Source organism: Glycine max, chromosome 3 (genome assembly GCF_000004515.6).
Source record: "Glycine max cultivar Williams 82 chromosome 3, Glycine_max_v4.0, whole genome shotgun sequence".
NCBI classification, from domain to species: Eukaryota; Viridiplantae; Streptophyta; class Magnoliopsida; order Fabales; family Fabaceae; genus Glycine; species Glycine max.
This window is the reverse complement of record NC_016090.4, coordinates 17,276,481-17,348,569: the sequence shown is the minus strand read 5'-3', so window position 1 is coordinate 17,348,569 and position 72,089 is coordinate 17,276,481. Positions and strand designations below refer to the sequence as shown.

The 72,089-nt window shown below is 36.3% G+C and overlaps 4 protein-coding genes, 2 long non-coding RNA genes, 1 other non-coding gene and 1 pseudogene across 7 annotated transcripts; 3 read left to right on the top strand and 5 right to left on the bottom strand.

The window, feature by feature from the left end:
• Nucleotides 1-25,929: 25,929 nt before the first annotated feature.
• Nucleotides 25,930-26,426, bottom strand: LOC102668934 (uncharacterized). Its single transcript, XR_413510.4, has 3 exons — nt 26,294-26,426; nt 26,105-26,215; nt 25,930-26,024 (listed from the first exon to the last, which is right to left on the bottom strand). It is a non-coding gene; the product is annotated as an uncharacterized lncRNA (long non-coding RNA).
• A 2,951-nt stretch (nt 26,427-29,377) lies between these two features.
• LOC102663502 (uncharacterized CRM domain-containing protein At3g25440, chloroplastic-like) lies at nt 29,378-31,678 on the bottom strand (annotated as a pseudogene).
• Nucleotides 31,679-32,785: 1,107 nt separating this feature from the next.
• Nucleotides 32,786-36,218, bottom strand: LOC100790564 (WD repeat-containing protein). The gene is made up of 9 exons (NM_001370643.1): nt 36,119-36,218; nt 35,680-35,782; nt 35,483-35,577; nt 34,952-35,014; nt 34,594-34,669; nt 34,410-34,518; nt 33,821-33,933; nt 33,684-33,742; nt 32,786-33,032 (listed from the first exon to the last, which is right to left on the bottom strand). Coding segments are annotated over exons 1-9 (750 nt in total). The 5' UTR covers nt 36,121-36,218; the 3' UTR covers nt 32,786-32,902.
• A 1,392-nt stretch (nt 36,219-37,610) lies between these two features.
• Nucleotides 37,611-38,132, bottom strand: LOC121174536 (uncharacterized). Its single transcript, XR_005890672.1, has 3 exons — nt 37,998-38,132; nt 37,742-37,909; nt 37,611-37,670 (listed from the first exon to the last, which is right to left on the bottom strand). It is a non-coding gene; the product is annotated as an uncharacterized lncRNA (long non-coding RNA).
• Nucleotides 38,133-45,900: 7,768 nt separating this feature from the next.
• LOC121174535 (DUF21 domain-containing protein At4g33700) lies at nt 45,901-47,667 on the top strand. The gene is made up of 5 exons (XM_041013886.1): nt 45,901-46,092; nt 46,194-46,281; nt 46,721-46,794; nt 46,904-47,028; nt 47,255-47,667. The coding sequence occupies exons 1-5, from the start codon at nt 46,040-46,042 to the stop codon at nt 47,302-47,304; spliced, it is 390 nt and encodes a 129-aa protein (XP_040869820.1). The 5' UTR covers nt 45,901-46,039; the 3' UTR covers nt 47,305-47,667.
• A 4,209-nt stretch (nt 47,668-51,876) lies between these two features.
• On the top strand, nt 51,877-53,173 carry LOC100791615 (sulfate transporter 4.1, chloroplastic). Its single transcript, XM_003522139.5, has 3 exons — nt 51,877-52,016; nt 52,439-52,515; nt 52,620-53,173. The coding sequence occupies exons 1-3, from the start codon at nt 52,010-52,012 to the stop codon at nt 52,944-52,946; spliced, it is 411 nt and encodes a 136-aa protein (XP_003522187.1). The 5' UTR covers nt 51,877-52,009; the 3' UTR covers nt 52,947-53,173.
• A 491-nt stretch (nt 53,174-53,664) lies between these two features.
• On the top strand, nt 53,665-54,514 carry LOC100792138 (transaldolase). Its single transcript, XM_006577489.4, has 3 exons — nt 53,665-53,820; nt 53,930-54,112; nt 54,263-54,514. The coding sequence occupies exons 1-3, from the start codon at nt 53,701-53,703 to the stop codon at nt 54,512-54,514; spliced, it is 555 nt and encodes a 184-aa protein (XP_006577552.3). The 5' UTR covers nt 53,665-53,700.
• Nucleotides 54,515-71,261: 16,747 nt separating this feature from the next.
• On the bottom strand, nt 71,262-71,367 carry LOC113001291 (small nucleolar RNA R71). Its single transcript, XR_003266610.1, has one exon. It is a non-coding gene; the product is annotated as a small nucleolar RNA R71 (small nucleolar RNA).
• Nucleotides 71,368-72,089: the final 722 nt, after the last annotated feature.

The following is a 72,089-nucleotide window of genomic DNA, read 5'->3' as shown; positions in this document are numbered from 1 at the left end:
GGATTCGCGAGACTCTATTTGATCTTCTCGAAGGCCTCTTGGCAGTCACTGTTCCATAGGACCGCCTGGTTCTTACGTAACAGCTTAAAAATGGGCCCATAGGTAGGGGTGAGCTGCGAGATAAATCTCGCGATATAATTCAACCTGCCTAAAAACCCCCAAACCTGCTTCTCCGTGCGTGGGTTCGGCATTTCGAGAATGGCCTTCACTTTCTCGGGATCTATCTCTATCCCTTTCTGACTTACGATAAATCCTAGCAACTTCCCCGACTTTACTCCAAAGGTGCATTTGGTTGGGTTTAGTTTTAATTGGTATTTCCGCAACCTTCCAAACAGCTTACGCAAATCGACAAGGTGTTCGTCCTCAGTCCGAGACTTGGCAATCATGTCATCTACGTAGACCTCTATTTCCTTATGCATTATGTCATGGAACAACGCCACCATGGCACGCTGATAGGTTGCCCCAGCATTTTTCAGCCTGAAGGCCATCACTTTATAGCAGAATGTCCCCCATAAGGTGACGAAAGTGGTCTTCTCTACATCTTCGGGTGCCATCTTTATTTGATTATACCCCGAGAAACCATCCATAAATGAGAAAAAGGCGAATTTGGTTGTATTATCTACCAATATGTCAATGTGTGGCAGGGGAAAATTATCTTTTGGACTGGCCCGGTTCAAGTCCCTGTAGTCTACACACATTCGAACCTTGCCGTCCTTTTTCGGGACTGGGACAATGTTGGCCACCCACTCCAGGTACCGCACCACAGCTAAGAAACCTGCATCAAACTGCTTCCTTACTTCCTCTTTAATTTTTAAAGACATCTCGGGTCTCATTCTTCGTAACTTTTGCTTAACCGGGGAAGACCCAGGATTCAAGGGCAACTTATGCTGCACAATGTCGGAATCCAGACCGGGCATGTCTTGATATGACCATGCAAAGACATCTTGATACTCTTTAAGAAGGGTTATCAAGCTTTGGCGGATAGGCGCGGTCATACCGGTGCCTACCTTTACTTCTTTCTTTTCCTCCGTGGTCCCCAGGTTTACCAATTCGGTTTCTTCTTGGTGAGGCTTCATTTCACGTTCTTCCTGAGCGACCAACCTCTCCAACTCTGGTGACAGGACGTCCTCTTCCTCTTCCTCGTTTATCGTTTGGCTTATATCTCGATCGAAATCGATTGTCAAACCCTCGTTGTTAGGATCCTCAAAGAATCGATCCTCATATCTATACCAAACAAGACAAAAGAAACAAAAACATGCAAAATGATATGAGAAAAGGTGGAACCGCAAGAACAGATGAAACAAGATCTCTTTGTTTATTTAATAAGGTAGGTTTCACAAAACAAAAGAGAAAGGAAATCTATAGACTCTAATTACATTGAATCAGCGGTATAGACTTCTGACTGGCTTATCACGCGCCAGTTCCCCACTTGGGAATCGGGGTGGCATGGTTGCACGAAATTTGGTGGGTCTTGAGGGAACTCCTCTTCTATTGCGGCCACCTCCTCCTCGGACACCATTCCAACACTGGTGAAACACTGGCTAATACGGCCGGGCCATACCCTATCCACCCGAAGTCTTGACGACACATTCCTCCTCCCCGGCATCCCGAGTTCATACCCTAATCCATATTTGTATGGATTTCCCTTGATATCGACCACGTCGACATTCCCGAGGCCGTCCTTGCCTAGACCCATTCCAGGCTCAAATTCGTTCCTGAGCATAACACGTGCCACCATTATGGCCGCGTTGGAGAGAGAAGGTAGCAACGGACTTGGTTCCACAGAGGTGCAGCTCACCACCTCGAAGGATTGGAAAGCCATTTCCAACGATTCTTTCGCCGCTTCTACGTACGGTGCGGAGGAGGGGCAGCTCACTAACATATCCTCTTCACCCGACACTATCACTAAAAGTCCACCCACTGCGAACTTCAATTTCTGGTGAAGCGTTGAAGGGACCACTCCCAGGGCATGAATCCAAGGTCTTCCCAAGAGGCAGCTATAGGCGGGATTTATATCCATTACTTGAAACACCACATTGCAACTGTGGGGGCCTATCTGAATGGGAATGTCGATTTCCCCCATCACTTCCCGCCGAGTACCATCAAAGGCTCGCACCACCATCGAGCTCAGTTTTAAACGTGACGCACTAAAGGGAAGCTTTTCCAAAGTGGTCTTTGGAATTACATTTAAACTCGATCCATTTTCGATAAGTACCTTTGCGACAACGTGGTCCACACATCTCACCGACACATGTAGAGCCTTGTTGTGTCCTCTCCCCTCAACGGGAATCTCTTCTTCCGCAAACGCGATGTAGTTGTTGGTGGTTTATATGATTAACGATGCCTTCGAAACCCTCCACTGAGATATCATGTGCTACATGGGCATCGTTAAGGACCTTCATCAACAGCGCACGATGAGGCTCGGAGTTTATGAGTAGTTCAAGTAAAGAGATCCTTGCTAGAGTTTTATTCAGTTGCTCGACTACCTTAAACTCGCTTTGTTGGATGAGGCGGAGGAACTCATGGGCCTCTTCCAAAGTCACTGTTTTTCCTTGAAGACCTTCTTTCTTTTCGGCCCCTCTTCCCATTGAGGAACTACTTCTTTCGAGGGGGTGGCTATATCTGTGGGCTCTGGGACCATGGGCGCTTTCCCTTTAGAGGGCAATTCCGCCGGGTGAGGGGAAGCGAACACCCGACCACTGCGGGTTATGCCACTGAGGCCGGTGATGTTGGTTACCTTAGCTGATAGGGAGTCAACTTCGGTTGCAACTCTTTCGCTGGACGCGGGAGGGGTATACTTCCACGGAACGACCTTATTACTTTGATATGCAAATGGTGTTGGCTTGGGTGCCGTCCGGGGGTATATGGGTGTGGAGCCGGTCCCTTTCCTAGTAAAACATATTACTAGGGCCTTGGGGGTTAGAGGAACCTTCTTGTCTTCCGACTGCATGCAAATTTGTGGTTCTTCCCTCCCTCCTATGGACACTTCAAGCTGCCCGTAATCCATGAGCCGCTGAAGCAATTCTTCCACCACGGGACAGGTTTCCATGTCATGCGACTCCCCGAGGTGAAACTTACATTCATCCCTTTCGTCTCCACCTCGGGAGACCATGCACGCCGCTTGCAGTGATTGATAGATGAAGCATCTAGAAGTAACCAGCTCTCCTAACCTCTTTGCCCGTGATGGCCCGTCCTTTTCGACGGCGTTCACGCTAGCCCCTCCATGACTAGCTAGCGGGTTGGTTTTAACATTTGGGCCTTCCTCCTGAAACGCTAGCCAATCGGCACTAATCAGGTGCTGCACTTTATACTTGAACAGGATGCAGGAGTCAATATTGTGTCCGGGAACTCCACTATGGTACACACACTTGGCACCCGGGTCATACCACTTGGGGTAGGGTGGCTGAAAGACCTTCCTGGGTATGGCCACCACCAAATGATTCTCCAATAATGAAGGCCATAACTCGGAGTATGCCATGGGAATAGGGGAGAAGTTATCTTTCGGGGGCGGGTGCTGTGCATATTTATAGCTAGCGCCGGGGGCTGTATTATTAATTGGCCGGGGAGCGGCTGGAGCTGTGCGTTGGGCCGGCGCTCTTTCTGCTGCGGGTGGTCCTTTTACTTGAGTCGGGAGAGAATTCCCGGCTCGGATTAAAAAATTTAGGGGATTGGGCTGGTATGAGCTTTGGATATTTTGGGGTGCTTTCATCCACGTCGGGGTGGTGGTGACTGCGTGGGCGTCCCCTTCCTTTTTCCTCGCGCCCACTATTGGGGCTCTTCTGTTGTTGTTGGGGGCCATATTGGAAGCATATTCGAACTTGCCTTTTCGTAGTCCAGATTCAATCCTTTCTCCGGCGAAGACGAGATCCGCAAAGTTAGCTGGCATGTAGCCTATCATTTTTTCATAGTAGAACGTGGGTAACGTATCTACCATAATTGTGATCATCTCCCTTTTCGTCATGGGCGGTACGACTTGGGCTGCGAGATCTCTCCATCTTTGGGCATATTCCTTAATGGACTCATGCTCTCGCTTAGTCATACCCTGAAGCTGGTTCCGATCGGGAGCCATGTCCGTATTGTACTGGTATTGCCTAATGAAGGCAATTGCCAAGTCCTTCCATGATCGGATCTGGGAAGCTTCCAGATTGGTATACCATGCTACAGCTGCCCCAGCCAAGCTGTCTTGAAAGAAATGGACCAACAATTTTTCGTCCGCAGAATACGCCCCCATCTTTCGGCAATACATCCGAAGATGCCCCTTCGGACATGTCGTCCCTTTGTACTTATCAAAGTCCGGCACTTTGAACTTGGGAGGAATGATGATATTGGGCACGAGACATAAATCCGCTAAATCCGAGAATGGGTAATTGCCAAGGCCCTCGACTGCTCTTAACCTCTCTTCAAGTGCCTCAATCTTTCCCTTATCTTCCGCGAAGGGAACAGATTCTTTTACGGGTGTGGGTGAGGCCGGGATATGGCGGACTATGTTCGGTTGGGGTAGTTCATGTGGGGATGGATCTTTGAGGTGGAGCAGGGGGCCAAGATGGGTATCTCCTTCCTCATCGTCTTGCCCGGGATAGTCGTCATAAGGCGGGAGTTGCCCCTCGAAAGTAGGGGCTTGGCTTAAATCTTCCGGGGTGGCACGGGGGGTGAAGTCAGGAGGTAGGCCATAAGGATAAGCTTGCGGGCTATACCTTCGACCGAACACGGCCGTGTTTCTGTCTAGGCCCGAATTTAAAATGGGTTGCAGCACCGGCTCCGCTTCCCTAACCGTACTTGAGGCGGTTGCCGTGGCTTTATCCTCTATGGTTTTCTGGAGTTTTAACATGACCTTCGAGATGGAAGCCATTTGATCTTTTAAGGCCGATAGATCGGCCTTCATCTGTTCCTGCATGCCCTCTTCATTATCCATTTTTCTGGATCGAGTGTTATAGGGGTGCCTTGGTGTTTTCTTAGTTATGATGAAATTCCCAAAGAAATAAACAACGATGAGTATGCCACCAAAACATGAGTATGCAAATGGATGATCGGAGCACTTGGATCCACCCCAAGGTTTTTAGATAACGTGATGAGTCCAGAACTTCTCATTTTATAAAAGAACAAAGCTTTCATCTAGCCAAGATTATACAAAGGTGTTACAAGAGAACCTAACGATTCCTAATTATATGGGCCATCAAATCTATCATGTGTTGACAGTAATTGATTAGCCCATGAATCTCCTCGGGGGCCGTACACACTTCGGCCATGGTTTTTGCTTTGGCTAAGAGACGCGGGAGGTCTTGACTTCCATTCAAGGTCAAGGCGAACCTATCCATCCACATAGTCGCTTCTTGATGCAATGCATCAATCACCCTCCCTCTTGCTTCTTTTTCGGCATACACTTGTGCAAAATCCTCCACTAGCTTTTGTTCATGGGCCATAGACTGGTTCAATTCTTCCTTGTATTGCCCTATGATAGCTAGCATGCTTTTCTCCGTGGCTTCCAAGTGTTGAGCCAAACTCCTTTTGGACCTCGCGCAAGCAATTAACTCTTCTTTTAAAATCATGCCATGCACCCGTGACCGATCTCTCTCCTCTCTTCGGAGCTTGAGCTCATTGTTGCTACCCCATAATGCTCCTCGGAATTTCTCTCGGCCATATTCCTCCTTGCGGGCCTTTTTGGTTTCTTGTTCAAGGGCTCTTGCAGTGGCTGCGTTTTCCTCTTGTAACTCGGTGCACTCCTTCCGGATGTGTGTAGCAGCTGATTTGAACTTCTCCTTGGCGAATATTGCCTTCCCTAGCTCTAATTTTAGAGCTCGGACTTCTTCATCTTCCTCCAGAGCTTCGAAGTTATCCTCATCGATAACTTTCAATTTGGAGAGCCAATCTAACCCTCGCGTATGAATTCTTAGCCATCCATGATAACCTCATGATGACGCCATTTCAGATGCCCCTAAGCTCCTTGTCTTTCTTCAACGGACTCCTCCACGCCTTGTGGATTCTTTGTATAACCTTGAGACCTTGGGCGCCTAGATCCCTCACAAGGAAAGGCGAGACACTTTCTTCGGTTGGCGCTCCCCTCATGGGATACCCTAGCTGTCTTATGGCGAGTGCGGGATTATAATTAATACAACCCCTAGTCCCTATCAGTGGAACATTAGGGTAATCCCCACACGAGAAAAGAACTCCTTCCTTGCCTTCCTTCCAATGAGGAAACCAATTGATCGCGCTGCCCCCTATCCCAGCAAAATGTTGGTCCCAATCGACTCTTCCTTTTTCGGCGTATGAGCGATAGCTTTGAAGCGGACACGGGTGTCTCGTGTCTTGTCGGAATAGGTGTGAAATCAACCACACACAGAGAGCGGGTAAACAATAGACAATCCATGCACTGTTTTTCTCACACCTCCGGTCAAAGGTGTCAAACAAATCTGCCAAGATAGCCACCACTGGACTTTCCTTGCTATGGTGATATGCGAGGAAAGTATCAATGGCGGCTAAGTCTACCAAACCGTCAACGTTCGGAAAAAGGACAACCTCAAAAATCAGCAAAGCTAAAATATCCGCAAACGGGCCCCACTTCTCTTGGCTCGCCATATCCCTTGCCTTGCCTTCCAAGTATTTCCGAGGCAGGCCCACTACGCCGTTCCGAATTTGCTTCATGCGATCCAACTCTTTTGCTGAATCTCCAATCACAGCTGCAATCTTGCTCAAGGAAGGAAGAAAGCCGAAGAAAAGATACGGTTTTCTCCCCCCAAGAGGGCATCCTAATATCTCCTCAAACTCTTCAATAGTTGGTACCATTTGGAAGTCCCCAAATGTGAAACACCTCAACGGCTGGTCATAGTATTGGGTGAGGGATACGACAGCTTCCATAAATACCTCCGCTGCGGCCAAATCTAGAATCTTCCCGTACACTTTGCGGAAGGCTTGCCTTTGGAGAGGTCCCATCAATCGTCCCAATTCCTTGAGGCTAGTGACATCTAGACTTTTAACCTTGACTTGATAAAACCTTTTGTCGTTTTGATTCGTCCCCATCATTTACCTAAAAAAGGGGATGGATCAAGACTCCGACATGAATGATGCAATGCGTATGCATGAAACAGAAATAACACAAAGGGGTAATTTATACATACGAGACCGCAAAGATCCAATTTTAATGCTACGTTTGGGCATGATGGCGCCTCGACGTAGCATAAAAAGGGTTATGTATTACTCTAAAGAAACCAAACACCACTAGCAAAAAACCATAAACTAGTGCTATTTTTAAAAAAAATGCATGAGAACGAATGGCACGGAGCGTGTTTGCTCTTTGCCCCTATTTGGGAACCTATAGGACAATATCTAGGGGTCTCTAATAACTACTCCCCAACCAGTCATAACTCACACGGCTGTTTTCTAGAGGTATCATCACTCAAGATAATAATATTGTGGCGGTATGGAATACCAGCGACAACACATTATAAAGAGAAAAAGCTCTAGACGAGGTTTCACTATTATCAAGCAAGTCGGAGACCTAGCATGATGATAGATTCACCTCCACTCCTTAAATTCCCATGAACCCGGGTGTAGGGCCCCTTTTTTACTCAAACCCGTGGGTGCTTAGAATGCAGTGTAGAGAATACGAAATAGACAACAGTTATTTACATTTTACACAGTTCAATAAAAGCACACACAAAGTTTCACAATTCCACAATTCCTAAAATAGGCCTAACTCACAAAATTAGGTCCCCAGTGGAGTCGCCAACTGTCGCAACATGCCCTTCGCGGGCGAGCGAAGGCGAGGCTCACGGGTGCGCTTTCCAAGGGAGGAAAGATGCGCGGAGTCGCCACCAACGTTTATTTGTGGAAAGCGTCGGGAAAACCGAAGGAAACCGGTCAAAATGAAAATTCTAAGTTCGGGAGTTGTATTTACGTTTGAGGAAGGTATTAGCACCTCTCACGTTTGTCTCAAAGGACAACAGCCTATTTTCAGAATTGTGGAAATTGTGTTATCTTAACTTTAGTTCTTTTTATTTTTTGAGGTCGACAAAAGCGGGGCTCTTGCTCCTACGTACCCTCTATCAAAGAGGAAATCAGACCTACGTAGTTCTTTCTTATGCGTGAATCAAGTGATTCTTTTTACTTGAAAGGTGATCATTTTAAGGCGTTGGACCTAAAAAATGATCCATTTTACTTGGTAAGAAACTGAAATGATAAACTTTCAAAACCCTATTTTTTGTGGACGAGCTTGACTAGGCGAGTTGATTTTAGCCTTAGTTTCACTTTAGTTATTAGTCAATTCAATTAAGAATGAGAAATCCCAAAGAGAAAACGTCCGATTGATTTTTCGCTTTACTTTACTAAAAGGTATTTTTTGATTATTATATTATTATTTTACCTCTTTTTTGATTTCCAACGTGGTTACGGCACGACCGAACGGTCGGAATTCATTTTAATCGAAATTAACGGATGATACAATTCAAACGATCGGTGGAAATTTATTTTATTTTTAGATTAAGCGAGAAATGACTTAAATAAATGGCTTAAGCACGTCAAAAGGGGGTATAAAAAGCAAATGAAAACGAGAATAAAAATACATGAAACAAAATGTGGACCACCACGGGTACATAGAATGAATTGAAAAGCTCGGTTTGAGGTACTTACCCGTTGAAGACTGAAGAAAACGAAGAACGAACGATGAATGTTGAAGAACAGTCGACAATCTTCGCGTAATTACTCACGGAAACGTTACGAAAGCGCCTCGGCTTGGATTTTCTTCACGGAAATAATTTTCCTCAGCAATTTCGAGAGAGGGAGAAGTGCCAAGAAGGCTGAACCCTTTTCTTCTTCACTCCTCCCCCTATTTATAGCAAAATAGGGGAAGAGCTTGCCACCCAGCTCGCCCAGGCGAGCAACGTTGCTTCCTCCAGAAGCAACAGCCTTCTGGAGGAAGGATCTGGAAGGCCCAAGTGGGCCAGATTGCTATTTGTACCCCCCCTTTTTACTAAATGCACCCCCTTCTATTTTTTGGTAATTCTTTTTCCGTAACGTTATGAAACTTTACGAATTTCATAACGATACTTATTTTCCTTCAGCAAGGTTACGAATCCTTACGGATTCTGTATTTACTCTTTTTTAGCTTTCGAAGAAGTTACGAAAACTCACGGATTGCGCAAAAACACCTCTTTTCGATTTCCGCCACATTACGGAATTTCACGGATCGTGCAAACCTGCTTCCTTTTGATTTCTGACACGTCTCGGGACTTCATTTATTGTGCAACAAAGGACGCCAAGTATCTCAAAGCGGCTAACCAAAGGTTGCATGTCATCAAGTAATAATCCCCGGACGAAATTAGGGTATGACACCAGAGAGTAAAAAACTCTGGTAACTTAGAAAATTTTGTGAAAGCGTCTTTTGAAAAACAAAATTATGCTATGTTTGTTTTTTTAAAAATATTTTCAATACTTCCCTTGTGAAGTCTTCTTGATTTCTTCTCTTGAATCTTGAATTCATCTTTTCTTGAATCTTGAAATCAAATTTCTCTTGATTCTTGAATTGTTCTTGACTCAATCTTGAAACCATTCTCTTGGGCTTTTTTGTCATCATCTTTGTTATCATCAAAACAACTTGAATCAATCTTGATTCAACATCATGAAGCTTGCTTCTACACTCATCTGGGGCTGTTTTTGGTCAATCACGACTAGGGTTAATTTTGGTTGATATCAGCCAAGGCTATTTTCGGTCATCCTCGGCTAGGGTTGTTTTCAACCAACCTCGAACAAGGCTTTTTTTGGCCAACCTCATTTACGATTAATTTTGGCCAACTTTGGCTAGAGGTTTTTTTGGGTGACCTTGGTCAGGGTTGTTTTCGACCGACCTTGGCCGAGGCTATTTTTCAATGACCTCATTCGGGGTTGATTTTGGTTGACCTTGACTTGAGTATTAAAAAGTATGTCTTAATATTAAACTTAAGGCCCACGAGTCATCCCTAGCCCTTTGGGCTTTTAGGGATTTTTAACCCTTTTGGATTTTTAATACAGGCCTCTTGGTCCTGTAGGCCTTCTGAACCTTGACCCACACTTCAAGAAATAGGGCTCTTGAGCAAGTTGTTAAGAACCCATGGATCAAAGATATGAAGATCAAATTGATAAGAGAGATAAAAAGAATATTGATACTCATGTGGTAACATATTAAATTGGTTGAAAAGGATACTAAAATGAATTTACCATTTTTCTATTTATAAAGTTTATAAATTGGGCTAACCATGTATAACTAATTTCTTAACAAACTAAAAAATTGTGTACTCTAATACAAGTGCCCTAACTAAGCACATTAATTTGGGCTTCAATGCCCCAATTTAGAGATTTTGTTGTGCTCTTTGTCCACCTGTGCTTTAAGTGCACCCTAGATGTGCTCAGCACATACTATAACGAGAGAGCACTATATTTTAACTATTTTTGCACGGGAACAACTATTCCCACCACCTAAATTGTTACTGGTACTACCAACCATAACAATTAGACCATTCGACCCTTTTCCTTTTTTCCTACACCACAACCCTTCTCCCTTCCTCTTTCATAACACACCCAACCCTCTCCCTTCCTCTCTCATTTCTTCATCACTTTTGCACCTCTTCTCTCTTCCCTCTCATCTCCCTTAGACCACCCAATGTGGTAATCTTTTTTCTTTACACAACATGTTTCCATTGTTAACTTTTTTTGCAAAATAATTTACAAAACGGAAACATGTTTTTGTTGTGCAAGTATACAACGGAAACATGTTTCCATTTTGTAAAGTGCATAAAAAAATAACAACGGAAAACATTGGTAGTTACACAACGAAAACATGTTTCCATTGAGAAAATGAGGATGGAAAAAAAACAACGAAAACACATTTCCATTTTATTACTACCAATGTACAACGAAAATGTGTTTCTGTTGTGCTATTGGGGGGGGGGGATATACAATGATTGTATATATTTTTTTTTTCATCTTCTAATTGCACAACGAAAACATGTTTCTATTGTGTAATATATAAGAGGATAATTTTGGAATATGGGTAAAAAGCACATACGTGAATAGTGTCATTAACAAAAGTAGGTAGTGCCAACAACAATTCCCTTTTGTCACATTTCTCATGTACTTGGGCTGCCATGGGCCTAATTTGCATTTAAACTCTGATTACTAAGGGGGTCTAGCTAGTTGAACATTATGTGTGAGTTATTGTAAATTCTATGATACTTGAGTTTGATTCCTATGGAAAAAAAAATCAGATTAGGACTTTTAAGTTGGTTACCTAGATGCTAGATATAAATATCATTGCAAAACCATTCGTAATCTGTGTTTGACGTTATATAACATTAAGATTTGCTTATCCAACGATTTAAGGACTTCTCCTTTGAAGGTTCTTGAGTTGAGTTGAATGAAAATATAGAGACTAAACATGTTTTTTCTTTATAATTTATAGGTTCAGTTTGATTATTTTTCAAGTTCATTTCATTTTATTCTCCTACAATTATTATTGAAAACCTTTTTCAAATTTGGTTATAAATTCGATTCAAATTTCACCGAATCAATCAAAATGAATTATGACCAAAATGGATTGTTAATATCATTTGAATAAAACATGGAGACAGATTAGAAAGAGTTGCTAATTTTCATTTGAACATATGTAGCTTGCAAATCATAATCTATTCACTAGTTTCCTTTACACTATGCATGTATAAACACAAGAAAGTGAGACACAGAAGAAAAAGAAGAAAACAAAAGATTCATGAGCACTAAGCTGTTGTTTCTATCTTGTTCCTTCTAGTAGCTCTTATATAACAGAAAACTGACACTAAAAATGTGGCTGCAAGCCCTGCAAGAATGACTCCTGCTCCAGCAATGGACTTGGAATGGTGGTGGCGGTGCTTCAACAAATGGACCTGACCATGATGAGAACCCAAAACAGCTTCATCATGTGGTTCAATAGAAGTTCTCTGATGACTAGGAATGCTCCCTTCAGAAATAGAGTGCATATTCTTTTCATTTTGTGGTGCTTCAGATGGGGTAGGACTTTTAGTGTCAGAGGACCTGATTTGGTTATGTTGGTGCTTACCAAGTTTCCTTCCAATAGAGGGTTCTGATGTGTGTGGTCTTTGGCCAATAGAAGGACTCTGAGCAGGAGGGTTTGAAGATGGTGCTGAAAGAGATTGGAAAATGATTTGAGGTTGGCTTGTAGCATTGGTTAGACTCAAAAGGGTATTTGCTAAAAGAAAGAACAAGAAAAGAAACTTGGGCATCATTGTGTTAGATTTCTGAAGGTGTTGTACTTGAGGCTATGGAGAGGTTGGTTATATAGCTTGTGCATTATATATTGAGATCCTACAATCGTGTGGCTTGGCTGAAATTTCCTACTGTTGGATTCTGACAAATAATTTATTTTCAATTTTTTTTATTTGTTTTCTGTGGAGTTGTCTGAGAGAGAGGAGAAATTAAGTTACATGTGGAGGCATTAGAATATGGGAAAATACAACTAAGAAACAACCCAAGGGAGCAATTTGTCACTGATGTTTATATGCAGAGTTGTGAAGCAATTGGGCTCCATACTTATAAAAATCAGAGTGTCTAGTTTCTACAAAAAAAAATTCAAGCAAGGGAAGACGATTGAAAGTTGCTTAATTTGCAAAAATAAGGCCTGATTATTAACCCTTTTGTTTCCATATCCAGGTCACAACAGGGAAAGGGACCTAAAGCAAATTTTTTTATAAAAAATACTTTAAAAGAAAGAATTATATGTTGGATCTTTTTTTTAACAACATAAGTGGCTTTTTTTACTTTATAAAAACCAATAGCAAATATATTTTTATTAGTAGACCTAAAACATAGACTTTAGTTGTTTTAACTTGAGCGTCATGTCCATGTCAAGTGATAATGGATACACCATCAGCATGGAAAATTCATTTCAGGTACGCATTTGTTGGTGATAAAAAAAAAACACCCTTTTTTATGTATTTTCAATAGATAGTTTCGATCTGCTTTAAAAGCTAGCAATTCAAAATGTTACTGTTTTTGCCTAATTGCATTGTAAGAGGGTAGCCAGGTCACAACTGGTGCATGCTTTTCTAGAATTACATATTTGTGATATAATATTGATAGTTAAATTATAGTGCATAGCTGCTCCATTTTGGAGAATGTAAATCAAACGGTAGGCTTAATTAGGAACATGGGTATCCTTGTTTGGATCCTTGTCATTAACATGTCACGTTTGCAGGAGAAATAGACTTGAACTGTGCTAGTCAAAATTATAAAGACAATGAAGCAGTGGTTCAAGTAAACAATCTTTCAATTTACATTCACGTTGTTGCTAAGAAAACCAGATCTCCCTTTAATACAATTTTCCGGTTGAATTTAATTCTTCACTCATAAACTTAATTAGTGAAGAACAAATCAACACAAAGCAGTACCGGCATTGCCTTGTATCATGTATTGTTGTGCAATTGAGAGGATATATACCGGAGAGATTTACACCAATAAGTCATGAATAATTAAGGTCCTGATTTACGAGTCTTTCTTTCACTTATATAGTGTTCAATCTTTTCTTTCTAACACGATATAAGATTTCACCTCACACATGTACCAAAATAATTGTCTTGGTACTTCCAAAACCATTATAGACAACTCTTATCCATTAGTCCAACAAGCTTAGAAGGGAGATATAAGGTTGATTGGTTGGTTAAAAAAGAAGAGAAATGAAAAAAAACCGTGGGTTCTATTTCTCTTGCTAACAAAAACTAATAAATTAACAGTTAACATTTACACATAAAAAATCTAACAAGCTTAGAACTTTAATTTTATGTGTCATCACAATCACAATTCTTATAAATATTGAAAAATTACAGAGTGGCCGCAATTGTAGTCACAAAAGGATTCCTAATAAAACCCTAAGGTATCACCACCACAAACTTTAGTCTTTTAAGCCGATTAAGAGACTAATTATTACTCTTGAATCTAGTTACACTTAAAATTCTATGTTCCTCTCTAATAATTATACACTGCAAAAATGAAACTCAAATCCTCTCCACAAACACTTTATATATTTAGAAACATTGTGAGGTTGTAATGTATGTTCTAGTCCTTGTTAGTTACATTATAGTCTAGTTTTATTGTAAAATCTAATTACAAATATTTTTTATAAATAGCTTCCAATTGAAGGTTAGGATATATTATTACAAGCTAGCTAGGACAAGCCAAAATCTAAGTAGACAAAGACCATGCACACAAGAGAATCACAAATTCACAATCAAATTTAACTAATAATCAGTAAAATGTTTCAATCCTTAAGGACAATAGGTTTGTCTGCCTATTGCCTACTGATTGCAACCTATAATATGGCTGCTGGTTCACTAATAGGAGATTGTCCCTATTCCCTTATATAACTCAGGAATATATTCATGTCTGCAGATGCATGCACACCATAACAATATGCATATATCAACATGCACATGACATCATTTGAACCAATGAGGGCCCTTAATGACATTCTGGAATATGAAGCTTGTATTTATTTGTGTCGCAAAAGCCAGAGACATCCAAAATTTTTGAATTGGAAGCTTCAACTGGACCATTAATTTAGCTTTATTCAATTGATCAACATAACATAGTATCGATGATCATTAAGTAACAGGTGTTGTTTTGCATACCTCGGTACCCGGAGCCCACCACAGGATTCTATTTGATTATTGGTTTATGTCAGTAGGTGTCTGTGCATTGTTATTTTCTTAATCGAATTGGGTTAGTGAAAAATGTTAAACAAGAACCAAAATGGTACATTAGCCAGCTCATACATCAGCTGTGTAGAACCATCCCCACGTGCAGTGAAGGTAAGAGCGACAAAAGGGGGGAATTGAGGTTCCTAGAAAATGGATGATCCATTCTTGGCATTCCCTAGCCGAGGATGCAATAGCAACAATCAATGGATCTTAAAGGATATTGTTGGAAGGTTACGATATTTTCAAAATTCCTTTATTTGAACTTGAAAAAAGAGGCTTAATTATTATCTTGATCTTTAAATTTATATTTTAAGTTTAATTTATTTTTATTATTATTAAGACAATATTAATCACTAATTAGTATCTTTAGGGCATTGATTAAAGAAATAAAAGGAGAAATTTTTTTTATTAAAATATGCAAAATTGTGATATTTTTTACTTTTTTACGCTTTCCTATAATTTTTATAATAAACATTTTTTTTCTTTTATTTCATCAACCAATATTCAAACCACATGGGTTAGTAAGATCCTATTGTTAAAAAGTTCAATGAAGTCATCTAATTTTTAAAAATATTTAATTAAGCCTTTTTTATTTTTAGAAGAATCAATTAGCCCTTTATTTTTAGAAACATATTCAATTTGGTATCATATTTCTTTCATATGCTCCAAAATATTTAAAAAAAAACAAAAACAAATTTGGTTTTCCTTTATTTTATTTAAATAGATTCATTTTGGGAGTTTTTCCCCCTAAAATACAAAAAAAAAAAAAAAACCTAAATAATACATCCCCATTTTTATTTACCCAAATGATACACTTTATTGTATTAGGTGAGAATTTCTCAGTTGCACAAGTGTTTTTTCACCACAAACTTTTTTAATTAAATTTTTGCATATTTTTGTCTATTCATTTTTTTAAGAGTAGAAATCCTTTGTATTTCCATTTTATTAATTGTATATATTTATGTTCTTTTAAATATTATTTTTCATTTTTTGTTTATTCATTTTTTAAAGAGTGGAAATCCTTTTTATTTTCATTGTCTTTGGTTAATAAAATACATAATTAATCAACAACTTAATTCCTTAATTGAACTTAAAAAAAATAAATTTTATTTTGCATATGTTACTGTTAATTTTTTGCATACATACTCTTGTATTAATTTTTTTTCATTTTTTCAAAAATGGATTTCCATTTTATTTTTAATTTCTTTGGTTAATAAAATACATACTTAACCAACAACTTAATTGAACTAACAAAGAGATTAAGTTAAGATGAAATAGAGATAAAATCATAAATAATAGAACAAAATATTTAAATTTCAAACAATACAACAAAATTTATAAATTAGAACAATACGACATAAAATTAACATTGTTGGCTTGAGCTTATACGGTGAGGGCATTTATTTTTGGAATGACCTGAAATACAACACGTGGAAAATCTTTTTGGTTAACCCAGTTCTCTCATATCCCTTTCGTTGTGTATACAACATGAGATTGGACGACCTTTCGAATTTCTTAACATCTTTGGGTCGGGGTAGATTTGTGGTTTATGACACTATAACCAATACACTTTGTTGCGCAATTCGTCAAACAATCATTTGTTCATATTGGACACTTTCCAATGTATACACAAGATGTACGTAGGCCCTATACTCATGGTTAGCCTCTTTACAAGCAGCAACGGCATGCGAGCAAGGCATGTGCAACTTTTGGAATTTGTCATAGTCACACAACCTTTGATCTATCTTAACTGTGAAATTTCCAGCTGGTCACACCTCTCTCGGGTTAATTGTCTCCTAGACTACAATCGTGTATCACATTGATTGAACTCAAGAATAATGTGAGTTTTTCTTTCTTTGTGCGTCTTTTGTAGCCTTGTTTAGTGGTTCTATATAAACTTGGCCAAATGTAATCATTGTTGGGACTTCTCTCCCTCTTTGGTTGAACAAGGTATTATACCTTGTATAGGTTGATTTTACCAGTGCACATAGTGGTAGATTTCTTGTTTTCCTGAGTACCGAATTGATTAGCTCAACAAGATTGGTGGTCATGTGTCTCCATCTTTGGCCACCATCCTATGCGAGAGTCCACTTTGTCCTTGCATATGTTGAGTAGTTATAAATATACAATTTCAATATTGTGAATAACACAAAATTAAGTGATATTTACTATGAAGAGAAAGAAGTTTGACACTCACCCATATTGATAATTAGTTTTTTTTATGTCATTATTTTTTAACTTCTTCATGTAATTTTGTGTAATGTGTCAAATGCATAACACATGAACAAAATTATTTGTCGTCGACCCACTATCCTATCTTAAGTAGACACTTTTGATTGAGTTGTGTTTGCCTGAAATCAAACAAATATCATGTTGTGGTGTGACACGCCTTTTCAAATTTTTGAGGAAGAAGAGTCATGCTTTTGTTGTTTCACCCTCGACAACGTCAAAAGTTATTGGAAGGATTTTGTTGTTGTCATGTGCAACTACCACAAGAAGGGTCCTCTTGTTCTTTCTGTACAACCAGGTTCCATCAACCTGGACTACGGGCTTGCAATATTGAACTCGTCAATACATGGTCTGAAACTCCAAAAAAAATAATGGAATTTAACGAAACCCTCTACTGTTTGACCTTATTGTGGGGGCATTGGCAGTATTTCCTTCTCTATAACCATACTAGAAAGAAATAAGTGCATAGCTTGCAACAATCTTGGTAAATCGTGAAATCATTTTTCCCATTTTTCGTAGATGTTTCAAAGACATTTTTCTTTGCTAACCATGCTTTCCAGTACACGGTAGTGTATCATGTAGTACTTTTTACAAGTGTTATCAAGGTTGCCACTGAAGTTGATAGATCATTTTCGATCAACTTGTGGATACTTTTACTGATGAACATATAAGATAACTTTGCATGATCCTATGAAATGGTAGGATTTGAACATGTATGGGCTTCATGGAGTTTTTTATTTCTCACTTCTTACTTGCAAGGATGTATGTTGCCTTGACAACCCACAAAGTTCTTGACAACCCACAAAGTTTCTGCAAACTTATCACAAAGTTACAAGTATTTTTCAATGCCATTTTTGGCTTTTACATAGACAAGTTTTACCCCAAGCTTGACTTAAACCAATATTGTTTGTCCTACCAAGCCATTGCTGGCCCCAAGCAAATCAACAAAATTTGTTGGAAGTTTGCACACTAACTAATATCAGATCGTCTTGCAGATGGATATATCTTTTAGTCTTTTCTCTCAAGGTTTAAAAGGTGTTTTGAGAGCCTATTTTCTATACAAAGATTTACAAAATGCTTTACAAGAAAGAATGAAAGAATGTTTTCACACGAGATGATTCGTGTCTTGTTTCTTCAATGTTTCTTCTATTTGTAACCTTTATCTACAAGTATTTGTTGTCTCACAATGGGCGAATTCTTCACTATGTTCTTCGTCTAAAGTCTTGAAGTCGTTGGAGCATTTAACTTGCATTAAATGCACATCCCTTCTTCATGCAAAGTCCATGCTAATAGGTTGGCGTGTCTTACACTGTAGTAGGAAAGTCGCTTCTGTCATTATTGTAGATCTACATTTGCAGAGTGCGCCTTTTGATGAAGATTAACACTTCCAGACTATGAACTTCATTTATTCTTCATAGGACTTAGACAGATTCTAGTAGAATGTCTTTTGCAAGAAAAATTCCCAAACACAAAATATTAAATGAAAGTCTTAAATGCACTACTAAATCTTATGCCAAATCTTATATGGATGTATTGTTTGAAAATTCAGACACAAGAATACAAACCATAATTTGATAGCACATCAGGCACAACTTTTACCATTTGTATCATTTTCATTTAATCAAAATAATTAGGAGTTATGATTTGTCTTTAAAATATAAATGTCTTTTGACTTAACAATATTGTTGCAAAGCATGTTGAACTTCTTCTTTATTTTCAAAACACGTCCCTTCAAAGAGACTTTCCATGAATGTTGGACTTCTTCAAGATCCAACATATGACCATATTCATAATCTTCAAAATTAGACAAGGTCAACATTCTACATGTGTGGTGACATGTAGCATGATGGGGTTGTTATTACTTGGGTTGTTTGCATAAAATTTCATCTCCATCTTCACTGAAGGGGCCAAGTTCTTTGTTGGGTAAGCCAAACTCTATAAACTCAAGCTCATTTGGTTAAGTTGATGGGCTAGATTCTGTTGTAGGGGTACTCTAGTATGCATGAGGTTGATCCTCAGTAAGACCAAATGATTGCGAGTTTAAAAATTGATGGAAAATGGTGCAAAAAGAAGTTGAGTAAAAGAAGATGTGGTTAGTTTCCATTCATTTACTTGTGGTTAGGTTAAATAGAATGTCTCTTGGTACAAATTGACATGAGTATATGATGGGGTTGCATCTGATGTATGTGAAACATTGGACTGGGGATTTGAAGAATATTGGGGTTCATGAGATATTGGCTAAGGATTTAGGGTGGGAAGCGTATTTAGCTCAATATTTGCATACAATTCAATGCATGCAAGAACCTCAAGTTGGCAAAAAAAAAAAAAAACAACAATCATACCTTTAACATCTTCATTGTCAACAAGTTCCACTGCGGTAAACTTAACCTCTCCATTCTCTTACTACGTCGCGTCTCAAGTAGTGACCGACCGATCCTTTATTCTAATTCCCTTGAGGCTTTAGGAATTCTTTCTAATAGGGCTTAGATCTGAATGTAGAACTAGAAGCTAATCCAAACTCCTTTTTCTCCATCGCCCTTTTCCTGGCCATCGATTCCTTAGCCTCTATATGGCAAGTTGCATGAGAATAAACATCTATCATCATATCCGGATGTCGGTAGACTAGTGACTCATCGAACGACCCTACTCGTAATCCTTAACAAAAGGTGACTACAATCATTCTCTTGTTTGGGTCATCCATTCGCATGACCACCCCATTGAATCTCGTGAAAAACTCATTTAGTGACTCCACCAGCTATTGGTGCACATTAAATAGATTGACCGTTGTGGATGTTCTCTCCTTGTTTGCTGTTAATTATGCTACGAAGGTGCACAAAAAATCATTAAAGCATGCAATGGAGTTGTCTAGTAGGCTACTGATCCTGTCCAAGGCGACCTCGGTCAAGGTACCAACAAAGAGCTTGCACTTCACTTGATCAGTTCTACCACTGATCAACATCTGGGCACGAAAATTCTTTAGGTGTCAATTGGGATGGGTAGATCCATCAAAAGGTGACATCTTTGGAATGAGGATGTTTCCTGGGATCTTTATGTTCAACATGACTATTATGAAGGGGTAGAAATCCCTTGGTTGTTCCACCACAACCTTGCCCTCCAAATGCTTGAGGTTTGCCGCCTAATCCTGAAGAGTTGTATAGGCTTGATCGGTCTTTTGTTGCATCTCCAGGTTCTGTTGTCACATTTGATTCTTGTCCTGGAGAGCTTCATCTGCCACCTTCCTCGTTTTTGTGCTCTCTCTTCTAGCTTCTACATTTCCCACCACTTATTCCATCATCGAAGGCTCTCCTCCACTGTTTCCTGATGTGGTTGTCGTGTTTCTGGCGAATCTTTTCATCAATAGAAGAAGAAATAAGGCGTAAAAAAATAGCGACGAGAAGTGTTTCACCATTCCCCATAATGAGCGCCAAAATTTTATTGTAGCTAGATCATGTCTTAGGGTAAGGAAACCTAGTCCAAGAACATTCAAGTGTGAAAATGTAATTTGCCCATCTAGTTCCAGCTTTAGGGTTTATGTAGGGATACCTTGTAACTAACTGATCTGATATTCTCGGAAGAATGCTTCATATCTAATCTTACTTGCTACTCTGAGATCCTCGGACACATATTGCAAATGGTTAAGGTTGCTTAACGCTAAGGATTGGATGATATGCGTACTGGGATACCTAACTGGTGGCTTGAGGAAAAGAGTGTTCGCAATACGGCTTTGACTTAAAACTAGTCCGAACCAAACAAGAAAATTAAGTGTGATGCCGTTTGGTTTGGTTTAAATTATTCATGAAATCCGAACCAGAGCAAACCAATCTTTTTCGGTTCGATTTTGCGGTTTGAAAATTATGTGAGTAAGTATTAAAAAAATACTTAAAATGTTTGTTATTAATTGGACAAAACTTGAATAATAATTAGTTCAACAATCAACAATATAAATGGACAACAAAAGTTCCAACAACTAAACTTAAAGTAAAACAATAACTGTTTTCACGTTTATAATACTTGAATAATAACCATTCAACTTAAAAGTAAAAATAATACATAATACTTGCTTCCATGTTCCAACGACTGAACTTAAAAAACAATACAACAACATTCATAATACCTACTTCCAACCATGGAAACTTAGAAAGTTGAAATCCAACAACAAAACACTAATCACACCAATAGTTTCTAAGGATGTTCGCGATGTAGTTTGGTTTGGTTCAGTTTGCTCGTGTCAAACTGCAAACAGAATTGAATCACGTGGTTTGGAAAATAAAAAACCCGAACCAAACTAATGACCATCGGTTTTTCTACGATTTTTGGTTTTTTGGTCAATTTTCGATTTTACACTCAGTTTGGTTTGAGAATTTTGAACACACTACTTGAGGGTATTAGTCATACTCTAAAGATCTTAAGCAAGAAGGTGTCAACTGATCAAGGAAGCCGAAAGGATACACATCCTCTCAATCTCAAGTGTGCGAGTACAAAGAGATTATGTTTGAGCCCGACTGTTCGAAATAGGATCAAGGAGGCCAAAGGTATATGTAGTTTCGTAATCTTGAGTACGTAAGTATGAAAAGACTAAGTCCGAGCTCAATCGTTCGGAATACGATGAAGGCGGCTGAAGAGGTACATATTCCTATAGTCTCAAATACGTAAACACGAAGAGACTAAGTTTGAGCATGATAGTCCGAAATACGATCAAGGAGGCCGCAGCAGTACAATAACCAATTTAGGGATTTTGCAAATTTTTACAACTAAATAAATTAGAGGTTGTTTGACCATTGGAAAGCTAAAATAAATATGCTCTCATGTCAAAATAGTTTTTATATAAAAAAAAATATTTCTTGCTACTTATTCTTGTTTCCAAGTTTAAATTTAATTTTTAAAACAATAAAAAATATTACTATCCAACACATAATTTGTCTTGTGCATCACTCGAGAATATACTTTTAAATCTACTAAAAGTCTAAAACCATACGCTGATACGCACATTGTATAATTTAATAAAATGACTTGTACATGTTTATATAATAATGCATATTAGTTAATATAATATATCAAAACGGTTATAATTCTTGGAAAAAATCATAAAAATCATATTTAACTTCTGTGTTCATTATCGTAAAATACACAAAAGGTATATCTAATAAGTAACCGTGAAATTATATTCGATGCTGAGTCTGGAACCTGACTTCCTATGGACAGGCAAGTTAAACATATACCCTTAGAAATTATAATAGATTAATAATAATTTGTGAAGTTTAAATAACATACTGAAAACACACTAACACAACAAATTGTATGTGAGAAGACAATTTTCTGAGATTGATTGCATCTAAATAAATATCTAAATAAAATAAGTGAAAAAATAAGATGAAAAAGGAATGAAGAAACAATAACACAACATATTCAGCAAAAAAACAAAAAAACAATAACACAACACAATCTTAATACCAAACTGTTCTAATAAATCAAAGATATAGATTGTATACTGTCATAATAAGTATTCTAAAGAATACATAAGGAAAAAGATTGAATAAGACCTACAGAAAAAAAAAAGTTGAAGAAATGAAGATTAATAATCAAGAAAAAAAAGAAGAAGGAGAAATAAAAATAACGATTAAATAAACCTACACTGAAACCTATGTTGGGATAACGAGGATATTGCAAAGGGTTGGAAGGAAGAAAAGTTATGGAAACATATAACACTTATTTTTAGTCTTTAATTTTTTAAGTATTTCTGATTTTGTTCTTTAAACATTTTGTTAACCGCTTAAAGTTCTTCAATTTTTTTTCTGTCCTAAGTTTTATTCATTTTCATCTATTTGGGGTATTAAATGATGATGACGTGGTGTTAATTTCAATATTATTTTTTAGTGATAAATACTGGTTGTTAGTGTTATTAGCAGAGCAATCTGAACCCGCGACCTTTCTCCTTTTCCTTCTTCCTCTACCACTAAATCAATTTCTCCCAAAAATATTAATATTAGTTGTTAACTTTTTAACATTATTTTATTACATATACGTCAGTTTGTTTTCTGCTAGTTAAAAACAACTAGAAATTGTTTCAGCAGAATGTTGATTAGATATTAAATATTTTTAGGCTACTAAAAATTTCCAAAAATTGCTTCATTCAGGCACACACAAGAATCTAACTCTCCTTTGCCTCCCAACGATCCCATACCATCAATGATTTCCAGAACGAATATCAGCCTATGAATAGATCAGGATAAAGAAAGATGTGCTTCCAGGAACTTGATGAGTTAAATTTTTGTTCAATGACTAAATATCAAATTTTAAAAAATTTAAGAACTAAAAACTTTGTTAATCCAAAATAACAATAAAAAATGATAGCTGGGTCATATTGTCCTAAGTACCTTCAAAGTTGGCTCCGAGCAGATGTAATTTGTATTGCACTCCTGTTTTTATATTTTGGAGATTAATTTTCAAAATTATATTTTATATTCTAGAAATTAATTTTGAAAATGTAAAAAAATAAAGCTGGGGATACAAATAGAATTTTCTCAAACCCTTTAATCATTTCGATAATAATTCTTGGGCCCTAATTAATTAATGAACCAGCCCAGGTCTAATTATGACTTCGCAACCTGCACTTAATTTTGTGACTTGAGAAATTCTTGCGAGGAACAGAATTGATCAAGGCATTAAAAATATAGTCCGTAAAAAAATATTATTGATTCACTTTTTTATCAATAAATTTTAGTTGTTAGTTTGTGTTAGACTAATTTACTTCAATGATACAAATCATTCATTGACACCAAATTTCTTATTTTAACTTTTATCTTGTACACCCAATAATGTAGCAACAACATTCTTTAGATGTGACAAATTATTAACTATGCCACATATCTATTCGATTCTTATTCCCACACATAAATGTTTATCACAAGGATTGGTTTTATCATGAAATGGGAATGGAATGAGACCAGGAATAGGAATAGAATGGTCTTTCGTATGTTGTGTTTTGAATTATGAAGAATAAATAATGATTCCATTTCATTTCATATGTTAGATATATTTGAAATTATCCCATTATCTTTTTTTTTCTGTTTAAATTACAACATATTAAACTCACATTCTTAAATAATGATTTGTTTTAAAATATTTTACTAACAAATTAATTTTTTTATTATATTATTGGTATGAAATATTCATCGATTTTTTTTATAATCAATCTCTAACAAAGAATCTATTTAATCACCTATGATGAGATTCTTTCCTTCTAATAATATTTTTTTATCACAAAATTTAAATTTGAGAATTTGTTGAAAGGGGACAAAATCCAATGTTAGTTGGACAAACAAATTGATGTTACTTACAAACTATTGTATTTTCAAGCAAAAAGAATAATTAAATAATAAATTTAATTTTTAGAGTTAGCATGAAAAAAAGAAAATCAAAAGATTTTCATAATTAACAAAAAAGAATATTGACAAATATGGTAATTCATTTATTATATAAAAAATAGATACAACAGGTTATATCGTGTACAGTGACATTCTTTAGTTTGTGAATTGTGATACATGTCAATGTTAAAAGCTTTCCCTTTTGAAGAAAATAATTTTGTGAGAAAATTATTAATATTGCAAGTGGCAAGTTTAAATGGGAAATGACTCAATTTGGCAACAACCAACAATTATCAATAATTCTATAACTCCTGTCAAATGAATGACGTAACAGCACCTTATTCCCCTTTGGATAAATTGAGTTCTCCTCACATGAATCTGATAGCAATGCTGGGTTAGAGGATGACCAGGGAATGGGAAACAATGTAGTTGATAGCAGCAATAAGAGACCAAGGAGGGTTAGTAGAAAGCCAACATACCTGCAGGAGTATGTGTGAGCTCTGTGTAGGCATTCTCAGGCAGCTTGGCAGTTAGATAGGAATCCTTTCTCCCTTTTGTACATAATATTGTGGAACTTCAGTGTAGAATCCATTTTGTATAAATTCACAGATAACAAGTCTGAACTTAGCTCAATTCACAACTAGAAAAATGGCTTTTTACGACGGTTATTAAGTGCTTTTAACGACGGTTGTAAACCGTCATTGTATATAACGTCGTTGAAACGCAATTGCTTTTTATGACGGTTATGACTGAGAGTCTGAGACAACAAATTATAGAATTCCAGGGAACAGTTACTAGTAAGTAATAGCATGGAGTCTATCTTAATTTTAGCATTTGTAAAAACACACCATCACCAGACAAAATTAGGAAGCTCTGAAATGGAATATCCTTACACTTGTAAAAACACACCCATCTTTTCAGTAGAACTTTTAAGCATACATGATATAAGAATAAAAAAACAAATTGCAATTGGAATATCCTTACACTCATGAAACCACTAAATAGTAAGTGTAGTTACTTTCTATAGTGTTCATCTTTAAGATAGTAAGGAGCTTGAAAAGAAGCATGATTAAAGTAACAGATACCAAATCACAACCAAACCAATGTCTATCAGTTAAAGACACACACACACACACACACACACACTATTTCTGCTGCTATGACATGAAGCCTTCAGAGCACTGTCTTCACCCTTCCCTTTGTGATGTGCAAAAATCATCAATAAAAATCTTTTCAACTTAAATTTAGAAACAGCTATGATATGAGAAGTGGTACCAATCAAATCTATCTAATATCATGCTAGTAAATAGTTATGCCTTCAGTAACAAGATTATGCCTGTTTCATAAGTGACAATTTTAGCATGAAGACAATGCATATGTGAACCAGTGGGTCTTTATTTGCATCACCCTTCTATGTATTTAAGTTCACAATTCTCAAGCTTGTGTCGAAAGAATATTAAAGAAGCACATTTAGGTATACAAGAAATGTCTTCTCATTTCCCCAACTGTGCCTACCAAATGATAAATGTAATATGTCAAACCAAACTACCAAAGGTATCCCAACATGAAAATTAGCAAATATGGCATCCATTTGAAGACAGACACAGACAAATAGATTGAAACACGAGTCAACCTGTTTTGAATTCACTTCTTGGTCCTCTTTGGGCTTGTCACTCATCACTTTCAACTGCAACTGCAACAAAGCCCTTTGCCTGTCTTCCTGCAATATATTCCAAAGAATAAATATAATAATAAAAATTATGACAAGAAATTAATTTATCATATCAGGGTATTCCATACTTTGGATTTTTGAAGATGCAACTCCTCTTCCAGCTTCCGACACTCATCTTCAAGTTCACACCTCAATGCTTTGATCTGAGCTTCATGATCATTCCTCATAAACATTGTTTTCTACATACAATTAAGATATCAACAGGTGAATAAATTTCTATACAAATTTTGGCTTTGACAAACATACGTGTGTGGCACCTCTCTCAATTCATTTTCAGCTTACAGTTGGGTACGCTTTAGCTGTTCGTTGTGTTCAGCTATGAGGCTTGCTTGCCTCTTGTCATGCTCCTGCTTCATTTGAGTAACCTATAAATTGAGCAGGAAAAATCAAGTGACCTAGTGCCTGGAAGTTTTTAAACTTAATGTTAATCAAATTTCATAAAAAAGGAAAGTGATGATGCGATAACTTCCCCACAACTCAGTACATACCCATTTAAAGAAACGTATAGAGGACTATAATAGTCAAAGACAAACTATAATGAACTTAGACCAATTTAAATTTTCACATGTAAATTTTGATACATTTAAATAACAGATTTGATGTTACTAATTATTACTATCATGAACAAATTATCCAAAAAGCTTAAGTTCATAGGTGAAGATACATGAATGATTTTATTTTACATCTTTAACATGCCTCTCATGCAAGAGCCTTTTGGACATTAAGTGTGGATAATGCACAAGTCCACATATGATCTACCTTGGCTGAAATTTAACGTTTTATTAGAAGAATAAGAGTAGAAAGGATTGAACTCTAGACCACATAGTCATAGAGAATTTCGTACCATGTCATTAACAAACTATCCAAAAAGCTCAAGCTGCTAGGTAACGATACATGAATGACTTTATATTGCATCTCTAACAAATACTAATCAGAAAGTAACTTTATTTAAAAAATGGTTTTTTCAATTAATTAGAACATTAAGTAATTAAAAATATAACCAAAGACAAATCAGAACACTTATGATCCCATGTAATAGAATGCAATGATAGAATATTTCTAAGCAGCCAATAATTTCAAATTCAAGACTTTTTCTATGCTTACGAGCAACGTGTGTTCATCTTCAATGCGCATCAACTGCTGCCTTTGTTCTTCTTTGCATTCTTCAATTTTTTGGCCACACTTTGCCTCAATTTCTGCAATGGCTTTGTCAACCTATAAAGGTTCAAATTGATTAGAAACATGTTGATGGAAATTACATTCTACAAATACCAGGAAATCATATCGAACCTTTTCTTTTTCCTTGTTCACAATTTCCATATTCTCCAACTCATACTTCCTCTTAATATGATTAATAGCCTGTTTAGAATCAATTGCCAACGGCCCATTCTCTATCAAATAAAAAATACCAATAAAGAAATTTCTTACTGATATACAATTTTTTTATAGAAATGATCAATTTCCTTACCTGTAAATTCTGGTCTTGTATATCGATCAACAGGCTTAGTTGATATCATATGAGCAAATGAATTTACAATCATATCCAGCAAGCACAAGACCTCAGCAAGCAGTGTCAACACAGAGACATTCTCACGAATGTCATCCATAAGTTCTGTAATTTTTTTCTATTACAATAGATATAAATGCAATAGCTGAAAATAACCTCCCCTATCCTGTAACAAAAATAACTCCTCAAGCCATGACTTGATTAGTCCTCGTGTCTTGGTTGGAATTAAATGCAATTACAAGTATACAACCTATAACTTTTTTTTAATCAATTAGAATATTACTGAGCAAATATTTTTGCCACTGGGATGTGACCATAGAGTATAAAGCTTTTCTATCAAAATATTCTTGATTCAAAAGTAATGTGTACGTACAATGAATCTTGATTCCAAAATATTCTTCACAAACTGCAAAACTACAAACAAAATTTATACACAGAACACATTAGCACATCACGTACATTGTCTTTTGTTTTTTCTTTTATCTAGGAAGGGAGGGACAGAGGAGGCAAGTGATTAGAAGGATACAACCAACAACACTACCTGTGCAGAGCTGCTTGCCTTATCTTTAATGCTCCGGAGCTGTTCCAGTGCGTGGATATTATTTGAATGAGAAGATATGAAATTCATATACATTGAATTCCTTGATGTTGCATGGAAGTGGTCACAGAACTGCTGAAACAACAGATAAAGCTCGTCTGGTGAATTCTGATAAGATGTAAAAATGAGTTAGAAAACACCAAGACACTACTAACACAGAAAACCCAAGAAAATAAAACATGATGAAAAACATTTACCTGATAAAATGATACAATTTCAGTTGTATCCATGTTATATACAACAACAAAAGCTGGGTGGTGATCAGCATTTCGGAAAATTTTCAGAATAAGATAGAAATTGTAAGTCCATAAGCTTTATGCTAAAAGAATATAACCCAATTCTTTCTCAACATAATATATTCCCCATGAAAAACTATGAATCAGCATTTTGCAGTTTTTAAACTTATCCAGTCTATCAAAGCACCAATCTTTTCATTTCTCAGAAGACAAACACAGGGCTTACAAGTTTATCTAAATAAAAAAAGGATTAATCTCTCAATAGAAAACAAAAAACTATAGCTTCAATTCACTAGTGTACATGAGGCATGTGAGAGAGCAGCTCCCCAACATTACTATTAGCAGCAATATGTCGAGGCATAAATCCAAAGTAGTCTTCAAACTTCTATAGCTAACTATCTTAGTCAAATGCAGTGAATGATAAATGAAATGAGCATAATGAAATACTACAGATCTATATTAAAAAGGCTATAAAAGATGGAAATCATTCCTATCAACCTAGTTTAAGCTTATCAAGATTCAAGAAAAGACGATTGCCATAATAACTTGCATTTTTTTTTATTTTTATTTGAATGGTTTTGATCCTTGGATTATGTCAATCCTCTAATATATTGCAAGTTTGCAACATACATCACACTGTCATGCACTCATGTTCAACTCAGCCCTCAAGTAGATTATTTTTACAATTCTAATTGCTCAATAGGAGAGAAACAAGGGATACTTAACTTCAAAATGGCTTCTACATAACAAATTATGATAATTTATTTCATTTTCAGGATGATTGTGTTTCTTTATTTTTAGGGATCCTAATATCTTGTCTTGTTAGGAACCATGTCCCGTTCTCAGAGATTTTATCTTTTATCTTAAGAAAGCTATTTTGTTCTCATATTAGGACTATAGTGTTAGTATAAATAGGACTGTTGGGTTAGTGTCTTGTATCACATCATAATACAAATATCATATTATTCTGAGTCTCTCCCCTATAATTTCACCAAAAATACCATAATATATTTATCACTAAATACATTTGGTCAATGAACATTGAATAACAAATGCAAAGGAAATTACCTTCGCTTTTGATAATGTATTTGGAGGTGACATTACTTCTGGTTTTACATAGTTCTTTCCACGGTAAAAAATGATAGTATTATTGGGCTTGATGTCAATCACAATGCCTTTGCTTAGTCGAGCAAGCTCTTCAGCATATTCATGAACTTGCCCTGGTTTGCAAGGCTTGCAGATAACCTTTACCGTTTCATGATTTTTCCAGTGAAGATGCATATTAAGAACTACCCCACCAAACACTCCTCGTCTCCCAACTAGAATATAATGTTTTTTTTCTCTCACCAGTGCGCTTCATGTAATGCCTCTCCTCCTCAGTTAAAATTTCAGGATCATATGTTTCTGGAGGGGGTTTTGGTACATCAAATTTCTGTAGCTTCTCAATCAACCAAGTTTCCTTTCGCTTGGCCTGTAGAATTATAAGTTAAAATAAAAGACTGCAAGTTAGAAGAGGAAAAAATAAGGAGGAAAGGAACAATGCCTCTTTCCAGCCTATCTAAGGCACTAAATCATGTCTGTACTTATGAGGTGAATGGCCAAGTTAAAAATATCTATTATCGAAGTTGATGTATATTGTGATTTTATACTAACAAGCCAGGTAACTGGAAAAAAATATATTCGAAGTAGTAATGTCTCAAAGAAAAATATAACTTAACAGAAACTTCCCCAAATAGAAAATAGAATTTCATGGAGGTATTTCAAATACAAATCCATATGTAGCAACATTCTTGTTATTTCAATGCCCATACATCAAAGAAAGGGGGAGGCACATTAATTTAGTGAATACCAGGACAATGCTCATACCATTGTTACTTGCTAGAAAACTGGAGGATGTCATAAAACATAGATCATAAAATCATAAAAGTAAATTATCAACAACATTGAAGAAGCAAGGTACAACAGCTACAGGAAACAAAACTTTAAACTAAAAATTACAGTCGCAATGAAATCCAACCTTTTCAAGCTTATATCTAATTCTAACTTCTGGATTTGGGGAATTCATCTTTTTCTTGGCCTTCAAACGATAGCACTTCAGCTCATTTAGTTTAGCCTTTCTAGAGATTTTAAATTTTTTGTTCAGCTGGCTCTTCTTTGCATTATTAATATCATCAGACTTGCCTAGAGAGAACCGTATGACATCATTGTGAGTCTTCAGCTCAACTGATTCATTACTTATGTATCTGGCAGGGAGCCAGCTTCCCAGAATATCATGGCTTCCAAAGATATTTGATCTCTACATTAAAAGAAAACCTGATCGAGAAGCTAAGGAGGAAACTCCTGAAAGATGGCTTGGTGTTCTATAAGTTCTTTGATATATGCACTTGTCTGGAGTGAAAGACCAGAAATATGAAGTTGTGGTAGGGCATGATGCAATGGTCGGAACATGTTCAACTAGACAGCATAACCGGAATAAGCTATCTCTGCATAGTGAGAACATAAATTTGTATTCAAAAGTAAAAAATCAGGAGCACTAAAACAAGTGCAGGAACTATGACAAGTACTGTTCCCAACAATCACAAAAATGGAAAAATAAGTTAATCAAAATTAATTGCATGGCAGAAGAAGACAGTTTTGCTACTATGGTTGACATCTAGGAAGCAGACTTCCCACTTTTCTTTGATGAGGATAATGGAGACGCAAACTTCATTTACTGTTAGATAAGATGCATATTTATCTCCTAAATCGTAATACAATATAAAAAGACTATATCCCTATAAAAAGTTATCAACAGCTAAAAGCAATGTGTGAGGTTGTGAGCATTGGGTTATTTATATTCTATTAAGTATGCATTACGTTATGTCATATGATCTATATTATATATCTATCTTTAACTTTTGGATTGCGAAGTTGAGAAGATATAAAGCTGATTCTACAGTAGCCCTAAATATCTCAAACTCAAATAAATTGAAGCAAACATAAGAAGCAAAACTTGTTCTTTTCCCCTTTCCACTCACTTGGCAAATGGGAAGCAAGAAGGAAGACAATGCAACAAATAAATGTAATAAATAGTGAACAAAAGAAGAGACACAAACAGAAACTGAAAGAAATACGAATCACAGAAAAGAAATGCTTTATTTAAGTGAGAAAAAATGAACCTATTAAATGTGCAGGAAAACCCACGCCTTGTTCCTCTGATTAAAGCTGAAGAAAACATAAAAGTCCAAAATCTTGTTGAAATTAAACACAAGGAGAGCAAAATGATTTGGTTGAGGAAATAGTTCGAACAGATTGTAGTCATGGACGCAATCCAAGAAATGAATGGCAGACATTTAAGACGGAGTCATGGAAGAAAGCAAACTTAAGCAAGACTTGCCTTCTGTTTGTTTGCTTGTCAAGCCGCTGGACTTCAGTCCTCCAGCTGATATTGGCTGCTGCAGATTAGAGTTTTGATGGAAATGTGTTTTTTAGTTGCTTTGCACTACATTCAATTGAACTTTTGCTGGGCAAAATAACAATACCGTTTTCTATATTAAAAAAGGAAAAAAGAAAATCATTGTTTCAGAAAACATTCCATAGAGAAATAGTTTTCAGTTTGTGAAGTTAAGTTTTTATTTTATTTTTATAAAAGTAATTATAAAATATCACTCTATTTTACTTTACTTCTTTTTTTACAAATGAGTCTTGTTAACATGTATTAATTAAGAAACTAAAAAAAATATTATTTTGAAAATTATAGAGAAACATAAAAAAAATTATAGTATTGTAATTTTGTGTACTCAATAAAAAAAATTCTTCTATTAATCCAATATTATATTGTAATAGTGGCTTAATAATAAATGGATTAAGGCAAGCTAGATTTTCTAACCTTTTGTCGAGATCTTTGAGTCTTCAAGATATACTTGTTTAATTAGATATAGAACAAAACATGAGCCATGGCCCATTTTAACTAGTTGGACAAAATTGCAAGATATCAAAAATACTCATGGGCCTACTTAAAAATTGTAAGACTTTAAAAGTTAGTACTTAACATGGTATGACTGCATGAGATCTCCATGACCTAGTGATCAAGAATTCAATCCTTATTGTCCCAGTCTGATAACTAAAATAAATTTCAGCAATAGGTTTAAGCACTGAGGGGGGAATTATAAGAAAATTACCATTCTAGTTATAAACTTCAAGGTTTAAGCATTAATCCTTGACACTAGATGTTTCAACAAGATAGGATAACCCTGGTTTCAACCAAGGCTCTCTGTATAGTGAGGAGTCTCCTACAGAGAAGCTAGGACTGTAATTCAAGGAGGGCTGCCACATGCTTAAGCTAAAGGAAACAACAATGCTATAGCATTTTTTATTTTATATTTGACCATGAACCTGACACAAGACAACCAGACACAACAATTCCAGATAACTAACAAGATAACCAGATATATTCAAAGCCAAAATTTACTGGGTGTAACAAGTCAAACCAATGTATGGATAATTATATAATTATAATCCCTAAAGGCAATGGTCTAATCACAATTCACCACGAATCATCAACCTGGTATATGGGTGCTCTAAATGAACTGGATGTTACCAAGAGTCTCCTCCCATTTGCATCTAATGCCATCTCATGTCTGCAATATTTTGAGTCATTGAGGGGGTAACAAAACCTATGGAAGGCAAAAAAAAGGTCATGCTGTGAATTATTTCTTCAAACAAGTATAAAACCAAGGATAGGAGGAACCGGGATAAAAATGCTTTAGAAAGCAAGCCAAATACTCTAAATAAAATATTTACACTTATAATATTGGGACCCCACATCGACTAAAAAAAATATGGCCAATATAGTCATTATAAGACTCGGACAATCCTAACCTTCCAAACCAATTTTATATTATTGAGTTGTTAGACCCAAAGCCCAAATTGTAATTAGGATGTTATAATTCTGTATTAGGAAGTTATCTAGGATTAGGCATTTACATGTTGCATGATAGTTATATATAGGTTGTGTGACTAATTTGTAGAAGGCAATTAAGATGTTTGATTGGAATTTCTGGTATTTTGAAAGAGGAAATTCCTTGTTAGGGAGAAACCCTATCTTTGTTGAAGTTTGTACTAAAATCTGGCCTAAAAAAACCAGATTATTTCTATAATTTATTCATAAATAATGAAGTCTGTTTACTTCTTGAGTTTGATATGACAATCCTCTATTTCATGCATCAAATTTTCCTGCATTTGGCTAATAAAAACTATTTTGAGCTGCACAAAAGAAAAAAGAAACAGTGTACATCTAAGTGTAAGGTGTCAAACTAGAAATATACCTACTAGAGTCTCTCGACCACAGGATTTGACCTTGATTTTGCAAACTCCACTCAAAAATCTGACAACAAAGAATAAATTAATATAAATGTACAACCCATTTCACAAGTTGGAATAACATTAAATTTATAATACTTGCCTTCCCATCAGAGCCCAGGCTAAAAATGCTAGTCTCATCTGGTCCAAACAGAATTGAACTGATGGAAGAATCATGTGCAGGCCAGCCAGTGATTTGTAGACCAGCAGACATGTCTTCGACTAGTTAAGGATGACATGATTGTCAAATCATGTGGCCACTGCTAGAACATTCTAAATACATTTATCTTTAAAAGAAATGCACCATTTTATTTCACTGAATAACCGACCCCAATAATCAGAGAATAACCGGGTCCAATAATAAGGAACCTCTAGAGTATAGAAAGCACAAGAAATCCCAGCAAATTGGCAACTCCAGCAAGGGAAGATATAACTTAATAAATGCAACCAATTGTTGAAATTGTGGGGATTTAAGTGTGATGGATATTATTGATAAATAATTAGAAACTAAAGAATTAAGAGAAATTAGAAAGAAATCAAATAACAATAGAAATATGGAAATATGACAATCAAATCAAATTATATTGGAAATATGTTTAACAGCAACAAAATTACATTATATTTTACTTCACATATTAATCACTAAGTATATCAAACCAAGGAAACAATCAAATGAACAAAATTAAGGATACCAAACATGTGAATCATTCCATCAACGGCAGAAGCTGCCAAAATCTTTCCATTGTGATTAAAGCATAGAGAAGTAATTGCTGGTGGATCTTCTCCAAGAGGAAGGACTGTCTTTATGAAATCCAAAATTAAAAATAGCCATAAAACAACATAAACATAAAACATTTTATACAAAGAAGCACATACCATGGCTTTCCATGTCTTCATGTTCCACACAGTAAGTGAAGCAAAACCCAAGTTGTCAATATAGTTAGAACCAGCCCTACAAAGAAAGTAAGGTCCTCATATTCCTTGATAACGTAATATTAACAAAAAGTGAATAGTGAAGAACAGAAAGAATGTACATTGAAAGCATAATAAAAGGCAGGATACCCTGACTAATGATATTTAACCATAGTTCATCCTTATGTCCGAAATCAAAACAGCAAAACATACATATCATAATAAGACTAACATTTTATTAAAAGTTACAACAGAGGATCAAATCAATAAATTAAATTACTAGTTCAACAAAGAATTCAATATTTAGAAATTTAACAAATACCCTCCAGATGCTGCTGCAGACACAAAAATAGGTTCCACAGGAATGCACTTTATGTCCAATACACTGTAAAACCACAAGTAGGAGAGTTAAAAAGGCAATACACAGAAACCTGGAAAATATACAAGGTTTAAATATGTTTCTGCGAATATAGCCATTTTTGTTTTTAGTCCTTGCAATTATTTTATTTTTTATCCCAACAATATTCACCATCACTTGTTTTGGTCACTGCCATAAAAGTAGAGACTAAAAACAAAAACCTTTATATTTTATAGGGACCTAAAAGTAGGGACTAAAAACAAAAACTGCTATCTGTGTAGGAACCATAAACAAAAAATTGTTATATTTTGCAGGGACATAAAACTAAAACAGATATATTTGCAAAGATGTAAAACATGTTAACAGCAAGTTCACGACAGGGACCAAAAACAACGAACATTGCAAGTTATAAAAAAATTATAGGGACTAAAAACAAAAACTACTATATTTGCAGGGACCTTCAACATATTAGGCCAATATATAATTAGGAAATACCTTGGAAATGCTTCGGTTGTGTTGAGGTCACAGACAACTCTCTTTGCATCCACATTCCATGCCTTAATGCACCCATCGGATGTACCTATAAGAAGCTTTTTATCAAGAGGAACAACTTAATAATTTAATTCATAATGTCATCTCATAATCATTACAACTGAATAAACTCAATCACCATGATAAATCAATTCACATACCAAGCGGTCTGATTTACATTCCCAGTCAAGTGACAAAATTTCAGTGCCGCAATATATGGTTGCATTTCTAGACACTGGAGTTGATGTATCATATGTCCATATCCTTCATTAAAACATGCAGAGCAAACAATGGCAAAATTGCTTGAGAGATTTCATATAAAGGTTAAAAAGAAGCATTAATGATGCAAAACATATAAAGGGGAATTTGAAAAGAAAAATGTATTGGAGTGCATTAAGCTTTATTTCTTTTTTTTCTTTATTTAATTGTGTATCATTTTATGTTAACTTGATGCTTGCTCTAAATATATCTACACACAAGGGATCTAAATAGTGGCAAATGAGTACATGCTACAGCCAAGTAATTGAGACTAATAATTACATGAAAGCTATTCTATTTTGCCACTAAAGTGATACTTCACATCAACTCCCAAAAAGATACATGATAGTTCCATCCAGAGAAGCACTGGCAATATTGTTTCCAGATGCAGAGAAGCAACACCGACTGATTGGACCAGTGTGCCCCAAAAATGTCTCCTAGAAACCAGTAAAGAAAGAAATCTTTACATATAAGTTCATTGCAAGAAGCAAGTGCTACACAATATAATTGGGTGAAAAAACTGTCAAATCTCTTTGCTCTTGATGGCAAATCATGTTTATCACAATCTTCATGTTTGCATGAAAAAGAAAGCCATCTAGGCCTATAAACAATCAACTCGTGATGATTTCTGCTGAAACTTATAAGGTATTGGCCATCATCAGTGAATTTACAAAATGAATGGTCTGGGCACTCAACCTCACATACTGTGTAACTTGGTACCAAATTTTCATAGAATCGCCGAGCATGATGAACCTGCAAGAATTAAATTACAACTGCAAAAATTAAATTCAATTCAGGTTCCTTCAACAGAGGAACAAGACAACAAATTTACAATTTTCCCACTGAAGTTAGTTTGTCCATCTGATAAAGTGTCGGGATCCTTTGGCTCACAGAAGGGTCTATTCTTGGAAGAGTTGTGTAGTTGTCCTCCCCATCATTCACTCTAAATCTGATAGAGGCAAAGAAATCTCATTGCCAATAAGAAGCATTGCTTCTTTACAGTTATAAAAGAATAAGTATGTACAGCAGTTAGAAATTTGTGAATTTTATGTCTGCTGTCTTATTAAAAAAAAGAATAAGCGGTATAGCAAAAATGTAAGCGGTAGAGACAACAAAACACAAAGTTTCATAAATATATTTCCAAATAAATACAAGCCAATATAGTGACATTTGTCTCAGTAATGTTCACAATAACCAAAAGATTTCCTATGTCAACTAAGACTTTGTACATTGAATGCTTTGAACTTTAAGAAAATATGCTGCCCATTTCTGGCGAATCGTTGTAATTGTTTCGTTGTCTAACGTCGTTCCATCAAGAAACCACTACAAAATATGAAGAATACAAAGGGTGTATTTAATGAAGATGTAAAATGAATGAAAATACTACTAAAATAGTAATTTGAAGATGTTAAACCGAACATACCATGCTCCAATCATTCTTTAAACCCCCACCGACGATGTTCCACATCCAATGCATCACGTAGTAGCCACACTCATACCCTCCGCTTTGTACATGGCTCTACATTCAATATAAATAATAATTCGATCTAACAATTGTATTGAGGTTATCATTTGAAGATCAATACTGGAAAATAATGATTAATTGCATCACTAACCTTGACTTCAACCCACTTAGGAGTTGCTGGATTATTTGTACCATCTGCGGTTGTGTTTGCTGACTTCATTGCACTGCTTATAATAATAGCATGATCAACATCTATACGAAGATAACAAATGGTTGACACAAAATATTACACTACATGATATGAGGGACAATACAAAACTTTACTTGTTAATTGCAGTTTTGATATGAGTATCAGGCTTCTTACGTAATGAACAAAACCATGCAACAACATTGGTCGCAGGACACAGTACTACCAGTTGCCAATGGCCCCTACAAGAAACAAGTATTAGGTACGTAGAACTTCAACATTATTTATAACCATTTGAATTAATAGTACTTACTGATTTAAGTAAGCTCCTAGGTACACCTCTCGTTGCGATTCCTTGAGCCATGCTTGTAAGTAATGCTCACATTCAGCACGTCGATCCTTTGCATTGTGTATCGATTGTGGCTCAAGGAATCCATACACGGAAGCATGACCCAAAGTTGAGCTCCACTCATCCAAAAACCTGCTTTGATAAATTATACATAAAAATTGATACTGATGCATAGCATACAAAATACTACTTATCAATGAATCATATTAAATTTACTTACAACATCCATAACTGTAGTATAGATATGTTCAAACATTTGTATCCAGCTACTATTTCATTTACATCAGAGAATGTCAAGAAGAATGAAGCATCAACATTTGAAAGCCCAAATTTGCTGCCATCCCACTTCAACTCAACAAGTGTGTCGTACATGAAATATAGGCTCTTAATCAGTTGACGCAACGGATCATGGTCAAAATCATTCGTCCCCTTTTCATCTGTTTCAAGGAAGTTTCTTTGGACTAGTATCGGACTCCTAATTGTGTAATGAAAACAACAATTTACATAATTTCATAAACTAACATATATTCATGTAAACATGTCATGCATCAAATATAATAACACCAAATTTACCTCATGTGACACTTTTTTCACAAGATTTGTTGGCCATGCAATGAATGTTTGAAGAGCCTGCTTGACATATTGAATCTCTGATGTCGGGAAGGGCACTTCGGCGTCACCTTCTATAACTCTGTCAACACTCACCCTCACAACATCATCAGCATAAGTGACATTGTGAATGGCTGATCCACCCTCACATATTTTCCCCAAGGCCACCAACACTGTAGTATGTTGTCGTTGCACGTATAACCCCATAGTGGGTTTTAAGCTCACATTTTTGTCGCCTGATGGGTCAACATCAGCAGTTTCTACATTACTTCCTTTAGTGCTAAGACGTGCAGCCAATGCCTGTAAATCCACCTCAATAAGGGGAGAGTATTGTGATCCCATCTGACTCAATTGAATGAAGATCTGACTGGACAACTCCTTCTTAAATTCCTCCAGACTCCTCTTGTGTTGTTCTTCATATTCATTCCTTACTTGTTCCTTTATGTTTCCAATAATGTCAGCCCACTGTTGTTGCATTAGTGTTGCTGAGGAACTACTCGACGTACGTGTTGCCCTACCATAAAATTGAGTAAGGGTCATACCAGATCCCGCTGCACGAACTCGACCTGGATGTTCCGGTTTGCCAATGGCCGTATTCAAGATGTCATCCCGACCAGGGGGAACAAAACTACCCTGTGTCGTCTGCTCTTCTAACGAGTCCTAAAACAAGCACAACATATTGAAAGAGTTAATGAGGTAGTAATTATAAAGCAAACAAAAATTAGTTCCAAATTGATTATAATCATGCTGCAACTCACAATTCTATCCGAAATTGCTTTTGCTGCCTTCGATGTCATCTGGCCATATCGTTTGGTTCTAGCCATTTTCCACTTCACGTGCCTTTTAATGGGAGATGGCGGCTCCTCCAGATCAGACAATGGATTCTGAGTCAAAAGTGTCTGCTGTTGTCTTTGCTTTGTTTTCTCATCTAACATTTTTTTCTCAAGCAAGTCATAACCCCCACGAGACAGTACGTGGGGGCAGTCATTGTATTTTTTACTCTCCTTTGCCTTTTTCCGAATTTCCTGTCATTGACAATATATTATTTGCATTTATTTAATTGTTAAAAATGTACATTTCTAAAGAAATTTAAACTAAATTGAACAAACATGTTACCTGCCAATCCGGGGTCTTGCGACTTGCAACAAATTCGTCCCAAGTTTGTTTATCCATACCATATTTTGCTGAAGGATTTTCTTCCTGTCCGGCTTGTGTGTCAGCATAGACAAATTTAGTGGTTAGCGAAGACTTCACTTGCCTCCATCTAGTGCCCACCGTGGACATTACTTTTTTCTTGCCTTTTCAGCTTCTGGGATATCAAATTTAGCCTGCATTACATATTCATCATGTCAATTTTAGTGCATGTAAACATTTTTTTTGAAAATAAACTCAATGTTTGAATACATCAAACTGTTAATGTGACTTACCAAAATGTCCCCCCATACCATGTCCTTAAGAGTTTCTGGCACATTTTTCCAATTGCTGTGGACAATGGGGATCTTTTCTCGAGCTACAACCCCTAAAAAACTGTGGAACTTTTGCTTCTCTAGGCCTGATGCTCTTCCAGTTGCAGGATCCACATTAACTATTGGTCTAGGCTGATCTAAACTTCTTAAAGTCAGCCTTCTAAGACGTGTGCTTTGTCGTGTCTTCTTAGGTTGTGGCTCCGAATTACCATCTGACTGCGGAGGGGACCTTGGCGGTGTCACCATGACGCTGTCCAAATGAAACAAATTTAGATTAATTTGGTAGGATTAAAAATAGCATGTATGCGGCACAAAATAAATATGAACGTTACATATAAGTCAATAACAAATAAAATAATATTGTAACATTACATTGATACAAGGCGGTTAAGGAGCAATGTTCTCCCATAAACCTTCAGCATGATCATGACGAATCGCATGTACGTCATCCACCTCTGCTTGTTCACATATTGAAGGCATTTTTGTGCAAAAATGAGGAGTCTCACAAATGTCAAGGGATGCATCATGAATTTGTTCCCTAACACCAATTGGCCTTCCTTGTAGAACCACTGATAATGTACGATTATTTGGATCTTGGATGTAAAACACTTGTCTAGCTTGTTCTGCCATTATGAATGGTTCCTCCTTGTAACCTACCTTGTTAAGGTCTACTAAAGTGAATCCCATTTCATCTCTATGAACACCGGTATTTCCATTTAAATACTGGCACTCTAAATTGATTATAATCAAGCTCCCAGATTTCTTCAATAACTCCGAAATAAGGCATTGAGGCTTCAATTGGGTTGTTATCAGATGCTCTAGAAAAGTGCTCAGAATGAGCCTCCACAAGCACCCCACTATTCTGCACACTACTTTTATCATCTTGTGACTTTGTATAGAACGAATAATTGTTTATGTCATACCCCTGCCAAGTAGGGACATTTAGATTCGGACCAATAGCCAACAATCTTAATGTTTTGGAAGCATTGTCATCAGTCATTATTGTTTCTTTAAACCAGTTCATGAAAGTTCTATTATGCTCTTGTAACAATTTCATCATGTTCAATTTTGGGTTAATAGATGTCAGATATTGTTTGTGAGTTTGTATGTATGGAACGACCTCCTGTGTGTTATTCAAGATATACAAATGCGCCTGTGACACATCTTGTTGACTCATGGTAACAACATTGAAGCCTCGTGTCCCTTGACCTCCTCGTGTCCGGTCATGACGAATTTTCGGTACCCCCACAGCTTCAACTGTTTCCATGTACTGTGAACAAAACTCAATAGCTTCTTCAGCAACATACCTTTCTACAATGGAAGCTTCTGGTCGGTATTGATTTTTGGTATATCCCTTCAACACTTTCATGTAGCGTTCAATTGGATACATCCACCGCAAAAAAACCGGACCACACAACCGAATTTCCCTCACAAGATGAACAATGAGGTGAACCATGATGTCAAAAAATGATGGTGGGAAATACATCTCTAACTGACAAATGACAATGGCAGCCTCATTCTCCAAGTCATCCAATTGATGAGGATTAATGACTTTACTACATATGGCATTAAAAAGAAAGCACAAACGGGTTATGGCAACTCTAACTTTGTCAGGCAAGATGCCGCGAATCGCAACAGGCAATAATTGTTGCATTAAGACATGGCAATCATGAGACTTCAAGCCAACCAACTTAAGATCATTGAGGGCGACAAGGCTCTTGATATTTGAAGAGTATCCTTGTGGAACTTTGACATTCCGCAGACATTGACAAAAACTTTTCTTCTCTGCTGTTGACAGTGTGTGGCATGCTGGGGGTAAATATGTTCGTCGACCTTGTGATATGGGATGCAACTGCTCTCGTATTCCCATGTCAACCAAGTCTTGACGACATTTCAAACAATCCTTTGTCTTCCCTTTAATGTTAAGAAGAGTACCAATTAAACTATCACATACATTTTTCTCCACATGCATAACATCTAGACAATGACGCACATATAGATCAGACCAGTATGGAAGATCAAAGAATATTGAGCGTTTCTTCCACATGTTGTTGGGAGATGATGTCTTCTTCTGGGACTTGCCAAACACGGTTACAATGTCCTTTACACGATCATGAACTTGGTTTCCAGTTAATGCTTTTGGGGGGCCTTCATTCTCCTGACTTCCATTAAAAGCTTTTTTCAATCGTCGATAAGGGTGAAAAGCTTTTAGAAATCTTCGGTGTCTGGTATATACTGTCTTCTTTCCATGCTTGAGTTGGATGAAGCTTGTGTTTTTCTCACAGATAGGACATGCATGATGCCCTTTCACACTGTATCCACTTAAATTTCCATATGCTGGAAAATCATTAATAGTACAAAACACCATTGTGCGTAACCTGAACGTCTGCTGCACATTTGCATCCCACACATCTACCCCTTCTTCCCACAATTGTTTCAAGTCTTCGATTAATGGCGTAAGATACACATCAATATCATTCCCTGGCTGCCTTGGACCCGCGATCATCATACACAGGATAATGTATTTACGCAAAATGCACAACCATGGGGGAAGGTTGTAAATCATCAGTAAAACAGGCCAGGAACTGTGGTTGCTACTTAAGCTACCATAAGGATTCATTCCATCAGAAGCAAGAGCAAGCCTTAGGTTCCTTGGCTCATCCCCAAACTCTGGATACAAACGATCAATTGTCTTCCACTGTGGCGAATCGGCAGGATGTCGCAGTAATCCATCAGATTTTCGGTCATCCGAATGCCATGAAAGGTTTTTTGCATCATGTGCATTAGCAAACAATCGCTTAAACCTTGGTATTATTGGAAGATACCAGCACACCTTGGCAGGACGACAATTTTTGGTTCCTGCATCATCAGTTAATTCATCATGTTGCACTTTGTATCGTGATACCCCACACGTGGGGCATTGCCGTAGTTCTGCATACTCATTTCTATACAATATGCAATCATTAGGGCATGCATGGATCTTCTTGTACTCCATTCCCACTGGACACAAAATCTTTTTGGCCTCGTAGTGATTTTTTGGCAAAGTGTTTTGTTCAGGAAGCATGTTCTTCAATAAGACCAGCAATTCAGTGAAGCTTTTATCACTCCACCCAAATCTTGCCTTCAAGTTTACCAAAGCTAACACAGCTGACAACCGCGTGAAAGATGTGCACCCCTGATACAATGGCGTGTTGGAATCACGTTCTATTGTATCATACAGAGGTGCATGCGCTTGCTCAAAAGTCTCTTGTCCAAGATCACGGATCATTTCCTCTATACGCTCTCCGCTGTCTTCGTGAACCGCCTGAGACTGAGAAACAATTGGAATGTCTGCCGATTCCCCATGCCATATCCATTTTGTGTAATTTGGAATGATGCCGTAACATATCAGATGTGATCGGATTTCATCAACTGACTGTCGTCTACCATTAAGACATTTAACACATGGGCAAAAATAATTGCCCCTCAAACTTTCAGCATTAAGTTGCGTAAACTGTAGAAATTGTTCCACCCCGTTCTCATACTCATCACTGATGCGTTTTGCTTTCATCCAACTTCGATCCATGTTTCGTCTTTGCTATTCATGACAATGAATAAGTTATCTGTGATGCATGCTAAACTCACTTTTTTGCATTGAAGGTGTGGCCCTACCCCATTCAGGAAGACATTTTTTATAGTTGAATCAAACGTACAAGTAAAATCTCTTTCGAGTGATTTGATGAAATTTCGGCAGCATTTCGCATTGGTCTTCAAGTACACAAGATGAAAGCGATGAATGTGTGAACAATCACCGCGATCAAATATGCACCCGAAGAACAATGTCAAATGCAGTATACCGAAATTTCTTCAAATCATTCAAAAGATAATTTACCTCTACGTATGATTCAACTATAAAAATATGTCATCCCAAACTGTCCAAACGGACAATTCAAGAATCAATACATCGATTAATTCAAACTATCCGTATTAATCGATGTATCGAATCTCGAACGGGGAACTAAGGTTCACTCATAATGCAACTAACTAGTAACATGAAACAATATCGATATTTGAACAACGACATGTTACAATCATACCACTTTTTAAAAATAGAGACATACCTCGAAAGATGCTCAGTGTCAATGACAACGAGTGCGAGGATGCAGTTACAGGGAAAACACTAACACAAATGTTGTAATGACGACATATAATCTATACCATCAATGGGGGAAACTATCAGCTAGATCAATCATACTCAAATAACAATGCATCATGTTTGAGGTTTATAAAATAGTACAACCAGTAAAGAGGTTTATTTTAAGTTAAATAAGGATAATTTAAATATTTAGTCAAATGGAAACAAATTAAGTTTTGCCTAACATCTTAACTTGACCAGAACAGGGAAAAGCATACTCATGTATTCTTTAACATGTTGAGGGCAACAAGCTTCTTTCACATGATAATAATACCATTCCAGAGTTTCTATGTGCCCACTAATTTAATTACATTGAATTAGAGCTTGAATTACACAAAAATATTACTTCAATCAGTACAACATCCATTAACCAAGGCCCGATTTTGTAGGTGTATAACAATGTCAATTATGTACAAAAGTCAAGTAATTAAATTCCCTGTACGTAAGGGCATTCATGAGTGACATGAGGCTCATTTGTGTTGTTATTGTCTTTGAAAATTATTATATCTTTTGTTCATTTGTTTTCCATTATTTATGATTGCTCCATTTTTGGCTGCCTAGCTGGCTAGCTTTTAGATCAACGGAAACAATGGGTTGATTCTAAAGGGTAGAGGCCTAGTTGACTAAAGACAAGAGCAATTAGAAAATAGCATTTTTTTTGGGGCTCAAAATAGAGGCTTGAGGAGTTGATGTTTTGACCTATAAAGTATGTCAATATCAAGAATCTTCCCTAGCAAAGTTAAATTGGTGTTTGCATCACAAAATTGTATTCAGAAATGATATTTCCATCGTGAAAAATTTTATTTTTTGGAGTAGATTTAATAGAAAGACTTTTAGCTGACGATGGCATGATCCAGGGGAGTTTATTTTTTGCATTAATAGATTTAATGCAGTATGTGTTCTGCACTTCTTCTAGGATTTTCCTTCTTTTTTTTTTTTGCCCTTCTATGTCTTTGGTAATGACTTTCTGGTTTTACTTTTCTCCATTTCATTAACTATTTTCTAGTTCTTCTTCTTGGCCAAGGTAAATTTCAATCTTCATTTTCATTCTTCTTTATGGATGCCAAAACATTGTTTTGCAGATTCAAGGTATGTCCTTCTTTCTTTCCTTTTCTTATTTGTTATCCTGTTACTTATCACTTGATGAAAAGGCTAAAAGTAACTGACTCATTTCTAAACAATATGCAAGCAAGGTCAACAATATAACTATTCACAAATAGAGCAATTTTCTTATAGGTGCATTTGAGGTTTGTGATCGGTCAATGCCTACTTATAGAGAAATTTTTTTATTGTTTTTTGTGTGTAGTTTTTATTTATTTATTTATGTTGAGTACGAGATAGGTCATCTTACAATTACAAAATTATCAAGAATTTTAAATATAAGCATTGAGCTGGCCAACTTGATCCACAACAAGTGCATGGGGCTTACCAACTGGTATGGCCTAATACCAGAGCTTTTCCCCAATGTTAAGTATGTTCAAGGGATCATGACCGGGTCGATAGTGATTTCCAAAGGAACAAAGTACCTACCTACCTACCTAATCACATTAATGTATGTACCGTTCCAAGACAGGTCTATTCTTAGCTGCTGGCAACAAATTTTGGATTTACTAGCCCTTGTTTCATCCAACTCACTGCACCTGGACATAGCATGTTATTTTTTTCCTTCATTTTTACATGCAACCGGTTATACAAATTATGCTTGTGTCCCTTTCTTTGAAACTTTGGTAGCATTCTCTTTTTTTTCTTTTCAACTTAAGAGTTTTATCTTATCACAATAAAATCATGTTTTTTCCTACTAAATAAATTTGATACATAAATAAAAAAAATTTAAAATTTTCTTTTGTAAATCCTTTTTAAGAGACTTCAAAATAAAGATCCAAGGAAAAGAATGACTGCAGCACAAGCATTAGGTGAGTTTCTCATCTATTATTTGAGGGTATTGGTTTTTCTTCTATTCTATTCCTTACAGCCTACAGGTAAGGACTCTATGAAAAGACAGCTAGTGATGCCATGACTCCCATAACTGATATATTTTCTATTGATATTAATGTAAAGCTTGATAGGTATGGACTCTATTTGTGACTCAAAAAAATTACAAGTTCAAACTAGCTTTTCTATCTTATACAGCATTTTGTCATCCAATTGAATGCTTATTATTAAGCAGGGATTTGATGAATCCAATATTGGAGAAAGGGCATAGCAGAGTTCCTGTCTATTATGAGCAGCCTACAAATATTATTGGACTTGTTCTGGTATGTAATTATGCATACAGTCACTTATTTTTCTTTATTCCTTCAGTATTGAACAGTCATTTTCTGCTATGTGAAAACTTATAAAAACCACAAACAGTATGAGACTATTTTCTTTAAGCTTCAACCTGTTAACTTTCTTTCCATCAAGATGATTTGCAGAAGTTAATTATTTTTGTCTGTTCGACCAAAACTATGTTGCTAGGTTTTGATAAACCCTAAGGCATCATTTTTCACAAATTAAGAAAATTTTAAAGCAGCTTAAATTGAAATTTAGCCTTGACATGTGACATAACCATTATTTGAGAGTCAGACTAAGATTTGAATTTATATTTCCTTTTCCTTTGCTCTACATATCATATGTTTTTCTCCACGCCATCTATTTCTGTGATTGTACATTACATTTGATTTAGATTTAAGCATGCACTCTTATTACTTTCAGGTTAAGAATTTATTGACAATTGACCCAGAAGAAGAAATACCCGTGAAAAATGTGACCATCCAAAGAATTCCAAGGTATTTTTTTTATGTTTTGCAATTTTTATGGATGATATAATATAACCACCGAATTAATGAGTATTATATTATCATACATTTATATCTAAATTATTACATATATTAACAGGGTTCCAGAAACGTTGCCACTTTATGATATTTTGAATGAGTTCCAGAAAGGCCATAGCCACATGGCTGTTGTTGTCAGACATTGTGAGAAGACAGGGCAACAATCTTCCAACAATAATGCCGATGGTAAGCATATGCTGAAAGCGAAATACTAACTTGGAACATTTTCTGACACATTCTTTAAACATAGTATCATGTTAAACTAGTATTTATGTTTGAATTTTTCTACAACATAAATATTGAATCATTTTTACATGACTGATATTGTATTGAATGAATATCAATTAATGCCATTAAATTCACATCATACTAAATGCTCTCCGTGTCTCTAATACCTGTCAAATGGATTCAGTGAGAGATGTAAAGGTAGATATTGATGGTGGTGAGAGAACTGGAACGTAAAATTGTTCAACTTGAACTAGACAATAAGGAATTGGGAGATTTACTTAAAGAAATCAGGGAAGCTCTGAGGGAGGAGCAAACGGCTGCATTGGATAGAATTGAAGCAGAATATAGGGAGCAGTTGGCAGGGCTGAGAAGAGATGCTGAAAGCAAGGAGCAAAAGTTGGCTGAACAATGGGCTGCAAAACACTTGCGACTTACTAAGTTTGTAGAACAAGTAGGGTGCAGATCAAGGCTCACTGAACCAAATGGAAGATAGAGTGACATCAATCATTCACAAATTGGGAAAATCTACTTTGCTTTTACTTATTATTATGTCTTGAATTTATATGATATGAACTTTATAGTCATAGTAGTTTTGTTCCTGATGGGCTAATTTTATGGTGAATTTTGTCACCATCAGACACACTTTTGTTTAAGGGCTCATATCTCTCAGAAAATCTCCCATGACAGCACTAGACTCAACAGTAAGAAATGGAGGCTCTATTTTCTCTTAAAGCCAAGTCAATATTGACAATGATCAAACACAAATCCATAAATTTGTTCTAGTTCTGAAAATTGATCTCATTCAAAGTTATATTAAAAAAGTATGCATAATAGTTAGTGGAAAAACAATAAAATTGTTTTAATATGCACAGTGAGATATGTCCATCACATAAATTTACAAACATCCTACGATAAAAAAAAATCCTAAATTATTTTTTCTATTTTTGGCCAAAAATTAAAATGAAGAAAAAATATAAGATTTGATATTATCTGAATTTTGAATGTTCTTATAATTAATATTAAGAATAAAATCCTAAATTATTTTTTCTATTTTTGGCCAAAAATTAAAATCAAGTATTATTGATGAATTAAAATACCATAAAACTTATTTTCATAATTAATATTAATAATATAACATTTAATCTAATAATTAAATTATATCAGTCGATATAATTGTAACAAATTACTCAGAATCATACTCACTAACACAGTTATTCGGATCTACCAAGCAAGTGCCCAATTAACCAAACCTAGAAACCACCCACAAGTTTGAAGCTTTTATTTCTTAAAATTAAATGACAGCTCACTTGAATTGGTACAGATATTTTTCAAGAATAGGATTTATGAGCCTCTTGTAAACGCTTTCTATGACCAGTCTGAATTTCTTTCAAAGGAATGAATCTCATGAACCTATCACTATACATTCCATATATTGTTCTTGTAGGCTGTGGTGAACGAAGATTCTACTGGGGATGTAATTGCTTTAAAACATCAAATTCGACTTTTGAAGGTGGTATCAGTTATTTCTTGTAGTATAAGTTTTATGTGAGTTGCTAATTTAACTAAAATGATAAATTTTTGGGCCAGGGACAAGTTTTGAGGCTCTAGAGGTGCTAATTTAACATCATATATTGTTACTTATAAGTCTACACTGACCAACAAAGAACAAGAAATAAGAAAAATTATAGATAGGAAGCTTATAATATTTTTTTTCCTGAACCTCATATTTTTGAATTTTTTATTTATTTTCTAATAAAATTTTATTTTGCGTTGAGTCCCTAATAAAACAACACTTTTATTCTTGATCTTTAATACTTTAATTAGCGAATTTTGTTTTAGTTATGACTAATAACTAATAAAAAATAATTATTAGAGAACAAATACAAAATTTATTAAGTAATGAGGAACTACAAATAAGTGTTAAGAACAAAAAAAATTATTCTTATTAAGAACTTAACACAAAACAAATATTTATTACAAAACAAACATAAAAATCGAATATTTATTAAGGATGTATACTATATTTAAGGTTTTTTTTTTTTAGTAAAACCCTATTACCCGTCATCTTCTCAATAATACAAATGCCATTTACTATTCTGTTATAACACTATTGAGGACAATACTGTGGGCTGACATTCAGAGAAGGATTTACTGAATTTGCCATGTAAATACTTCATACATCCAAAAATTTCCCATAACTGTGTGCAAGTTGGTGCTATTTTGTTTCATAAGACCACAACTAATGATTGATATTTTAAGGTTTAGTTGTACTTTTGGTTCTTTTGCAATTTTCAAGTTTAATAGTTTTTCTATTTTTAAAATTAAGAAAATTCAAAAATATTCAAAATGCAAAAAAATATTCAAAAATGTTATAAGATACAACTATATTCAAAGCTAGACTTGAATTCAGAAAATAGTAGAGCACTGAGTGGGGAGCTTTCTCAAATGGTCTCCCTTTAACCAAGATGGTAATTTTCTTTCTTGGCCAAAGAAAGATGGTAATTTCCCAAGAGAACTATTATATAAATAAGCATCATTTTGTTATTTGATATTGCAAATATAAAACTCACTCTTTCAACAGTAATTTTTAAAATAATTATTCAAAATATATTTTATTTAAAAGCATACTCCTTGTGGACCAGATTTTTAAGATGATGCAGAGTTATGATCATATTATTGTCAAACAAGAGCAATGTGTTTTATTGTATCTGCTAAAAAAATGCATATAATACCCACCCTATAATTAATTTTCATTTTGTGTTTTGTTTCCATTGGGTTGTTTCACTTTAGGTTGAATCCAATTTAAGTGAAAGAAAAACAGTTTTAGAGGTTTGTGAGACAATTGTAAAGCGAGGTGGGAGCTTAGCTGGTGCAGGAATAGTGGGGATTGTACAAAAAATGGAAGAGGATCAGATACGTCCAACATTATTTTTTTTCCTCATAAACATAGTATTGAAATTTGTATTTTATATAAAATACTCAAGTCTCTTGTTGCTAGATCTTTAAATAATTTTAGTGGATTGGTACAGTAATCAGTGTAATTTATATAACTGTTTTTTATAGTAACGTAATTTATATAAAAAATTACAATTTTTATACAAAAGAAAGAAATAAGAAGAGAAGAGAAAAATGTGTAATAAAATAAATGTTGTGATAGAGAAAAATAAAAATATGTGAAAAAAATTGTAAAAATGTAGTATTAGTAACATTACTTATAATGCAACTAAGGTTCACTCATAATGCAACTAGCTAGTAACATGAAACAATACCGATATTTTAACAACGACATATTACAATCATACCACTTTTTAAAAATAGAGACATACCTCGAAAGATGCTCAGTGTGAATGACAACGAGTGCGGGGATGCAGTTACAGGGAAAACACTAACACAAATGTCGTGATGACGACATATAATCTGTACCATGAATGGGGGAAACTATCAGCTGGATCAATCATACTCAAATAACAATTCATCATGTTTAAGGTTTATAAAATAGTACAACCAGTAAAGAGGTTTATTTTAACTGAAATAAGGATAATTTAAATATTTTGTCAAATGGAAACAAATTAAGTTTTGGCTAGTGTTGTGTGCTAGTGTTGTGTGGTAAAAATTAACTTTTTTTTATCAGCAAAAATAAGTATTTATATTAATAAAGTACCAGATGTACTCAAAAGTACAGATAGAGGGGTCAGATTTTTGGTTCCATGGCAGACTTAATGTAGTGTAACATAGAACCAATTTCTGGGTACATAACATATAATAAACTCTAGTAACAGTCTAACATTACACCCTGAGCTACCTACTAAAACCACTTGTGATGTTACTAGACCAGTGGTTGTAATGGGTAACAAAATCCTTCTCTAAGTTTCGAAGCCACGTCCATAACAAAAAAACTGCATCGTCCAGCAGTTTGGTAGCGTCAAATGTATCATTAGCAAAGATGATTTTGTTCCTATGCCGCCAACTTGATTTCGTGCCCAACTTGCTTTTTTCTTAGTGTGGGTTCCAAGTTCCCATTTATTATTAGAATGGAATTTGTGGTTCTTTCATTTCAAAGTTCAAGTGGGATGTTATATTCTTAATTATTTTCAAAGTTTAAGCTACCCTTATATGCAACAAATTCTTAATTACTTGATCATAAATGCTCTAATAAAGACAAATCATACTGGATGTTGAAGTGTCAAAATATAACCTCCTAAATCAAGAGAATTCTTGTTATATGATTACCATTGATTATCTTTGGACTTTTGAGATTTTATTTTCATTCTTAAGCTGTTAGGCAGTGCAATCAAAATAACAACATTCTGATAAATACCTGTGTTTTCGTCCACTTAAAAACAAAAATAACTAAGATACTTGCTAGGAAAATGAAAGTGTGGTAGCATCATAATTTATCAAAACTATCTTCAAATCTAGCAAAGAAAATATTGATGAATAGGAGCTTATGCTTACCAATGACCTGGAGCAGTCTTTGTGTTGGTGTCTTGTCTACATACCCAGTATTTTAATGAAGCTTCACAACCTACATTTAAAAGAAAAATATATTAGGTTCAAAATAATCGTGTCAAAACTACAAACCAGATCAGGACATGGCAAATACATTTATATATACATATAGTTGAACATTTTGACAACATTAAGTGATATGACAAACAATCATGAGTTTCAGCAGGTTCTTAGTTGAACCATGAGTTTTTTGACAATATTTTCCTTGTACTAAGGATTATTTTGATTAGGCTATATTTTTATTTTGCAAACACAAGTTACATCAAGGACAGGTAATGAGAAGTGAGTTGTAATTGACATTTTCCCAATCAAGAGCGTGCCTTAATTCATTTAGAGTTCTCTTATCAGGTTGCGTGAATATGAAGTTGATGTTGATCGTTCTAAAAGACGTGGACCTGAGGTTGAAAGAATTTATTTTGTGATTCTAGAGATGGCACGTAAGTCTTGCTTGCCCTGTGCACAAAGAGGCATATGCTGTATTGTTCATGTGTTTAACTATTTAAGCTAACATATTTCTTAACATGTTGAAATTTTATTTAAAGAGTAAATGAATGTGAATGTATAATTATCGATGTGTACTAGTGGCACTAATGGTCAATATGACTCAATTGATTCATGAGACTATCAAAATGCCTAATTTCTAATGGTGGTTAACTGTGTCATAACTGGATCGTGTGGATGCTGTGTGAGACATTTTCAGCAGGTGTTTATCATTTTCATTACTTTTAAGTTACCTCAGATGCTGAATTACATGAACCACATTGTACTGAAGTTTGTGAATGTTGTTTTCCACTACAATTGTTCATAACTAAACTATGAAAGGGATAATGATAATAATTCTGACTTCTGATGACTGCAGCTGTGACATACATAGATTCTAGTGCTGTTCAGGCTTTGAAAGACTTGTATCAGGAGTACAAATTACGGGACATTCAGGTAGAATAAGATTGTGAAGTTTCAACTACCGTTAGAATTCTTGAAATAATCGCTACAGGTTTACAATGTCCCCACCAACCAACTTGAGCTTATTCTTCTTGCAGATTGCAATATCCAATCCAAGTCCAGAAGTTCTGCTTACCTTGTCTAGATCGGGTCTGGTGGAGTTGATAGGCAAAGAATGGTACTTTGTGAGAGTACATGATGCTGTTCAAGTTTGCTTGCAACATGTTCAAAGCTTGAAAGGAGCATCTAACAGTCCACAAGCACCATTCTCTTCAGTAGAGAACAAACCAAGTTTGTTTGCACGATTATCAAAAGAGAGAGTGGAGAAGCTTTCAATTACCGACTTGGAGTCTGGTAATGGTAGGCCTCCACTCCCCGAGGAGAGAGATTCCAAATTGGAGCCATTGTTGTCTAAAGATCATTGAAGTCTACTTTGTATCATAAGGTAAAAAGTGTATTTAGCCATTCTTTCAGAAAAAATAAAATGAATAGGTTAAAGTTAAACCGGGTGTAATCAAGCCAACGTTAAAAAATAGCTTGTGTAATATTTGATTGGCCGGTTGTTGTAAAATTAAATGAATTTTTAAGAATGGTTTTATTATGTAAATCTCCTGTCAGCTGTGTATCCCTAATACGAAAATCTTGTTAAGTTTTAAGTTCATTTCAGAGCTAGTTACGGGATTGATTTGCAGTTCTTAGAATAAATTATTGAAAGGTTTCTGAATTGGTAGGGGCAGGGAAGGACATAGAAAGTGCTTATTGGGAATTGGTTGTGAAGGACATACAGGATACTTGCAAACTTCTGGAGCCAATTTACAATGAAACAGATGGGGAAGATGGACATGTATCTCTTGCAGTTTCCCCAAAGCTAGCAAATGACACCAAGGGGACAATTGAGGCAGCAAAATGGCTTCATAATATGGTTGGAAGTCCGTGTGTTTACATGAAAATTCCTGCCACTGATGAATCCATCTCTTCCATGAAGGAGGTCATTTCTCTGGGGATAAGTGTAAATGCCACTGTAAGTTTGTTATGTGCATTCTGATGTCACAAATTTTGATCCTTATTGGCTGTAACAGCAATAGGCTCATAGTTTGCGTATTTGAACAACTCATATTCTACCTCCCTAAATATGAAGCAGTGATTGATGCTTACTTGGATGGCCTTGAGTCTTGTGGCATGACTGATCTCTCTAAGGTTTCAAGTGCAGCAGCATTCTACATCAGTAGAATGGATGTTACACTTGACAAGAAACTTGAGCAAATTGGTACTACTGAGGCTCTTGATCTCAAAGGAAAGGTAATGTGAAGCATTTTGCCTTTAAAACCTTTCTCCTTTTAGTTTTCTTAACCAATGCCCTAAGGGAACTACTTAACATTTGCCTAAAATATTATATCAATTCTTATAGGGTGCGGTTGCTCAAGCAGTCTTAGCATACCAACTTTACCAGAAAAAAATTTCTGGTCCAAGATGGGAACGCTTGGAGAATAGAGGTGCCAAGAAGCAGAGGTTGATGTGGGCTTCAACAAATGTGAAAAATCCATCTTACCCTGACACGTTTTATGTTAATTCTGTTATTGGACGAGATACAGTAAGTTATATCGGTTTCCTTATTTTTTTACCTTGACTGGATGGCCATGTGGGCTAATATGGATTAATGTTGGTGTGAAAAAGCTTAAAGTTCAGATCATTCATTAATAGGTTGCTGAAATAACCTTGCGTTTATTTGGTGCCTCTATAGATTTCAACCTTTTTAGTACAAGCTCTTCAAGCATTCATGGACCATCGTATTCTTTCAAGAACGCTTGATGCAAAAGTATCAGAGGCTCAAGACATTTACAATGCAATTGAGAAGTTGGGGATTGATTGGAGTTCTGTTGGATCAGAACTGGAACATGAGGTGCTGGATTCTTTCACAAAAAGCTTTGACAATGTGCTTGAATGCATGCAAAAGAAGGCTATGAACATATATTCATTTCAAAAGCACGTTTAAAAGACTATGAACATATATTTATTTTATTTTAACGGTAAATATTAATTAATAATTTATTAATTTTTATTAGGAGGAAATCAAACTTCAAACCTTTCTCAAACACGTTTAAAAGACTATGAACATATATTCATTTCAAAAGCACAAATGGTATCTGTTAATGCACTGAAATTTCTAATGTAGTTGCTGAATTTTCTTATGTGTATTTATTTTTTATGCTTTATGCAGTGTAAAAGTGTGTGTTCAGTAAGTGTGTTGACTAGTACTTGTTGGACTGTGTTTTAAGCTTTCTATTTATGATGGGTAGATGGGCTATTAAGCTTGTTAGATAGAAGTAACTACTGTTCTATTTTGTGAGAATATATGTATTAGACACAAAGCATTTTAGCTGCTGTATGAATGAATTAGACTTGCACTTGTTCTCTTTTGAGTGCATTTTTCTGATTTCTGGGTTTGTGAATCTCTTGTGCCAACAATTGGTATCTAGAGTTGATTTGATCATGAGGGACTGTGAGAGAACCTTGAGTGTAGAGAGAAATTGGAAATCAAAAATAGAGTTTGAGAGAACCCAATCCTTTTTTAGAATACCCAACTTTTTAAATGGCTTCCAACAATGTTCCATTACTAGCACCTCCTGTATTCACAGGAAAGAACGACGAAATGTGGGTTGTGAAGATGAGAAGGCAGTTGAAAGCTTTTGATCTTTGGAAAGTAATGGAAACAACTGAACCACCAGCTTTGGAAGAGAATCCAACTGTTGCTCAGATCAGATTTCACAGTAAGCAAGTTGCCAAAAGAGCAAAGGCTCTTACCATCTTGCACTCAGTTGTGGATGATGATGTTTTTATGAGAATTTCCAACTTGGATACAGCAAGGGAGATTTGGGAGAAACTTCAAGAGGAGTTCTTTGGAAATGAGAGGACCAAGAAAATGTAGGTTCTCAACCTTAAGAGGGAGTTTGAAGCCTTAAAGATGAATGAGGCTAAAAACATAAAAGATTTCATGACCAGACTGATGAAGGTTGTGAATCAAATCAAGTTGTTAGCGGAGAAATTTCTATACAGTAGGATAGTTGAGAAAGTCTTCGTTCTCTTAGCCGAAAGATTTGAACCTAATGTCTAATGAAAAAGCTAGTAAGTTTGAACAATGGAACCATTCTATGAAGGAGATGACCACCATTGAAGACAACAATACATGGCAGCTGGTTGACAAACTGGAAGACAAAAATTCTATTGGAGTTAAATGGGTTTATACGGTAAAGCTGAATCTTAATGGGTCCATTAACAAATACAAGACCAAACTAGTTGTTAAAGGTTATGCTCAGCAACCTGGAATTGATTATGTAGAGACGTTTTCTCCGGTTACAAAAATGAACACTATTCGCATTCTTGTAGCTTTGGCAGCTGAAATGAAGTGCAAAATTTGGCATTTAGATGTCAAATCTGCATTCTTGAATAGGAACTTGACTGAAGAAATTTATGTAGCTCAATCTGAAGGCTTTGTTGTGAAAGGAAGATAAGACAAGGTGTATAAGCTTCATAAAGCTTCGTATGGGTAGAAACAAGCTCCTAGAGCTTGGTACAACAACATTGATGCTTACTTTAGCAGTCAAGGTTTTAGGAGTGAAAATGATGCAACTCTTTATGTGAAAAGGTTGTTGGATGGTGGCTCTTTAATTGTCTCTGTGTATGTTGATGATTTTCTAATGACTAGCAATAATCAACAAGAAGTGCAACAACTGATAGTGGAGATGCAAAATCAGTTTCAGATATCCAACTTATGAGAAATGAATTATTTTCTAGGCTTGGAAGTGCATCAAAGTGAAGTTGGTATTTTTCTGAATCAAGAAAAGTATGCTTATGAAATTTTGAAGAAGTTTAGAATGAAAAGTTGCAAATTTGTCCCTACTCCTTCGGTGCAGAATCTGAAACTATCCAAAGATGATGGAGCTGAAAAGATGGGCGATTCTCTTTATAGAAATGTGATTGGAAGTTTGCTTTATCTCACTTCATCTAGACCAGATCTTACGTATGCAGCCAGCTTACTCTCAACATTTATGAAAAGTCTAAGTGTGTTACATTTTGTAGTAGCAAAGAGAGCACTTAAGTACTTGAAACTCAATTTAGAATCTGGTTTAAACCAGATGAAAATGGAAGTTTGTTTGGTTATGTTGACAATGATTAGGCTGGAAACCTTGATGACATGAAGAGCACTACTGAATATGTTTTTTCCTTAGGCTCACACATGTTCTCTTGGAACTCAAATAAGCAGGACATTGTAACTCAATCTACTGCTGAAGCTGAATATGTAGCAGCAGCTGCAGCAACAAACTAAGCCATTTGGTTGAAGAAAATTATGTTTGATTTGGGAGTGGAGAAGATGGACGCTACTGAGATTTATTGTGACAGTAAATAAGCAATTGTCATTGCTGAAAATCCTGTTTAGCATGGAAAGACAAAGCATATTCAAGTGATTTCCATGTTGTTCGTGAGGCTGTTAAGAATTGTGAGATCAAGCTTATTCAAGTGTATTTATTTTTTATACTTTATGCATTGTAGTAAGTGTATGTTCAGTAAGTGTGTTGACTAGTACTTGCTCGAGTGTGTTTTAAGCTTTGTGTTTATGATCAGTATACGAGCTATTAAGCTTGTTGGGTAGAAGTAACTAATGTTCTGTTTTGTGAGAATATATGTATTAGATACAAAGCATTTCAGCTGCTCTAAGAATGAACATCAGACTTTCACTTCTTCTCTTTTGAGTGTATTTTTATTATTTCTAATTTTGTGAATCTCTTGTGCCAACAGAATCCTTCTACAAACTTAAGTTGAATCTTTAGCCAATGAATTTTCAAAAGCTAAGTCTTATTTGTAAGTTTCATGTATTCTGCAAATGGAATGGAATTGTATATGAAGTTTCAAATTGTATGTTTTAATTATATTAATAACCTCTTAAAAAAAAGATGATATTGGTGTTATTAGGTTAGGTACATTATTTTATTTGGTTTTTTGTTGTATGACTACTTGTCTTATTTTATTAGTTTCTTTTCTTCTTTTGCTAATGTAACTGTTTTGAGTGGGTGACTGAGGAAGGTATCTTTGGTGCTGCCGGAGAAGTATTGAAAGTTCAGTATAACTGAATTATGAAGCTTAAAAAGAATATAATTATGCTTTAAAAAAGGAGCACTAGATGGATGTGGTATAGTTTTAATGATTTATAACACCGGCAATGTGAATTGTTGGTTGGATGATAATGATCATGGATTGAATTGTAATATGTTTTTTCTTCACACAATTATTAGATTTCACAAAATTGATTGAGATCCTTTGATTACTATGTTCTAAATTGCAAGAGTTACTGTGAATTTTGAGCATAAGTTTTTTTTAAGAGTACAAAAAACTATAATTTTGACTGATTCTATTTAAAATATTAGAGAACAAAACATTAGAGTTACTCTGTCAGTACTTTTTTAGCAAAGAAAATTATTAGTTAGTATTTACATAGGATTTCCCTATTGTCAATTGTATAACACAATTTTTGTTATTTTTTCTGAATCTTGGATGAATTTAAGGAAAACTTTTTTCAACTAGAGAGAATAAATGTACGAGGTAAAGTTTTAAAATTGACATAAAAACTGATTTATATAAAAAGAAAATTATAAACCGAAAATGATCAAGCAAGAGAAAACACTGTAGTATGAACTAACAACAGTGCACAGAATCTACCAAAAGAAAAGTAGTACCTCCACAATCCACATGACAAAAGCATAAAAAGGGAACAAGAGAGAAGAATGAACCAAATTGTAGTTTTGTCTCGGTGCATTTCTTTCACATCACTAGAGTTATGACTTTGGCTTCACCAATGTTGCTTTAGCCAAAGTACCTAGTCTTTTTTGGGTGCCCACAGAGTTTCTCTGATTCACCAACTGCACTGAATTTAGAATTGAGAAAATCAGTACCATTACAAGTGGTCAAATAACTGTAATCAGCTAAACAACAAGAAGAATCTAATTACATTAACGAGGGTCCAAATATTGGACGGCCATGATTCAAGACTCAAGAGTAGGTGTTACCAATTTTCAGCATGCACAAGCAGAAAAGTTGGCCTCAAAATGTATACTTTTCACATGAAATGAAATGCTATTTGACGCACATAAGTACAACTCAACCCATTATATTATCTCGATAAGAATAATTCCATGATCTTGCACAAATAGAAAAAGCATTGTTTGTAGTTCTTCTTGTGCAAAATAACAGTAGAATACATTGCCATACCAAGGGAATTAGCATTGCCCGATAACCCTTACAACTTATCATTGGTCTACAAGGAATTGAATACTCACAAAACTAAATATATAAACACTTAATTAGACTGACAGAAGTAGTCACTCATAGGTAAAATTTCAAGTCATTGGTTCGAAGTTGGAATCCTTTGAGAATGTAAAAAAGACCAAAGAAAATTGCACCCAAATGTTTAAAGGACCAGAGAAAATGATTTTTGTAAAAAAGACAGTAACAAACATAGCGTTTGCCAAAAGAACCTCTCTCTCCTTAAATAGACAAATACCCAATAAGTAATAACTCTAGGGTCTGTGTATATATTGGTTAACTATGATTATTAAAATAAAATTTAAAAAAACTAAAATTGCTGTATCAATTTTTTTGAGAAAAGTAAGTGTTTGGATTATTAAAATAAGATCAAAGCAAGTAGGAGGAATAGGAAACCATCAAGCATGTACAAAGGAGTTCAATGCAGGAAATGGGGGAAATATGATTGAGTTGCAGCACAAAGGTTTCACTCCCATGCCTAGGAAAGGTAAATCTGCAGAACCCCAAGTTGCTGGGGCAAATGAAGATCAACAAGATGACTGTGGAATGAAAAAAGGCGTATGACTGTGGTGTACACTGTACAACGACTATGCACTACTTGTACCAATTAACAAAGGCAACACATTGATGTTGAGGAGCAGACATTGAACACATGGGTACTTACCTTTTGTCGGAAAACTTCTCTGCCGCTGCTTCACAGAGATTGAAGACACAGAGGCACAGTGCACTTCAAGGGCTGTAATATAAACACAAAGGCACCCAATGAGGGAGTCAAAGTCCAGGACGAAGACAAATTTAAGGAGCTTTTCAGGAAGTAGAGGACTACCTTCAACAACGATGAACAGTGGCTAGGGTTACGCGTGCGGGACTCCTGAGTGTATCGAAGAACAGTAGCTAGCTAGTTACGGGCGCTGGACTCCTCAGTATATATATGAGGAATAAATTATTCAAAAAATTAAAATTTAAAACATTATTCAAGGACGGTCATTATGGAAAGACCGTCGTTGTTCCAGTCTGGTTGCTTATTTAAAGGCGGTTATTACAATAACCAGCGTTGTAAACATTACGAAAATTACAACACTACCACCGTGACGATTTCTACGACGTTTTGCTAATGACCGACGTAGTAGCAGTGTCGTAAAAGGCCATTATTGTAGTAGTGATTGTAGTCTCCTTCTTATCTCTCTCTTCGATCTCAGTCCTCTATCAACTGGTCCGACCTGACCTGCCACCACCACCATTCGCCACCGTTACAAGCTCCACCATGCCTGAACACCATACTCGTCAGGTAACTACAAATAAACTCGAGGAGGCCATTAGAAGTCTCAAAGTTGGTCAAACAAATCTCGACAACAAAGTGGAATCAATTCATACCTTGCTCACGGCCAAATTCGATTCCCTCGTTGAGCGGTTTGCCACCATGGCAGTACCTCAACATTCTCCGGCGTCTTCCCTCGTTCCACCGCATCCACCCACTCACCGCCACCATATGAAGCTCGACGTGCCAAGGTTTGACGGCCACGACGCGCTTGGCTAGATATTCAAAATATCCCAATTTTTCGACTATCAAGGGATACCGGACCACGAGCGCCTCACGGTTGCGTCTTTCTACATGGATGGACCGGCGCTGTCCTGGTACTAGTGGATGGCTCGGAATGGCTTCTTCCCTTCCTAGCCGGCGATGTTGAAGGCCCTCGAATTGCGATTTGTGTCGTCCTATTTCGACGATCCACAAGGAGCTCTGTTTAAGCTCCAACAGACAGGTACAGTGAGTGAATACCTGACGGAATTTGAGAGGCTCGCGAATAGGACTATCGGTCTTCCCCCTTCTTGCTTGTTGAGCTACTTCGTGTCCGGGCTAATACTGGAGCTTCGCCGCGAAGTTCAGGTTCTACGGCCGTTATCTTTACCTCAGGTGATCGAGCTTGCGCGCTTACAGGAGGACAAAATGCTAGACCGCCGCTGCGGTAATCGCGTACCCTCCCACCCTCCTAACCCTAATTTCTTGAATAAAACCTCAACAGCCCCTTCTAAGATTCCTCTCAAATGCCTCACGATGGAGGAAATGGCAACCTATCGTGAGCAAGGGCTCTGCTATCAGTGTGATGAGAAATGGTCGAAACTTTGCAATCTGCCTCAATCTCAATTTCTTTAATCAAGCCACTTCGGAGTGCCCATGTCCTTAAGCATTCCCGCTAAGTTACGTGTCCACCGCGGGTGTGTCATCTTCCATTTCTATGCATATTTTTACTTTTCTACCCATGGAAATATTTTTGTATTTTTTGACATAAATTAGTTTAAATATAGAATGATGGCATGGATTAAGATTATCAATCATATGAAAAAAGATGGGTCTACGGTCGGAAAGCGAAAGAACTTCCGTACTATGCGTGAGGTATTTTTTGGTATGTGTAATTTCGTGAAGTTGAATCTCAGTCGCAATGTCATCATTTAAAAAAATAAACGGCAACGATTGGTTCAAGGCTACCGGTTTTCCTTCCGGTTTCCATCCAGACCTCTTGTGTGCATAGTTGGCTTTCGACTTGTTCTCTTCATTAACTTAGGGACTCTAATTGTGTTGGTATGTGCATGGTTAACCTCCAGTGTCCATCTTCGGCCCTTATTTGTGTTGGTATCTACGGTGATTTAAATGGAAAGTGAGGAGTGGTTCCGGAAACACCATTTATTCAGCCTTGTTGCCCCTAATTTTCATGTGTTGCTTAAGGTAGGGATGTGTGGCGATTGAAAGGGGAAATTGAGGAGTGCTTAGTGAGTGAAGCACAATTGGTTCTTGTGGTGGGTTGTTTGACGCGAGAGTGGCATTTCATTTGTCTGAAGGAGGACTTGTTATGAGGTATGCTTTTGTTGCCTTGTTGTATGTAGTGGTCATTTTCTGGTTCTTCAATTAATTTATTGTGTAGTTCCCCATTGATGATGTTTTATTTCCGTATTGTTAATGCTAATGAATTTAGTTGAATGGAAAAATTATATGTTCTATGTTTTTTAGAGTCCTTGGGGGGTCTTAATGATTGATGGGTTTTAGTTTAATAAATTTAATCGTTTATTTGCTGAAATTGAAACAATTGTTATTTAATTTTTTTTTGGTTCAATTTATGAGGGCTTCAATCATTATTGGTGGTTGTCTCGTTGAACCCTTGTGAACATTTGGGAACAATTTGATTGTTTGTGTCTCAAAGAAGCATTCAACATGAAACAAAGAGAAAAACATTACAAAGCAGAAGGATAAGCAAAGAAATACTGCAATAGACACAAGAGGTGTCGTATATCCTTTATCTAAAGGTTTGCCTTAGTGGCTGACGATGGAGTTTGCGATTGAAATACGTAGGTATGTTTTCGTTATTATCATTTTGTTAATGTTGATTTTTAATGGCTTATGAAAGTGAAGTAAAAAGTAGGTTTAGGCCTAGAGTGTGAAATAGTTTGTATTGGATAACATGTTTGTTTAATTGTTATTACGACTTATTGACAGAGTTTGGATGAGATGATGTTGGAATCTGATGTAAATGGCAACATAGATAGATCAATGTTTGGGTCTGTTGATTTTGATGAAAATGTAGATGATCACGAAGATATAACATTGGAGGGTGAAGATGGCGAATATAATGAAGATGTTGATGACTGTGGTGACCAAGAAGAACAATATGAAGAATATGAAAATGATGACGTGGTGGAATATGAAAACATGGGTGTTGGTAATTTTTCAGATTTTAATCAAAAGGATCTGATAATTATAAATAACATTGTTGATATTAGGATGTTTCAAGTGCATACAATGAACATTGAAGATGTTGCAAGATTGAGTTTTTCTAATTTGGAAATAGCATATCAATTCTATTGCTGGTATGGTAGAATTGTTAGTTTCTTTGTCTGAATGGATCACATTTTTAGAAACATTGGTGGGGAAGTTGTCCAGCAAACGTATGTTTGCTCACGAGCTGGTTAGACCTAAAAGAGGGCCCAGGTTGGAGAAGCGAAAACGACTATCCAAGAATGTAACACGATGTGGTTGTGAGGCAACGTGTCATGTGCACGTGGATGTCCAGACTTCGAGATGGTATGTGTCAGTTTGGCATTTTGATCATAATCATTATTTTTTGGAAACGATACATTCATTGTTGTTACCACTAAATAGAAAAATTGGAGAGAGTGATATGATGCAGATTTGTAATTTTACAAAGGTTGGTATTCAACCACCTTAGATTTATGCTTCTTTTGCGAACCTTGTTGATGGATATCACAAGGTAGGGTTTATAAGGAAGGATATTTATAATCAATAAGCAAGGATCAGGAAATCGAAAACAATAGATGTGGTTCGTGCATTAAAGTACCTAAGTCAATTATGTGAAAAGGATGCAATTATGGTTGTCTCTTACACGATTGATGAAAGGGAACGACTGCAACATTTATTTTCGTGTGACGTTGACAATCAAATGAACTATAAGGTGTTTGGTGATGTCCTTGAATTTGATGCCACCAACAAAAAAGATAAACACTTATGTTTATTTGTCATTTTTTCGAGTGTTAACCACCATAACCATACCATAGTGTTTACTGCTGTTGTGGTTGCAAATGAGACAGAGAACACATATGTGTGGCTGTTGGAGTAGTTCCTAGAAGCGATGAATGGTAAAGCTCCTTCTTCAGTAATTAGTTTTGGAGATGTTGCTATGAAGAATGTTGTCAAGAGAGTGTTCCCAATTGCTTATCACAGGTTATGTGTGATGAAATCCTACCCCCCAAGGGTATTGGATAGAAGACTCCAAGAGGATTAGGCTAGAGCTACTAAAGAAGGCTCTAGGGTTCTCATGAACCTTAGGGTAGATTTTTTAGCCCATGGGTCAAGGTTGGATTCACACTTCTTTGTAAATGTTAGAATTGGTTTTTCCTTCTTTTGGGCCTTGTATTTTGGCCATTCTAGTAGTACAGGGTTTTAGCCTTGTATTTCAGGACATTTTGAGTAGTCTTTGTAATAGGGACTTTTTTATATTTTCATGTATTTTGGCATGAGGGTGAGCTTAGCTATTATAGGAGGTGTGTGTAGCTAAGCTCTAGCTTCTTTAGGAATCTTCTCAAGGAAGCTTCTCAAGGAGGTGAGCTTAGTTATTAGAGGGGTGTGTGTAGCTAAGCTCTAGTTTCTCAAGGAAGTTTTCTCAACGAAGTTTCTTAAGGAAGTTTTCTCAAGAAAGCTTCTAAAGGAAGCTACCTAGTCTATAAATAGAAGCATGTGTAACACTTGTTGTAACTTTGATGAATGGGAGTCTTGTGAGACACAACTCAAAGTTCAACTTCTCTCCCTTTTTCTTCCTTCAATTCGTGCTCCCCCCTGTCTCTTTCTCTCCCTCTTTCTTTTCCTCCATTGAAGCATCCTCTCCAAGCTTCTTATCCAAGGCTCATCTTGGTGGTGAAGCTCCTTCTTCCATGGCTTATTCCCGAGTGGATGGCACCTCCTCTCACCTCTTCTCCTTTGTCTTCCGCTGCATCTCCATGTTGGAAAATCACCATTAAAGGACCTCATTGAAGCTCAAGATCCAGCCTCCATAGAAGCCCCACAAGCAAGCTTCCATCAAGTGGTATCGGAGCACAAGAGCTTCAAGTAGGTGCTCCTTAAACCTCCATTAATTTTTTTTTGCTTTACCTTCTCTTCCATTGTTGTTTCTTCATTTTTATCCATGTATCTCTTCACATGTCTTGTGCTAAATGTTGTTAACATGATTCTTTATAATTTCCACTGATTGATCTTGCTATAGAAGCTTGATTTCATTTTCTATGGTTCAAATTTCTTGTTCATGTTCTTGAACCATGAGTTGTGTTGAGTTTAGGTTCCTTTGAGTTTTGTCTTGCTATTTTTTGTCGCTGAACCCTAAACCATAAAATTCTTACAAAATAAAGTAGAAGAAAACCTAAAAAATCTAGATTGACTTGTTCACGTATTGTAGTTTTGTCATAGAAGTCATGTCTAGTCATGAAACTTGTCACATAAGATTTCTTATGTTGTGCTGAATTTTATTTTCTTGTTTCTTTGTCTAACTCATTTGTTCATGAGTGTATGAAATTTTTTTAGCCTATTATTTGATTTGAGTCAAATCTTTCATGTTAATTAGTCCTTAAAATGTTCATGCAAAATTCTTAGAGAGTCTTTGATTGTGAACCTTTTCTTGAACTTTTAGGTTTCCTTATGATTGTGTCTATTGTGAATTTGAGTTTTGGTGATTGAATTGCTGGCTTAAATGTTGATCCTAAGTGAATATTGAACTCCTAAAACTGTGGTAAACAATCCTAGTGAGTTCAACATACATAGGAAGGTTGAAAGTAGCCCAAGGTAATCAATATACCATGCTTTAAAAAAAAATCGCTGGTGCTGGCAGCTTGGACATACAAACTTGTAAAAATTACTGAGAATTGGTTACTTTGAATTTTAAGCTGAAATGTTTACTGAATTTTCTAGACATCTGGAAAAAAGTTAGAAAAAAAGAAACAAGTGATTTGGATAAAAGGAAAAAATACGAAAAATCACACAAGTTGGCAGGAAAATCAGTATCCAGAAAAAAAAGGTGAAAGAGAAGTGTGCTTGTTGTTTTGGCTCAAAATTTATTCTATAATTGGAAATTTCAATTGAAAATTAGTGTGAAGACAAGTGCCAAAGCTAGAAGTTTTTTTAGTCTTTTTTTTTTCAGTTTTTTTACTCTACTCTAGAGCCATTCTAAGTTTCTCTTTGAGTCCTAGCTTGCTTCTATGTCCTTTTCATTGCTTTAATTGTTGAATAATCCTTGAAAAATTGTCTTGTTAAAACTCCATTGGTTTAGCTTTCATTTCATTTTTTTTTGGTCTTTGGTTATTGCTTGTCTCTTTGTTTCCTTGTTTGTGGGTTGCCATATAGGGAATTGGAAGGAGGATTGGTGCCATCTCTTAAAGAATTTGAGTCAAGAAGCAAGAGGCCAACCACCTTAAGAGCTATTGGACTAAGAAGCACTCCAAATTGAGTGAATCACCAAAGAGAGAACAACCACCAAAATTGAGGACCGTTTTGTAATTTTGTAATTTGCAATTTACTTACCTTCATTGTTTTCAAGTTTTATAACAAAAAGGCCTTTCATTGGAAGTGTGTTGGGAGCCTCCAATAGGTTACCAAACTTCCATTTGTGTGTAATAATTTTTGGCAATTTTTTTCCTTAGGATAGTGAGTGTTTTGTTGGGAACCTTGAATGTGGTCATCCAAACACTCTTAGGATTTGCCTAGTTTACATTTCTTGCTTACTTTCATAGCTTATTTCCTTTACCTTCCATTGTCAAACCGCCTAGATAGCTTTCCTTTTACCAATTAGTTTTTTACCTTATCTTTCACACCTCTTTTAGTGTTTATCTTGGCTAGCTTCAACCATAGTTTCTTTTACCTTTTGTTTTCAAACCTCCAACAAGAAAGAACCACAACTTAGGAACCAACATGAGTCATCATTCATCTAGTATTAATGGCAAGGGTACTAGTCATAAAGACCCTTTATCTAGAATCTTAGATCAGTTGAGTTCCCTCAAGTTATGGAAAGAAATACAAGAGAGAAAAGAAAAAGGAAAAAAAAGAGTTGAAGAAATAAGTCAAGGTGAAAGAAAGAAAATAAGAGAGGAAGAAAGAAGAAAAATAATGAAAGAAATGAAAAGAGAAAAACATGCCTCCTATAGTAGTCATAACTCTTGTAAGAGCCTAAGTGAAGAACTTTGTGACTATTATGAAGGAAGGCATAGGTCACATCTTAGACCTCACTCCCATAGGAGAGAAAAGGAAAGAAATCCTCAAAAGGCTAACATTAACCTCCCATACTTCCATGGGAAGGACAATGTAGAGGCTAACTTAGATTGGGAAATAAGGGTAGAGCAACAACTTAAAAGGAAGTCTACTTCAAAATCTTATGGCTCTTACTATTATCTACAAAAAGACCAAGGTCAAGGCATCTTAGGGGTGACACCTTCTAAGCCCAAAGATGGTAAAGGGAAGACAATAGAAAATCAACCCCTTAAGGCTAGTATGCAAGACAAAACTAGCTCCATAAAGTGTTTTAAATGTCTTGGAAGAGGGCACATTACTTCTCAATGCCCCACCAAGAAAACCATGATTATGAGGGGCCAAGACATTTATAGTAGCCAAGATAAGGCTACTACTTCACCTTCCTCTAGTGAAAGTGAAGAAGTAAAGGGGAAGAATCTAGTGAAGAAATCTACCCCCAAGAAGAAGGACAACCTTTAATGGTTAAAGAGGAGTGTAAGGAGGTAAGTGTCTCCTCCAAGAGGTTAGCTAAGAAGGAAAGTCATTTTGAAATAAAGACAAATATTAAAGAAACTTCCCCTCTTGGACAACCTCCACATCTTCTCCTTTGTAAAAAGACACTTCTTAGCACTGTCACACCTCTTGGGCTTGAGGTTATTCCTCAAGTAAAGGAGTTGTTGGATGAGGGTTTGGTTCGTAAGAGCTTAAATCCTTGTGCTTTGTTGGTGCCCAAAATAGGTATTATTAGGCACCAAATCCCTAAAATAAGTGATATGATGAATGTGTTGAGTGTTGAAACCCTCTTTCATAAAATTAGTCATGCACCCAACATTTTCATGAGTCATGTACATAGGGACTCATTAGGTAGGTTTGTTCATATTTTTGGTTTTCATACAAACTTAGGTGCTTATATGGGACACCTTAGGTTTGTCATATTTTATTGTAGGAATAATCAACATGAAAATACAGAAAAAGGTACGCTTTATTGCATTACTTTCCCTAATTTTTTAAATAGTGATCAAAGGGTTCCCACAGACCCTAAGAGAATAAAGGTCATTCCTGAATGGCCTACTCCACCAAGTATAAGGGAAATCTGGGGCTGCCATGACTTAACAAACTTTTACAAAAGGTTTGTCCCATATTTTTCTATACTTGTAGCACTACTCATTGAGTTGGTGAGGAACCATGTTCCCTCTTGGGAAGATCTCCATAAAAAGGGTTTTCAGACCTTACCCTACTCTAACATACCCAACACCACTAATACATATATTTTTATTATTTTTATAGGTGTCGAGGGAAGGAGCCCAGAGTATGAAGAACCTCGGGATTTGAGGTCAAATCCTTTCCAAGGTGGAGGGGATGATGCAATCCTACACCCCAAGGGTATTGGATAGAAGACTCCAAGAGGATTGGGCTAGAGCTACTAAAGAAGGCTCTAGGGTTCTCATGAACCTTAGGGTAGATTTTTTAGCCCATGGGTCAAGGTTGGATTCACACTTCTTTGTAAATGTTAGAATTGGTTTTTCCTTCTTTTCGGCCTTGTATTTTGGCCATTCTAGTTGTATAGGGTTTTAGCCTTGTATTTCAGGCATTTTGAGTAGTCTTTGTAATTGGGACTTTTTTTATATTTTCATGTATTTTGGCATGGGGGTGAGCTTAGCTATTATAGGAGGTGTGTGTAGCTAAGCTCTAGCTTCTTTAGGAATCTTCTCAAGGAAGCTTCTCAAGGAGATGAGCTTAGTTATTAGAGGGGTGTGTGTAGCTAAGCTCTAGCTTCTCAAGGAAGTTTTCTCAAAGAAGTTTCTCAAGGATGTTATCTCAAGAAAGCTTCTCAAGGAAGCTACCTAGTCTATAAACAGAAGCATGTGTAACACTTGTTGTAACTTTGATGAATGAGAGTCTTGTGAGACACAACTCAAAGTTCAACTTCTCTCCCTTTTTCTTCCTTCAATTTCGTGCTCCCCCCTCTCTCTTTCTCTCCCTCTTTCTTTTCCTCCATTGAAGCATCCTCTCCAAGCTTCTTATCCAAGGCTCATCTTGGTGGTGAAGCTCCTTCTTCCATGGCTTATTCCCTAGTGGATGGCGCCTCCTCTCACATCTTCTCCTTTGTCTTCCGCTGCATCTCCATGTTGGAAAATCACCATTAAAGGACCTCATTGAAGCTCAAGATCCAGCCTCCATAGAAGCCCCACAAGCAAGCTCCCATCAATGTGCATGGCATTTGATGCGCAATGCAGGTAACCATGTAAGGGACAAACATGGCTTAAAATGCTTGTAGAGTTTTATGCTTAGTTATATTGAAGTCGTTGTGTCATACCCTAATTTCGTCCGAGGATTATTACTTGATGCTTCTCTGTTCGTAATGCAATTTTACCTCCTTTCCAAGCTTCTTATTCAGAGCTTTGTTTTAGGGTTTTCGTTTTTCTGTTTAGATGCTTCTGAGTTCGTAATGCAATTTTACGTTTTCTGCTTCTAATTACAATTTCGTTCTTGCTTCTTCTTCTACTCTCATTTACGTTTCTGTTCCATTTTACATTTCTGTTCGTTTACGTTTCTGTTCATTTACGTTTCCGTTCATTTACGTTTCTGCTTCATGTTTCAATTGCGTTTTCTGTTTGAATCCATGGAAGGCTAGATTTTCTGGTGTTGTTTCCTTTTGAGGACGAAGCCCAACTCTCTTTGAGGTTTCGCTTGTAATGTGGTTTCCTGGCAGTTCTCCCTTCACCAGTATCCCAAATTCGTGAATATTAATCAGTGCACGCTTCGTGTTCGATTAATTGCCTCTGAGCCTAACTTGCGTTCATGCTTAATGGACGAAGGGCTAACTGGTGTATGTGGTGCCTAATCACGTATTGAAAACCCTAAGTTGATTTTCGCTTAGTAAATTGAAATAGGGTTGGATTAAGTGGTTGACTGTTAGGGACGAATTCTCCATAACCCAGGATAAGAGAATGGCTTCTGAATCAGAGGAAACAACCCGTTTTTAATATTAGTAGTTTCGTATTCCAGTTTACTTGTTTTGCTCTTTAATCATAAAACAAACAAACCCCCCCCCCCCCATCGTTACTGTTACTGCAAGTATATTATGAACATTTGGCTTGTCACTGCTCGTTGGGAAACGACCTAGGATCACTTCCTAGTTACTGCATTTTCAAGTTTATTTGATTCGGGTACGGCCTCGATCAAATTTGGCGCCGTTGCCGGGGAGCAGTGTCCAAAGGTTCATAATAGATAGCTAGTGTTGTGTGTTTAATCCTTTCGTGTTTTATGTTTAATTGTTAGTATTGTGTTAGTATGTGTGTTAGTGTTGTTTAGTGTCCTGGTATTTTGTTTAATGTGTGTTCTATTTCAGTTTTTCCATTAAGCGTTTCCCCTGTTTCAGTCTTGTGTGTTTTGCTGTGAAGATTGTGCTTGAAAACAGAGTAGTAGTAGAAATCAGCTTGCGGCAAAAACAAAGTAGTAGTAGAAATCAATTAGAGACGGATTTTAGCGACCACCCATGCTGAATTATTTGAGATTTTTTGTTTTAGTAGCTAGGGTTGTTATTTTTGGCTGAATTTTTTTGTGGTAACTTCTTTTAATCCATATTTTGTGGGAAAAATAGCTAGAGCTTTTAGTTTGGTCAGATTTGAAAGTTCCAAAAAACTAGCAAATTTTGTGTTTGTCAAAACTTCAAACGGTCATAACTTTTGCTCCGGTTATCAGAATCGCAATTATTATATATGCATTTGGGGTAGAAAAAAATTTCCTACGCCGTGGCAGCCAGGCTGGCTGAGGTCTCCATCGTCCAAAAAAAGCGATTCTGTCAAAAGTTTTTTATTTTTCAAGTTTTATTCACTTATTTTTCTTAAGTTACCATTTTTAGCTTTCATAGTTACACTTTGAATTTTTGTCTGAATTTTTTTGTGCTATCTTCTCATCATTTTATAAGGTTGCTCACAAAATTTCAAGTCATTTGGATATCATTTGAGGGTAGCTGTAGTTCAAACCTACACCTTTATTTACATGACAAGGCAACTAGTTGTGTGCATGCTGAATGTAGTGTATGACTAGAGGCAATCCATCTGACTTACAACCCTTTGATCCTGAGATAGATAGGACATTTCATAGATTAGTTAGGCATCATTTTATACCTTTTGATCATTCTGAGCATTCCATTACTGGTGAATCTGTGCATTCTGTTATTGGTGATTTTGAACATCCTGATCTTGAGCATTATAATTTTGAGCATTCTGATTCTGAGCATTCTGATTTTGCACATTCTGAGAACATGGCACAACCTCCACCCCGTGATAGGACTCTAAGGGAAATGGCTGCACCTGATTTCACCTACGAAAGCTTGTGCATCCAATACCCTGATGAGGATGTCCCATATGTTCTTAAAACTGGACTGATTCATTTGCTTCCAAAGTTTCATGGCCTTGCAGGTGAAGACCCGCACAAACATTTGAAAGAATTTCACATTGTCTGCTCCACCATGAAACCCCCAGATGTCCAAGAGGATCACATATTTCTGAAGGCTTTTCCTCATTCATTAGAGGGAGTGGCAAAGGACTGGCTGTATTACCTTGCTCCAAGGTCCATCACGAGTTGGGATGACCTTAAGAGAGTATTCTTAGAAAAAATTTTCCCTGCTTCCAGGACCACAGCCATCAGGAAGGATATCTCAGGTATTAGACAACTCAGTGGAGAGAGCCTGTATGAGTACTGGGAGAGATTTAAGAAACTATGTGCCAGTTGCCCCACCATCAGATTTCAGAACAGCTTCTTCTCCAATATTTTTATGAAGGACTCAGTAATATGGAGAGAAGTATGATAGATGCTGCCAGTGGTGGAGCCCTTGGAGACATGACTCCTGCTGAAGCCAGAAATTTAATTGAGAAGATGGCTTCCAACTCCCAGCAGTTTAGCGCCAGAAATGATGCCATAGTCATTAGAGGAGTGCATGAGGTAGCTACAAACCCATCTGCATCATCTGAAACTAAGAAGCTTGAAGGCAAACTGGATGCATTGGTTAACTTGGTAACCCAGCTGGCCTTGAATCAGAAATCTGTACCTGTAGCAAGGGTTTGTGGTTTGTGCTCCTCTGCTGACCACCATACAGACCTTGGCCCTTCCATGCAGCAACCTGGAGCAATTGAGCAGCCTGAAGCTTATGCTGCAAATATTTACAATAGACCTCCTCAACCTCAGCAGCAAAATCAACCACAGCAGAACAATTATGACCTTTCCAGCAACAGATACAACCCTGGATGGAGGAATCACCCTAACCTCAGATGGTCCAGCCCTCAGCAACAACAACAACAGCCTGCTCCTTCCTTCCAAAATGCTGTTGGCCCAAGCAGACCATACATTCCTCCACCAATCCAACAACAGCAACAACCCCAGAAACAGCCAACAGTTGAGGCCCCTCCACAACCTTCCCTCGAAGAACTTGTGAGGCAAATGACTATGCAGAACATGCAGTTTCAGCAAG

Bases quoted from the DNA above. Each gene is read 5' to 3' on its own strand.
- LOC100790564 (NM_001370643.1), bottom strand. The intron at 35,015-35,482 runs GTATTTCCTAAT...GTGGTTTTACAG, and splicing joins ACAACCGAAGCATTTCCAAG to TGTATTGGACATAAAGTGCA. The intron at 33,033-33,683 runs GTATATTTCTAG...TGCCTTCCATAG, and splicing joins TGGTCGAGAGACTCTAGTAG to GTTTTGTTACCCCCTCAATG.
- LOC121174535 (XM_041013886.1), top strand. From the start codon at position 46,040: ATGACTCCCATAACTGATATATTTTCTATTGATATTAATGTAAAGCTT. The intron at 46,795-46,903 runs GTATTTTTTTTA...ATATATTAACAG, and splicing joins ACCATCCAAAGAATTCCAAG to GGTTCCAGAAACGTTGCCAC. The intron at 47,029-47,254 runs GTAAGCATATGC...AAATGGATTCAG, and splicing joins TTCCAACAATAATGCCGATG to TGAGAGATGTAAAGGTAGAT.
- LOC100791615 (XM_003522139.5), top strand. The intron at 52,516-52,619 runs GTAGAATAAGAT...TTCTTCTTGCAG, and splicing joins ACAAATTACGGGACATTCAG to ATTGCAATATCCAATCCAAG.
- LOC100792138 (XM_006577489.4), top strand. From the start codon at position 53,701: ATGACTGATCTCTCTAAGGTTTCAAGTGCAGCAGCATTCTACATCAGT. The intron at 53,821-53,929 runs GTAATGTGAAGC...CAATTCTTATAG, and splicing joins CTCTTGATCTCAAAGGAAAG to GGTGCGGTTGCTCAAGCAGT. The intron at 54,113-54,262 runs GTAAGTTATATC...GTGCCTCTATAG, and splicing joins CTGTTATTGGACGAGATACA to ATTTCAACCTTTTTAGTACA.